Raw genomic sequence first — 72,089 nt, 5'->3', positions numbered from 1 at the left:
ATATTCTGTAGATTGATAGGTGAGTTTTTGTTACCACCATCAAATATTCTACCTCGCTCATACCGAGAATTATCTTCCATTTTGAAAGATATTGGAATGGAGTATCAAACAATAGATGCTTGTCCCAATGACCATATTATATATCATAAACAACATGAATTTACAACAGAATGCCTTGAATGTCATATCAGTAGATATCGAACAGATCAAATAACAAAAAAGGTGCCTCACAAGGTTCTTCGTTATATTCTCATTATTCCACGTTTGCAACGATTATTGAGGTGCACTAGCTTGACACAATTTATGGATTACCATACACACAATAGAAGTCGAGATGACATTATTCGAGTGACTGCGAATGGTTCAACATTTATGAACATAGAGGAAAAGTGGCCACACTTTAAAGAAGAACCTCGTAATCTTAAACTTTCATTGGCAGCGGACGATGTCAATCCATTCAGAGAGCTGAGATCTGTTTACTCGGTGTGGCCAGTTTTTGTTATCAACAATAACATTCCTCCATGAATGTCAATAAAGAGGGAGCACATAAGGTTGGAAAGGATTGTTCCAGGTGTTTTATCATTTAATAGTCGTCTACATTTAATTATAAATATTGTAGTAAAATGGTCATAATAATTATGTAATGTTTTTGTTCAGTCGATTAGGTAAGTACCAAGTTAAATATATGAATGTATATATTGAGCCTCTTATCGACGAGTTGCTGGAGTTATGGAATGGTGTCACTATGTATGACGTCTCTAGACCAATAAGAAAAAGACAATTTTAATTCCACACGATGCTTGTATGGACAATACACGATGCCTTGGGGCTAACACATCAATACATTTGGCCTCAAATTCTGACGGACAAGGCATTTTGTGATCAAATTTGCTTTTAAAAAAGAAAAAAAAATGCTCAATAACGTCGAAATGTTGATGACGTTTTCCAACGAAGCCCGTGTTAGTTGGAATTTTGATGACCACAAGCATTATTAAAAAGAAAAGAAAAGTGCGGGTTCATTTGAAAACCATGCGCGATAGATTGAATTAACTCTCGACTTCCTCTTCCTCTGCCAATTCCTTTGTTTCTTTTGCCTCTTCCTCTGCATCTGCCTCTGCAAATTGGGTTGTCTAGCAAGTGATATCGCAGGATTGAATAACTAGTTTGGAGGGTATCAAACTATTGGAGATGGCAAAATTCCTGTAGATTTTTACATGCATGTAAATTCCTATGGACTTGCAGGAGGTGTGTTTGAATAATGTAAAGTTGGTTGCAGACAAGTTCATTTCAGAGTGTGTCTTATAAATTTGAGCTTGTCATCCTACCGGTATGTTCTCATTTATCTATTTTTCTTTACTTTCCTAATGCTGCAGTTCCTAGTTATTGAAAAGTCTTCCAATTATCGATTATGTTAGATAAAGGCTAAAAGTATTATATAAAAATTAAAAAATAAGTAAACCCTATTTACTATACCAGAATCAGGACATAAGCAAAAGTGATGTCCACATATTTATCTAAGTGGTGTTACAAAATAGACTTCAACTTCCAAGTTTTATCAAATCCACAGAAAAATATTTTAAAATCAAATAAGGTGATAAGCATTTGGATCTTCCATAGTTCAATTTGGCACTAGTTGTAGAGTGTGTTGGGATTCAATCTAACAGTTGGAAATTTTGCTTGAATGCCCCCTTGTGCATATAGCCTTATTTTGCCCATCATATATAACAGATTTGAGAAATATTTTTTTGGATCTCCCTTGGTCAAATTTGTCTCGGTGTCGTTCCTCTTCATTCCACCTAGTATTATCAAATGTTGAAAGTTGCCAAAGCCCAAAACATTTCTCTGTTTAGGAAGGTTTTGGTCATTTTTCTCACTTTTTGTGGAGTTGCAGACTTTTTGTTGACTACTGGACTTATTCTAATTGTCTAATATCCAGTTCCAACTATCAGTCCCACGTGGAAGCTGTTGGTTCCCAAAACCACAAATTGGAAATCAAAGAGTTTTGCCACTTCTCTTGATGAATTCCGAATTAGTCTTGGCCAACAAACGAGAATGATCAATAGATCAAATTACCCTGCACTACAGGCTTCGCTAAACCAAGGCGAGTGAACCTATATCTAAAACCTAAAACTGTAGGTTAAAGAATTTTCTATAGTGAATTTAAGAAATTAGGTGACTTCAAGATGGCAATTGTTCCTGAACCCAATCTTATTATCTGAAAACTGTAACTGCTTGCTTGTAAATGAATGTTTTTAAAGTAGTGATTGTATGAATTAGAAATATGTTTCCTTAATGAAATTTTCTTTGGAAATACTTGATTCAAATATATAAAATCAATAAAAGACCAGTGCCTTGATTCCTTACTTGTTTCATATCATTTCAAATGAAAAATCCTATGTTTAACCTTAGAGACAGTTTTAATAACTTGTTAATGAAACAAGAGCATCATCTCAAAGGCTTCCATATGAATTGCAATTAAAATGTGACATCTAGTTAGTCTTATTGAGTTTAAATTTACTTTGAAAGACCAATAAGACAATTCAAAGTTTTCCAACCAATCCTTCAAACTGAAAATGAATCTTAATTACAACAACATAAGATTGCACAATAAGACAACCTATGTAAATAGATTTATCCAAGGAACTGATCAATCCATTGAAAAAATAGATACCATCATGAATGAGAAACACTTGAATCTTTATATTGAAAATAGAATACTTAAACCAGTTGATTTCAGTGCATATCCTCCATCAAATTGGTACTTCCAAACAACGAGTTCATAAGAAAATGCATAGAGATTGTCTTGATAAAAAAACTATAAACTTGTGATATCTGTCTCTCCTAAAAGATCCTCCACATATAGATGAGGATTCAATTTGAAAAATGAAAGGGCATTACCCTTTCATTAAACTAAAATTAACAAAAAACTAACTAGAAACTAACTACCTAAAAACTTCCCTAACAAACTAAAACTATAAAATACAAAGTCACATCTTTAAACATATTTTGATATCTATGGTTGGTCTCCAAGCATCTGATCATACTTCTGAATGTGCTTCAAATATCCCTCTGATTTGTAGGTATTTTCATCGTAGATAATATATCTGACCACAATCTCCAAAGTGATGAAGTTTTCCATCTGCTCGATTGTCTCTGTCATGTCAAGTACATCAGACCGGGCAATGTTAAGGGAAGAATTGAGAAGACTTTGGCACTCCACAATCCATTTATCCTTATCCTTAATCTGTCCATTCTGATCTTCAATTTCTGGAAAACCATGCTGTACTATTTCCTTACATTCATTAAATTCATTTTGCAATTCTATGTCAAAGTCTTCACGCTTTTTTTCCATTGAAACCCATCATGGATTTGTGGCATAGGTTGTCCTCCTCTTTTTAGCAATTCTTCATATAATCCCTTATACTAATCTCTTTCTTTGATCACTTTGACCAATTGTGCTTTATTAAATTTTAAAATATCAATACCCATATCAACAGTAATAATGGGATCTGCTTCACCAACTTTCAATTTTATCATGTGACCAAAGGTTTTATCCACATCAATGATTTTTGGCCTCTTATTTGGAGGGTAAAGAGCCCATAAAAGAAAAGCCTCTTCATTCTAGTCAAATCTAGAGCTGAGATATACATCATTTACCCCCTGAATATCCAATTTAAAATCCTTATTCTTAGAATGTAACATGCTATCAAAATAAATGTTGCACTCATGTCCCATCCTGGAAAGATGATGATGCTTGCTTCACTAAGAAGTTGTCTTCCCCTTTGAAGGGTTATAGTGGTTAATTATAAATTGATTTCTTCCTTTAGTTTCCCCAACAATTCTGATTCTTTTTCAGGGGTTACATTTGGGATAGATTCTCTCAGTTTTTTTCCTTTGAAATTATATAAAAAGGATTTAAATTCTTTTGACTTAATAAAAACATCATCAGCCACAAAGACAAAATACTCATCTTATCTTGCATCACTATGGATGTTCGGCCTGAAAACAATTTGCTCTTGCAAGTCTGGCTCTTTTGCTATGTCTGGTGCTTGATGCCTAGATACCACCTCAACTTCTTTGGACTCGCCTTCACTCTCTTCTTCTTTAGTTTCCATTTATTGCAATCTCTTTTTCTTTTCTTCCAATTTATCGTTTAATTCATCAATGGCCGTCTGGGCCTCTTCCTCCTCCATGTTTCTAAACATGTCCTCTGCTTCCAAGTAAATGAAGATAATCTCCCAGATTTTAACTTTTCTTGCAATTGTGAATATATATCCCTTAGGGTCATAATTGACCCTAGCAACATATTTGAACAAATTGTATTCTTCAATTAGTTTCCTATCAATGGCTTCATAAGCCTTTGTTGATACAATGGTAAAATCCCCAAAACTAAGAGTCCTAGGTAGGAAAGTTTGCTTATGCATATCTCCAAAATGTTTGGCATTCGAAACACTTAATTGTCTCACAATCTCCAGATAAGCAATTCTGTCTGGTACAAGTTTTGGCAACAGAAATGGGGTTCCTTCAAAACTATAAATCCTGAAGCAAGTAAAATCCTTGTGATCAAACCAATCGCCCCAGTTGTGATTGACAATACCTCTTTCATAAAAAACAATAGGTCTAAGAAATCTTTTAACTTCAATGGAAATAGATCCTTCACACGGGACACCATACATATGGTATAATGGCTTTACTATTAGCTCTTCAAACTTGATGTAGTTTGATTTCACATATCATGAATCCCAAATTGATGTCCACATCTGTACTGGTGGTGTTCCATTTTTAAATTCTGGCCACATACCCCTAAATATTCCATAAAATAAAACCAAATGCATTAACAACGAGTAAAACTTGAACGTGGGCTCCCTATTATCTTTGAGGTTCAAGAAACCTTCATGTAATTTTTCTACAAGATAAGTAGCATAATCAAAGGGTCTTGACTCATACATTTGTACATTTGCTGCTAACACCAACGACCCAATATTAGCTACATTAGGGACCTCTATACCTCCAACCTGTCCACATCACATATAGGTGTACTGTAAGTAGTGTCTGAAAATGTCCATGTTGAATGGGGGACCATCCTCTTCGTTAGAATGCCCTTTTCAACCTTGTGGAGAGCTAAGTTCCACCCTTTATAATTAGTATCCATTTTAACAAATTCCTCCTCTAGTTCTTCAAATGACAAGGGTACATCAGAGTCAGGGTCTAAACTAAAAACTTCATCTATGGTGCCATGGCTAAATCTAATAAACACTTCGCCATTTGGAAACTGAATGCATCTCTTCACAAAATTGTAATTTTTGACCAAGACTTCCATCAATTTGATATTTACGAAAACATTTGGAACAACTAGTTTACCTAAGTTGGTTATCCACGGGTTACAAATTGACACTTCTCTGTCCTTTCTCAGAAAATGAAACAAGAAGAGTTCATAACCTCTCACCTTTGTCCACACATCTCCAACCCCTTTAAATCTGTCCTCAAGCTAGTTTTTTCTGGGCAAATGTTGTTTCGACCTCCTTGATTTTGGGCCTGGGGAATGCAATTGATCAATGATATCTTGATTCAGTTTCCGTGTAGGAGGGACTTCTGCTATTTTGGATTTTTTAGACATGGATTCAAAGCCCTTAGCACTCCTCTTTCTTCCTGATGAACTTGTAGCCTCCATGATGCATGATGAATTGTGAGTAATAATTCTCACCTTTTGTGTTTTTTACTAAGACACAACCTGCATTTGATTCTTAATTTGCCTCGTGTGAGCCATCAATCTACTCAATTGCATGCATTAAATATAGGCTGCTTTGGTTTCAATTTTGATTTGTATTTGTAATGGTTCATCGGTATATGCTTTCTTGATGAATTACTCCCTTGGCACCATCGACAATATTTCATTCCTTAAGTCACTTTGTTTTTTATCAGTGTGTGTCTTCTCGAGCCCTCCATCGGGTATCGACATAACCTTGAACAACCTCTACTGATAGTTACTTTTTCCCCCATGAATCTCCTGCTCTATTGTTTCCATCGGGCGTCGGGTTAGCTTGAAATGTTACACCCCGATCTCTTTAAGTTGTATCGATTACTAAGGCTTCTCTTCCTATCGGTGTAAGTCTTACCAATAGCCTTATCGGCTATCGACAAGACAACAATTCACATGTTCCGATAGCAAAAGTACGCTGATGATACTTTAGTGATGACTTGGTCGGTGTATATCCTCCCGATGTGTCTATCGGGTATCGGGATAACTCCTATCCCCTTTCAGCGATTGTTAATCACTTCCCGATGACCTTTGGATTTGCTAGGGTGCTTTCTTCGGGGTAGGCTACACTAATGGTTTGATTTGCTTATAAATGTGCTCCCCTTAATGAAATACACATGTTTATGATTTTTTTACATATAAACTGAACAAAACCTCACACAAGCTCAACCTCTGAGATATCACATAGATCTTGCCTCTTTGGCTAAATTTGTCAAAGTAAAAACTTTATCTTTACTCACTGCCACCCCCCAATTGCTCGGCTGATGGTTGACTCACTAGAGACAGATCACATATGGATGGGAATTGATGTTGTAGGATTACTCCTGCACATAAATTTCAGCAGTAACTATTCTCATGATAAAAATAATTGTTTAAAACAATAAGCAAATAGTATCTCAATAGCATAAATAATTTGAAAAATTATATGCTAACAAAAGCTTTGCTAAGTATATTGGTTTTTTCTTCTCTTCATTTGCTTTTATTTCCTCCTTTTGTGGGTTTTTAACGAACAACTGGACTTTTGTCTCTTTGTCCCAATATTCCATTCTCTTCTGCATTATTACATTGTCACGTACTCTGAACTTTTCTTGCATTCTCTAACTTTACTTGCTTCTGTTACCATTTCATCCATTTTGCATAGTTCTAGACTTTTGGGGTTCATCCCAACCTTTGGTCTTTCTTTGCTCCCAATTTTTGTAAGCCTTTGCTCCTCTTCCATTTCCCATTTTGTGGAATTTTGGAGGTCATCCAAACTTCTTCCCATCCTTGTCTATCTTGCAACCTCCCATCCTTCTTTGCAGCCTCACAATCTTCAATAACTTCTAAGTTCTAATGGACTTCTTCCATTTCTCTTCCACTTCTAGACATCCATACTTAAAGACATCGATAATCTCTTGTTGCTTAAAAAAAATGGAAAACTAAATGGTACTAATATTAAGAAGCTACATACTCATCATGAGTAATGAGAAATAAACAAGCTTGTCAAGCTTGGAATCAATGTGTAAGGCTAACTGAGCCATTTTGTCAAAAGTTGTCAAATAGTCCTATTCAGGTCTTGATTGTTCAAATAATGTAAATATACCCATGGAAGTGTAATAAAGGTTAAATATGTTGTTTTGAGTCCATTCTAAGGTGTTCAAAGTATCTAAGTAATGTTTAGTGGTCATTCATGTCAAAAGGTAAAAGTTGTCAAGGAGTCACTAAAAAGTTGTAATGCAACAATGCATACAATATTGTCAAATTGTACATTTCGGTCTTAGGGGTAGTTGGAATAGTCATAGAACCATGAGAGGCTATAAAATCCATCATTTATTCGGATTAAGTGTGTGTGACAGAGTTGGAGGAAAGTATTGTAAGGCTAGATCAAATAAAGCCTCTAACTGTCACTTAATTTTGCAGGGTTGTGACAGTTATAGGGTTGTATATCAGTTTGAAAGTAAAAATTCCATGTAATTGTTTGTTGGATAAATAGGAAGGAAGTGTATTGATATAAAGTATGCATTGGAAAATATTTTTGATGAAGATTCAATGAGAAAATTGATATTTTATTCAATACTTTTAACTGTTGTTTTTGACAGTCATGATTATTTGCTGCTTTAGATGTTTTTCCTAATAAGATTTGGATTGAATACGACCCCTAATAACCTATTTGAGGTTGTAGAGTGAAGAGTTATCTTTAATTCAAGATAGGTTTGAAGGTCATCCATGGATTATAAAGAAAGTTCTAATGGTTTTTGTCAAAACTGTCATAAAACCCTTGTTGACAGGGTTGCAACAAAAGAATTGATTATAACTCTTAATGTAATTGCTCAAGTTTCTTCATATTTTGGATTATAATAGTCAATTCAATTCTCTTTCATATGAATTTGGTTTCATGTTGATTGGTTGTATAAATTATAAGAAATCTTATGCCATAGCAGGATAAATATGGAATGAGCCTAAATGCCATTGACTCAAAACCACATTATGAATGATAAAACCTTGAAATTATCAAATTAAAACCTTAATACATTATGAATGAATTGATTGAATTATTCATAAATTAATCATTCCTAAGTTAATTCTATTAGATGACAAAATAAAAAGGTTTCTCTTTTTTTAAAACTCAAATATTTTTCATCAACTTGCCAAAATCAAACTTCTTTTTTAGCCAAGAAAACTATCTAAATAAAATAGTCTTCATAATTGAAGAGAGTCTAAATTTAAGTAACATTTCAACTTCTATATAACTAGTTCTAAGAAGACTTCCGTACTTGTGATATCCTTTTGCGTATTTTGTGAAGGTTATGCACCGAAGTTTCGATAGCTCGATTTTTTTGCGTGTGAAGAAAGACCATGTCAGAAAATATCAGCGAAGAACAAAATAAGGAGACAATTGCTAGATTGTGGTCTAAATTGAAAAGAAAAGGTGATGGAAAATGTTACTATCCTTGAAAAATTTGTAAGGGCTTAAAGACTAGAAGACTTCTAATCAAAATAGCTAAGAAACATTGTAGGCAACATGGTCACATTGAAGGGGGACATGATTACCATCCTTTGGTAAGCTGTTCATTATATCGTTTTAACAATTTATATACATAAGAAATCACTTCATGATGAGATCATGGTCATGATTTATTTATGTTGATCATTTTTAATAGGTCGATCTCCCCAGGGCACATGATATGGACCAACACAACCTAGAGAATATGTTTTTCGAAGTGGAGGAACATGGAGGTGTGAATATCGAAGCTGAAGATAATGATCCCATGGAAGATGACTATCATGCACCAGAAAACACAATTGAAGATGATGGTATAAATACATTGATCCATGACACATTTAGTACTAGTGTAGCTGATCATGATGATCAAGATGACTTTGATGTTGTTCATGATTTACCTGTACTTGAGAAGGCATACGAGCCCCTTTATGAAGGCTCCCAAACAACTCTTGGCTCCCCTGTATTGTTGTTGGTGAACTTCAAGGTTATGAATGGTTTATCCAACATAACAATCTCACATATGTTAAGGTATGTTGTATATGTCATTATAGTTAATAAAGGGTGAATCATGTACCATTAATATTCTTTATATTAACAAATTAATATTTTGTAGATTGATAGGTGAGTTTTTGTTACCACCATCAAATATTCTACCTCGCTCATACCAAGAATTATCTTCCATTCTAAAAGATATTGGAATGGAGTATCAAGCAATAGATGCTTGTCCCAATGACCATATTATATATCATAAAAAACATGAATTTACAACAGAATGCCCTGAATGTCATATCAGTAGATATCAAACAGATCAAATAACAAAAAAGGTGCCTCGCAAGGTTCTTCGTTATATTCTCATTATTCCACGTATGCAACAATTATTCAGGTGCACTAGCTGGACACAATTTATGGATTACCATGCACACAAAATAAGTCAAGATGACATTATTCGATTGCCTACAAATGGTTCAACATTTATGGACATAGAGGAAAAGTGGCCACACTTTAAAGAAGAACCTTGTAATCTCAAACTTTCATTGGCAGCGGATGGTGTCAATCCATTCAGAGAGATGAAATCTATTTACTTGATGTGGCCAATTTTTGTTATCAACAATAACATTCCTCCATGAATGCCAATAAAGAGGGAGCACATAATGTTGGTGATGATTGTTCCAGGTATTTTATCATTTAATAGTAATCTACATTTAATTATAAATACTGCAGTAAAATGGTCATAATAATTATGTAATATTTTTGTTCATTCAACTAGGTAAGTACCAAGTTAAAGATATGAATGTATATATTGAGCCTCTTATTGACGCGTTGCTGGAGTTATGGAATGGTGTCACTATGTATGACGTCTCTAGACCAATAGGACAAAGACAATTTCAATTCCATGCATTGCTTGTATGGACAATACATGATGCCCCAGGGCTAACACATTTTTGTGGTATGTTATAATGTTCAAGTTGCGCATCATAATTATAATTAAAAAATTAACATATTTAATCCAATTATACATTATCTTGTAGGTCTTCAAAGAAAGGGAAAAATTGCATGTCCAGTTTGTGGTCCAAAGATGAAATCCCGTCATTCAAAAAGTTTAGGAAATTAGGTTTTTGATGAGTATAGACACTTCTTCCACAAAAATCATAAGTATTGAAATACTGAAAAAATATCTTTTCAATGGGAAGAAGAGACTACATCAAAGCCACGAAGAATGATACCTTGCCTATGGAAGTTGGAATATAATAGAATTAATCGTCAAGGTAATGTCATTCCATCTAATGGTTTATGTTTGGAATTTGTATTTTTCTATTGTGTTTTGTTTACTGATGATGTAATTGATGATCGTGAAGGTCGTCAAGGCATTAATGACCACCTTCCAAAGGGACAAAAAATTATCCAAGACAATTTAGTAGGTTTTCCTACTACGAGCAGCTACAAATTGTGCATTTGTTTGATACTATGAATATTGAAAAGAATATAACAGAGACATTATGGAAAATATTGGAGGGAAGGCGTGACAAAGAAAAAATTGTCAAAATTTGTAGTGACATTCAGGAATCCAGTCATGCAATGAAAAATGTCATTCAATCAAATAACAATGGAGACTAGATTAATATAAGTACCCTTCCTTGGTTATTAACGAACCAACAAATAAATGGTATAAAAGAAGTCATACAAAAAATTCAATTTCCCACAAATTTACTGTGAACATAAACAATCTTATATCAAAGAAAAGTGAATTTGGGCCAGGGATGAAAACACATGATTGACATACCTTCATTAAGTTAATTCATGTTCTTGTGTATTTACTAAATATTTGTATATTACACATATAATTTTCATTGTATTATGTTAGAAAATAATGAAAAGATCATTTGATAATTGTTGTAGTACGTTCTACCTCTATCTCTCCTAGACAACTTTCACAATAATGTCAAGCAAGTCATATATGATCTTGGAAAATACATGAGGTAAGTAGTGATCTTTGTTCAATTTGTTGTATAGATAATATATTTGCGATTTGTTTTACTTATTATGTAATATATTGTATATTATTTTGTAAAGTCTCATTTATATATTTTGGCGTCTTGAATCTCTTCTAGGTGGTTGTCATGTAAAGAAATCCATAAAGAAGATATAAAATATTGGAAGAGAAAAATTCCTCATTGAATGTGTGAAATGCAAAAGTGTCTACCTTCAACTTTTTTCAATGTGCAAGAATGGTACCTCATACACCAAGTTGAGGAGATTGAATTGTGTAGACCTGTACACACTAGGTCAATGTGGATGGTTGAGAGACACTTGAAATTTTTGAAGGCTTTGGTTTGACAAAGAGAACATCCTGAGGGTTCTATGGTGGAGGGATATATGGTATACTAGACTATGGTGTACATTGCTGAATATCTTCCTAAGTTTGTAGCAGAGATCCACGTAGATCACATTTGGGATCCCAACCCTGTTGGCATATGTGCAGTGTTTGATGACATTATGGGATTGTATGTTGTCATTGATGTCAATATGCTGAAGTATGAACCGGTATATTGAAGTAAGAAAACTTGCAAGTGAACCGGTATGATGGTATGAACCGGTATATGCAAATAGTGAATCGGTATGTTGGAGTGTGAACCAGTATATGCAAAGTTTGTATTGGGGTTTCATTTGATATGACTACCGGTTGGTAGCCTCAGCTTCAGGGTTTTCGGTTGATGCATTCCAAGTGTGTGTGATTCGACTGACGACATCCTATGATGAGTTAGTATTGAAATGAAGATTAGATTGCGTTGCACGTCATCCTTGTGCGTGTGAAGGGTCTCCTTGAGGATCTTGCATGAAGAAGATTGATTCTATCTACCTCGGGAATGTGCAAAATCTTAGTAAACAGTGGAGAGTGTGTGATGGGTTATCAACTTCTAGAAGCGGAGAAGAACGAATGATGGAGAACATCTTGAGATTTGTTCAAGATTGTTTTACCCTATGTAATGTGTTTAAACGGATAGGATTGGACCGACTATATTGTTAATCTAGATGCTTAGGGTTTTAGGTTTTGGCCACCGATCTAATTGTTGTCTATAAGGTCGATGATGATTTTCATTTGAAGTCATTGGCAAATGAATGTATGTGAGGTGATTCTTGCCAGACTAAAGGAGTAAGCAGAGATTTGCAGAGTGTGATTGCAGATGTAAAGAAATTGAAGCGGATCAGTCTTGGCATTAAGTGCTGTTATCAGATCAGTGTATTACCTGTTGATTTCTAACCATTTCAGCAGATGGAAAATCCCTTTACCGGGTAGCTTTAAAAGGATTTTTGTAAATCCTTTAACAGGGTGACTCAAAATCATTGAGTTTTTCAAATCTTCTTACAAGGTAACCTTTAACAAGGTTTTAACCTCTAACCAGGTATTTAGCCATCCCTTAACCGGGTGATCCCTAGCAGGATTGGTTCCTAGTAGAACCAGTTGTAAAGTCTTTAACTGGACTAGGCTCCTAACACAGAGAACTTCAGAAGAGTTCAAGAACAACTTGTGGGTATTCATCCCCACCATGGTTTTTCCCAGTTGGGTTTCCATGTGAAAAAATAGTGTGTTATGTGTGATGCTTTTTCATGTGATGTTTTAGTGTTTTTTGTTAAGTGGTAATGCAAGCTGATCCAATGGTCATTGTATTTATGATGTATTACTTGCTTAAGAATATGGGTGAAGTTGAGATGAGATATTAGGTTTTGAGAAGATCTAAATGTTACCGATTTATGTCTTTTACAGTCATACTGTGTTTTACTGGTAGTGCCTTGATTTAGATTGGTGATATTGTTTACCAGTTAGTGCAGTCTTTGCAGTTTAAGTTGTTTCAGAAGTTTTTGTCTATATTGATTCACCCCCTCCTCTCAGTATCTGTTGGGTATTTACTGTTCATCATTATTCATCAAACCCCATTAACAAATTCAAAGGGGAGTACTTGATGGGGAAAGGTAGATTGAGGAAAGTGAGAGGTAATTATAAGATGCTATTGTAGTTAATTAATTCTTAATCTTCTAAATAAATCGATTATAAGTCATCTATTAATTATTTATACAGTTGATCGGGAGTGGGATGCACTACATTTGTATATTGCAAACAATCTTGATTGGATGATGGTGTGGATTGAATGATGTTAACATTCTGGTCACACATTAACATGGGAAGGTGTGGCTTCATTGGTTAAAGAAGCTCACCGTAATGGAGATTCCATTGTTACGCAAAGAGAAATTGATTTAGCATATGGTTTAAGAGATAAAAAAGTACGTATAATTTTATTAATGAACCGTATGTTTATCAACTCACGATGCAATAATTTTAACATGTTAGACATATTGTAGGTCAAACACCACAAGGCTATGTGCTGCAATGGTCATAAATTTTGCATCAAAATGTTGGATGACATGAAGAAAACTTGTGATTATGGGATAACTGTAGTCTTTGAGCTGACCAATTTTTCATCTAGAAACGACATACATCCTCAAGAGTCTCAAAATCGATACTATGACATTTTGGATGATATACTTTAGTGTGATTTTAATTCCTTCAAATTAGTTATGTTCGTCGTCAAATAGTATAGGCTACGACTGAATAAAAATGATCCTGATAAAATTGTTATTGAACATGATAATGAATTTACAATGGTTAAAACAAGGTCGTTTGAGCCAGTTGGGGATGAGCCCTATGTTGTTCCAAGCCAATGTGAGCAGGTATTTTACTCAGAGGTTCCACATAAACCGGGTTGGTCATTTGTTGTTAGACATGATCCAAGAGGAAGGCCGATAAAGTATAATGAGATGAAAGAAGAAGATACCGAAGAAGTAGAAGATGATGATGATGATGATGATGATGATGATGATGATGCTACTGCTGATGGTGATGGTGATGGTGATGACGATGGTGAGGACGATGACGATGACGACGATGAGGATGACGACAATGACGACGACGACGATGATGATGACGACAATGATAATGATGATGATGATGATGATGATGATGATGATGATGATGATGATGATGATGATGGTGATGATGATGATGATGATGATGATGATGATGATGGTCATGATGATGATTTGGATGAAGAAGAAGATTAATGACATGAATGAAATGTATGACATTTTTTGAACTTTATGTTTATTTATGGAATTTGGACTATTTATTAGCTATGTGATGGACGGTGATTTAAAATACATATGTGATGGATTACATGTTTATGATGATACATTTGACATTTTTTGAACCTTGTGTTTATTTATGGAATGTGGACTGTCTATTAGCTACGTGATGGATGGTGATTTATGATACGTATGTGATAGATTACATGTTTATGATGATACATATGTGATGCCTATGATGCTCAATTACATATATGATGATACATATGTGATGCTTATGATACTCATGATACATATGTATTTATTGTTTAACAAATTACAAATGTAATGTTTATGATGCTTAATTGTTGGTGCTGATTTTATGTATATATTTTGTGTGATGCTTCCACCCTTGGTGTAAATAGGTAATTGACTATAGACATCGTCAACCCTTTAGTTGAGGATCCTGCACAGTCTAGATAAAGTAAAGGTAAGGAATAAAAAAATATACAATGATTATGATGATTGCATATTGTTCATGTTGTGTACTATGTAATTTTTAGTATACGTATCATGTAATTTTTAGCTAGCATAAGATAATTGAATTACATATGCAGGAACCTGAACCCCTTTGATGAGGATCCTGCACAGTCTCATGGCAATACACCCTATAGAAATAGTTTATTTTAAAAAAATTACTAGGAAAACAAACTTCCTCAGTTCTTCAAACCTCGGCATTAGCAGCAAATCTAATACAGTTATCAACACTTGAGGCCTCAGTTGGACTTATTCAATTTTTAATCTCAATGTCAACTTTAGGGCCGACTTCTTCATCAACATTACCCTCATTTGCAAAATATCTCTCATTACCAACTAACTCTCTCATTTGATGGAGTGCAGGTACCACCAAATAGGTATTTGTCAGATGTGTCTTCCTCGAGTGAGGGAAATGTAGGAATAGTCGACTAAAGTGGGACATGTAGTAGGTCTAAAACAGGGAGATCAACTAGAGGTCAAAAGATTAGAAAAAAATTCAACAAATGCATGGAATTTTTCCTTTCTCAAGGGGGTCATGTTTTTATGATGATGAGACCAAAGGCGACATCGAGGTGCCCTTGAGGTACAAACATATAGAGAAACAATGGGTAGCCAAGGAACTTCCTCCAATAAACATTGATTTTTGTGTTAACGAGAGGATATATCACATAACAGCTTTGTCGTTACATGATTTGGGCCTATTTTCCATGGATGACATAAAAGTTTGTTACAACAAAGTTGTTGAATTGATGGAGTATGTCGGACCTTGTTACAATTACCAAAATTAGATATAGAGTGTTCGATATAAAAAAAATATGCGTAGGTATGCACTGCCAACAAATTATATAAAATAGAAAGATAATGATCAAAGTAAATGAGTGGCTGTATACATTAATGGAAGGCCAAACGCAACAGAGAATATTGCAGGTTTTATAAATAGTATGCAACCTGGGTCAACTAATAAGCAACCCAATTGCATATTTGAGGTGCGTGAGGGAAATCATGTATTCGTATGTGCGATAAAATCAATAAGTGAGGGGGAAGAGCTGCTAATCGATTACAATTTCAATCGTATAGATACAAACAAAGTTACTAACATAGGGGTGGTACATACTATATGCCATTTAAACCAACCTCCAATTAATGACTCCAATATACCATCTTATTATTAAGTTTTTTTGCTAAGTCTATTGGTTTCATTTTGCTAACGTGTTTATATATTTTTTTGTCATAGGGCGACTTGGATCCGTCACATAGCATAGACAAGGATGTAGGTATAGACACTTCTATTGAGCAAGTAAACCTCATTGTAATTGTACACATTAGATAGAAGTAAACTGCTACATTATTATCTTATTTTATTGAGTGTTTTGGAGTAATTTTGATAGTGTTAATAATATTCTTGTCATAGATGGATGTTTGGGGAAAGGAAAGGAACCTCCCTTACATCAACACCTTAGCACAATATTAAGCGATGAGGACTACATAATTTCCACAAACACTGTAGAAGTGATAAAAATGTCTATCACAAAAATTAATAAAGAGATTGTTGCTTTGATATGCACAACCCCTCAGGCTGACGAGATAAAAGATAGGTTGAATCAATTGATGCAAGCAACAAAAAACATGCGAGTAAGCAGTAATGAAAGCTTTAATTATAACAAAATTTCAGTAATGGTTTACATTTTATACTCTTTTATGTCACTAACTAAAATATGTACATGTTATTTTTACAGAATTTCACGTGTCATCATCAACCTAGTGGACATGATCAGGGTAGTGCAGGTGATGACCATGTTCTATACATTAAAACTACTCCTTCTTTGGACTTGTGAACTTGCTTTTTTAATGCTAGTGTTATTTACACAGGCCTTTCCCTGTCTATACTATTGCTCTCTCTTTAGAATGAATAATAATAAGTTTTGTGTGTATATATGATTGTAATAATAGTTTATTAAACTATTAATAAAGTATTTAATTGCACAATTAGAAGTTCTAATTTGATCTGATCTGATCACTTGCGTTTTAATTTATTATTATTAAATTATATTTCAAAGTAGGGACATTACAAATACCAATAAGATAGCGTGAAGTTTGACAACATGAGAGCACATTGAAGCAATCTAAATAAATAGATTCCATAGACTATCTTTTGTAAGGACTATACTAGTTAATCACTTACACTGCCCTCTTGTCAAAAATTTCCATACCTTTGTCCTGCATCAAAACTTACCTTCCTTATTCTCCTTCATACTATTGTATCATTAAGATTAGCATCAAACACTTAATAAAGGTTCATATTTCTTTACAACTCTTAATAAAGGTTCATCCTTGTTTACAATTCTTGTAGTTTCCATATATTTATTGTATTATTCTTTAGGTGCTACCAATATTCCTGTGGAAAGGCCACCTCATTCAAGGTTATCCCCATATGTATTGCTGACTGCAATGTCGGCAACAGGCAACACGCAGACATCCTCTACTGCTCGTCATGTTGACCCGCTCACTGTTGGTAGATCCCTCTTTTGCTCTCTCTTTTGTTATGTGTTTATTTCCCTTGAAATGTTCTTTCTTGGGGGTTTTTCATAGTGGATTCATTTTCTACAGCAGGAGATGCACATGAGGATGTGCCAGAGGAGAATACTAGTGATAACATACCATCATTTTCTGGATCTTCCTGTATTGCTAGTATGAGAACATTGCAGACTAGATTGGAGGTGAGCGACAAAGAATTGATTCCCTTGAGGATACAGAAGGTTCCATGTACTTTAAAATTATTATTATATAGTGTAATTGTAATTTACTTACTAATCACTCGTTTTGGACTAATTATCCCATGATTTTTTTGGAGGAAATGATATTTTTTATAAATATATTAATGACATTGCATTGCAGATGTTTGGACCCACCATACGTAAAAGGTGGAACATCATATGTGAACTAATCCTAATCCACTATTTTTATTTCACATCATTTCTAGAATAGTTTTCCTTTGATCCATTTCTTGAACTATATTAAAGGTAGCTTCAGTTCATTTCTGAATCTAATAATTTTGTTTTTGCTTAAAAGGTGGAATGACCAAGAAAATAGGTTAAAAGATGAACTCACAAACTGTATGGTTGAGTTGTTTGGAAATGACACATTCGACAAAACCAAGATCCTTGAAAAAGCTGACACATATCTAAAGTATGTGAGGGACCAGTATAGGACACATTTAGAGAAGAACGTAAAGTACGAGCGTCCCCCCATGATTCCAGAGAGGGAGTGGAAGGACTTGATTTTGGATGCGAAGGAGAGAATTGAAAGGAAAAAAGGAAATACACCACTAGATGCCAAAAGAAGGTATGTGATACTATTAAGAATATAATTATGTACTAATTACTCTTTATATTTATATAATCTAACATATTTCAAACTTTTCATAGACTGAGTGACACGTCAAAGGAAACCAAGGCAAGACAAGAAAAGCACAGGCAACACAAACTCGGCTCTGGTGGTTAAATGAAACTTGCTGCATGATTTGTAAGAATCAGTAAATGAAATATCACATCAAAATATTTATAAATTACAAACAATTTTTTTTGGATCAAACAATACAAGCAAAATTCACGATACTAAGAAAAAATGTAGGCCTCTGAATTCAATAGAGCGCCCACAGAAGATGACAAGAGAATTGCCTACTAGCAAGGCTATACAACCGTGGCTAAACAACTATGAGAATTGAGTGGGAAAACATGAGATTCTGGTGCATCTGTCACACAAGTAAATAAGCTATATAAAAATAATTTCAAATTGAATACCTTACCAATAATCTATTTGATGGTAAGTTCCAACATAAAGTGAATTTATTTGTTTTAATTAAGCAAGCAATTATAACAATGCCCATGGTATTGGAATGTAGCTTGATAATCATGGAACACAACCTCCACATGAAGGTTTGGATGTGCATCCCAGTAGTGGAGGTATTCATTTGCTATTCAAATTTATTTATATAATTATTAATAAAAATAAACATCTTAAATTGTAATTGGTGTAGAAATTAATGTAACCTTTTTTGTTAATATTTTAGAGCATGTAGTCGGTGGTGACCGAGTGGAGCATGATTCGGGTAGGACAACATTAGGAACGTGATGTTCCCCAGTCAGGTAAAGAGGACCATGTTACTATTTACTAAGTTGTCATTAGTTTTATGTCCAAAGTCATTCTATATACTCTAGTCGGTTATTACTACCGAAATATTTAGTCGGTAAGCACAGAGCAGTCCGTTACAGAAGTTACAAGTCACAGAGTTTAGTATACACCGATCTGTCTACCGAGTAACGTTCTATGACTACCAAGTAACAAAGAAGGTATACCGAGTTAATACACACCGAGTGAAACGTGTTACTAGATTCATTGAACCTGGACACATATGGGAAACGTGTTACAAAAATCAAGGAATAAGAAACCGTTAACACATTGGAAATTGCACTTAAGATTTTGTATGATTTTGAGGACATCTATCCAATGAAATAATTTTGTATGGTTATTCATTTGATGAATCATGTTTGTAAGATCGAAGCATGAACAAGATCACCGTCATAAGAGATCTATTTATACAACATGAATTGAGGATCAAATATGTGTGTGAAGCAAGACATATGTGAAAAGAAAAATCATGGGAAAGCACTGAGTGTTATGATTGTAACAATCGTTAGAGATACACAGAGGTCACCGAGAAGGATTTCAGAGAACAGTCAAGGAACAGAGTAAACAGAAAGGTTTACCGAGTTATTTTATGGGTTACCGAGGTATGCTATAAGCAAGGTAATTTCATTTTGAGCACATAGAATCTGCTATAACATTTTAGATGTCAAGTTGTAGATATTTTGTAAGATTTTGAGTTGTAAGAGAAACCTTTAACAGGGTAAAAGACTCTAACAAAGTCTATAAATTGTAAAGCCTTTAACTAGGTGCAAGATTTAGAATAAGTGTTGTAAAATCCTTTAGCAAGGTAGATCTAAAGATCTTGATACTCCTAACAGGGTAAGCTATCAGAAATAGCTAAACATGTAGCTCTAACTGAGCAACCTTTATTATTGCAGTAGTGAAGTTGTGGGTACCATCCCCATCGCAGTTTTTCTCTCTAACAAGGAGTTTCTGCGTAACCAAAATATATGTGTTATGGAGTGAATCGTGTATGATTCTTATTTATTTGTTTTAGCTTTATATTATGTTTCAACAATATTCAGTTTATGCTTAACAGTAAAGTTATTGTTGAAGAAAAGATTTGAAGTACTGATTCACCCCTCCCCTCTCAGTACATTAGCTTTCCATATTGGGCCTAATAGACCACAGTTATTCTTTTAAACATATTTAATTGCAATTGGTGTATTGATTAATGTAACCTTTCGTATTTCAACTCCAGAGGATCTAGAGGGTGTTCAACGTGTTGAGGTTGAGGCTAGACAAAATGATTTCGAAGATGATGTGGCCCCATCAGGTAAAGAGCGCCACGGTTATGTTCTTTAAATTAATGAAATACTTGTAACAAAAATAAAAAAATGATTTGAATTTAACCCATTTATTTGTTATTGCAGAGGACCCCCCTTTGCATTGGTGTCCTTGTCCTTAGAAGAGGAATAGGCATACATCGAGATCACGAGCAGAGGGTAGAACAATTGAAAAAGGGGGGAAATGATGAAGAAAACGATGCTCCACTTAGACTTTTCATAGCTTCAAAAAAAGAAAAAAAGAAGAAATGATTGTAATCTACATTATTTGATAATGACTGATTTTTGTGTGTTAATGAATGTAATTATGTGCTAATGAATGTTCATGAATGATATGTATTAATTAATATTGATGAGTGTTGTATGTTAATGAGTGTTAATGAATGCTATGTGATAATGAATGAATGTTATATTTTATTAAGGATGAATCAATGAATGAATGTTAGATGTTAATGAAGAATTTAGAGTGATGTTGGGGGGGGGAGGCGAAATGAGCTTCCACCTTCATGTGGTTGGCCCTGTTAAGTAGAGAATATTAAACTATTCTCGAAATGAAGCGAAGCTCAATAAGATAACACACTTTTCAATATTTCACTATGTTGCACAAATAATCTTAATGAATAATGTATATTGAATCTTAATTGCAGGGTCCAACAGAGCCAATATGAATAACAACACCACAAGTAAGTGGTTTGTTTTTTAAGTTTTTTTTTCATGATAATATGGGAAGGTTCATCTGCAGTGTTATGTGTAACTGTGAAGGTGAGAAATTTATATTTTTTGTGTTCTGACATTTATTTTTTGTTCTAGGTGGATGACTTGGAAGAGGTTAGTGATTACTATCAAAATAGGGGTCGCTTTGATGAACTCATATCCGTGTTTGTGATGAGGAGCAGTACTGGAAGGAACTTTCATATTTATATATTCAAGATGATGAATATGATAATTCTGCCACTACTATCATGGACCATTCTCCAGAGGCACATGATCATATGCAATTCAAAGATGTTGTAGTTAAAGTGGCCAATGTTGAATTGTACTACAAAGTTGTACACTTTTATTTGCAAGAACACCCAGATCTTATTAATGACCTCTTGAATGTCCTTTCCCTTAGGGTAGACCACACACAAGTGGTTGAAATCATGTGTAAGGTATGGCTCTAAACTCTTTTATTCTATTACTATTTTTAGGATTACTGAGATGTCTTTCACTTAGGTATTAAGTTTTTCTAGATGTTCTCTTTAGCAACTATTTGGTTTGGAAAAATTTCATCTTTTGTTCTATTGTATTTGTTATCCATGTTGGACATCTTTGTCTTGTGAAGCCGTACATGGTTGCAGTACAGAGAAACAATGTAGCTGCTATTAATGAGGCTTTGAATGCAATTTATGTAGAAGATGAAGATTTTGATAGGCTTCAAGAATCTATAGATATGCATGATAACTTTGATCAGATAGGGCTTGCTCAGAGGGTGAGAGGAACTTCTCTATTGGTTCTTTCATTTAAGTTAAAGTGGGATGTAATTTAGCATTTTAAAAGTTTTCTAATGATCTTCAATTTCAATTAAGTTGAGAAACATGAACTTCTTGAATTCCGGTTAAAGGCTTTTCTATAGCGATTTTTCAAAAAACCAGTGACCCTTTAAGGAGGCAAATGATTCTTGAATTCTGTCTGGTTATATTTATTGCTTGCTGAAAATTATGAAATGCTTACTTATAAATGTTTATGAAGCTGTGCCTGTATAAATTAAAAGTATGACTCATTGATGAAGATTGCTTCTGAAAATACCTGCTTTAATTATATCAGATCAAAAATAGACCAGTGCCTCCATCCCTTACTGATTTCATACTATTTGAAATTGAAAGATCCTACATATAACCATGGAGACAGTTTTAATAACTTGTTTTCAAAACAAGACCATCACATCAAAATCATCTATATGGATTGTAACTGAAATATAAAATGCAGTTAGTCTTATTGAATTTTAACTATGCTCTAAAAGACCAATAAGACAATTTGAAACTTGCCAACCAACCTTTCAAACTGATGCTCAAACTGGAAATTAGTCTCAATTACAATAGCATAAGATAGTAGATTGGCGCAATCTAATAAAATAGATTTATCACATGGAACTAATCAATCAATTGAAAATCATATACCATTCAGAATGAAGAACACTTGAAATTTATATTGAAAATAGATAATCAAACCAGTTGATTTCAATATGTATCATCCATCAACTTTGATATTTCCAGAAAATAAACTGCATAAGTGTTGTATAAAATTGTCTTGATAAGATCATAAAACTTGAGGTATCTCCCCCACTTGTTCTAAAAGATCCTCCATTTATAGATGAGGATTTAGTTTGAAAGTGAAAGGGCATACCCTTTCATTAAAACTAAAACTAACAAAAACTAACTAAAACCAACTTCCTAAAAACTGTCTTTACAATATGAACATATTATAAAACATAGAAAGACATGACTCTGGGCTCCAACTTAGACATCAGGTCTAGTCCCCCAGCATCTTGCCGCACTTCTGGATATGCTCCAAGTACTTCTTTAACTTATATGTGTTTGCATCATGGATGATATCCCTGACAATGACTTCCAGCGTGACAAAGTTTTCCATTTGTTTCACATTCTCTTTCAATTCAATTCCATCAATTTGGGCAATATCAAGGGCGACATTGAGAAGACTACGATATTATAAGATCCATACATATTTATCCTTTATCTCACCCTTCTGATCAATTAACTTTGAGAAACCATGTTGAACAGTGTCTTTGCATTCATCATATTCAAATTGTAATTCTTCATCAAATTTATTGTGTTTAGCCAGCAACCTCTTTATTTTTTCAATTTCTTTTGTTTCCACTTTGGCCATTGTTTTATCATGCAACCTTGTTCCCAATATGTTTGAAATTCTGTTGTGTGAAACTGCATTGTCCATGTTCTTTTGAAATAGTGTCCAATTTTTTTCAGAAAGCCTTGTAAAACCTCAAATCTATTAGTTAGTAATACACCAACAATATCTGCCCTCACACTTTGCATATGTTTTAATATCCTTTTATTTTCTTGCTGCAACTCACATTTTTTATTCCATTGAGAGCTATCCAGAGTAAGAACCATTGGCACCAGTTGCCCACTTCTCCTTAGCGTTTCTTCATACAACGCCTTGTACTGGTTCCTCTCCCTCACTACTCTCACCATCTATGCTTTATTGAATTTTGAAATATCCACTTTGATATCAGCAAAAACAATTGGATCAATTTCACCAACTTTTAGTTTCATCATATGGCCAAAGGCCTTGTCAACATCAATGATCTTTGGTCTCTTGTGGGGAGGGTACAGAGCCCATAACCTCAAGATTCTTCATCCTAATCAAATATTGAACCAATAAATACATCATTTACACCTTGTATATCCAATTTGAATTCATTATTTTCTAAATGCAATAAATTATCAAAGATAAAAGAAGCACTGAGGTCCCATCCGGGAAACAAAATCACCCCAGCCTCTGTAAGCAGTTGCCTCCCCTTTTGAGGGGTCATTGTGGTTATCTCTGCATCAATTTCCTCTTTTAATTTCTTTAACAACTCAACCTCATTATCAGGTGTTATGTTGGGAATAGAGTCCCTCAATTTCTTCCCTTTAAAATTGTACAAGAATGATTTCAATTCTTTGGAATGAATAAAAATATAATCAGCAATAAAAACATAAAAATCCTCTAATTGAGAGTCAGCATGAACTTCTAATGTTTTATCTATTTGGCCATGCATGTCTGGCTCTTCTTCCTTCTCTGGCACTTGCCATCTAGAGACAATTGCATTCTCATCAGATTCACTTTCTGCCTCCTCCTCCTCAATTTCAATTTCCTGGATTCTCTGTCTCTTTTTTCCCAATTCATTATTCAGTTGATCAACTACCTCTTTGGCCTCTACATCCTCCATGTTCCTGAAGATATCTTTAGCCTCAATACTGACATGCAGATAACCTCCCAAGTTCTGGCTCTTCTTGCAAGACTGAATGTATCCTTCAGGGTCATAGTTTTTCCTGGCATAATGCTCAAACAAATTGTATTCTTCTATCATCTTCTTATCAATTATTTCATAAGATTTGGTTGACACTATGGTGAAATCACCAAAACCTAGTGTCCCAGGCAGGAAGGCTTGCTTACGCATATCTGCAAAAGTTTTAGCATTGGACACACTCAATTGCCTTACAATCTCTAGATAAGCTATTATGTCTGGTACTTGTTTTGGTAGCATGTAGGGGCTCCCCTCAAATCCATATACTCTAAAACATGTAAAATCCTTATTTACAAACCAATGCCCCCAGTTATGATCAAGAATGTGTCTTTCATCATAATCCCTGGGTCTTAGGAACCTCTTGATCTCGTCAAAGATAGATCCTTCACATGAAATCCCATACATTTGGTACAATGACATCACAATAATTTCTTCAAACTTAATATAGTTGGACCTCATATATCGAGAATCCCAAAGAGATGTCCACAATTGGATGGGCTGCTCCTCACCTTTCCTATTCTTGGTATATAATTTTAGGCCCTCAGGCCCAAAACCCTTTACATATCCATAAAATAACACTAGATGAATCAATAGTGAATAAAATTTGAAATTGGGATGAGTATCATCCCTAAGGTTTAAAAAACCTTCGTGCAACCTCTCCACTAGATATGCTACATAGTTAAAAGGCCTAGGTTCGTACATTTGTATATTAGAGGCTAAAACCATCATCCCAGTTCTTGCCAGATCAGGAACCTCCACCCCTCCTACTTGCCCACATGACATATATGTGTATTGCAAGTAGTGTTTGAACAAATAAATGCTGAATGGTGGTCCATTTTCCTCTGTTAATTTTCCTGCCTGCCTCTTGTGAATGGAAAATTTCCAGCCGTTATATGTAGTGTCCATTATGAGGTATTCTTCCTCCAACTCCCCAAAGGACAAGGGATCATTAAGACTGGGGTCTAAATTGAAAACCTTATTTATGGTACCCGCATAAAATCTAATAAATGCTTCCCCATTTGGGAGCTGAATGCACCTCTTAACTAAATTATAATTCCTCACCAAAACCTCTAGCAATCTTATGTTTACAAAAACATTGGGGACTGTTATCTTACCTGAATTTGTCATCCAAGGATTGCAGATTGACATCTCCTTGCTCCTCCTAAAATAGTGGAACATAAACAGTTCATGTCCCCTTACTGTTAGGACCCGAAGGCAACTGAGAAGGGGGCGGGGGGTTGAATCAGTTGTCTATTAATTTCAACCCAAATATGACTTAATCAAACTTGATGCATAATACCTGTAAACCAAACTTAATGTTGGTTGATAGTTTAACAGTTAATAACATTATCGATAAAGTTTAATGCATGAAACAGAAAGACAAATAACATCCACAACAAATAACACTTATATTTGTACGTGGAAACCCTGTAAGGGGAAAAACCGCGATGGGAAACCTTACCCACAATCAGATGATACTACTACAGATAGTATGTGTGTACAAATGGGGTCTGCACATGCAGAAAGGCCAATTGCTTAGAGCTCACTGCTCAATCACAAAATGGGAGTTTCACTGACTACAATTGGATGGTTAAATCCAATGATAATGTATTGCTCAAAATAGCATCTTCATATGCTGGATTTAGTACCGGTTAAGCTCTAATAGTCTTCTTCAAACCTTCCTTGAATCTTCAAATGATGTTTGCGTGTATAGCTCTACTTATATTCGTATATACCGAATATCACAACCTTGTAATACATTATTACATTCCCTATATCAATCTCACAAATGAGATCTTACATATATACCAAAACCTAAGACCAAATGTGTAGGTCGACTCACTAAGAATATTACAATAAAATCAATTACAAATGAATCAATATGCAATGCATCATGTTGACTCAATGCATTTACAATAATAACCAATCAATAAACCATCTCCATAACATGTTGTGTTGATCTGGAATAGATAACGCTTTTCGATCCATAACCTAGACCAATTTGCTGGTAACAGAAAATATGCAAACTCGATTAGAAGAATAACCAAATCACCAAAAAAAGTGTCCAAACAATGAATTTGACATAACCAAGTAATCTCCAAGTCATCCTCAGTGCCGATGAACAATATAACCTTCCGGTGAACCAGATACCGGTGACTGTGCATAAGTCACTGAACATGCCGGTGAACATAACCAAAGATCTTTAGTGCTGATAAGTGTTGACATCAATGACAAAACTAGTGCAACACATCCATAATACCAACACTTACCTTGGTCCAGACATCTCTGAACTCTTTGTACTTGTCTTCTAATTGGTCTCTCCTCGGTAGGTGTTGCTTCGACCTTCTGGATTTTGGGCCGAGTGCTTGCATTTGGTCTATCAGGTCTTGGTTTTAACCTCATGTTTGGAGGCACCTCTTTAGTTTTTCCTTTCTTCACCTTAGATTCAGGGCTCTTGGTCGCCCTCTTCTTTCCTATTGAACTCGAGGCTTCCATTCCTGCAATTACAATCCTTTGCTCTGTTTTTCAAAGGCACAATGTGTTCCATTTGTGTATTCTTCTTTCACTAACGTAGTATTTAGACAAGGCAATTTCTAGTTCCACTGTATTATTTTGCAATAATGAACTTCTCATATAATTTTCCTTGTGTGAACCATAGTGCATCTACCGCAAGTATTAAATAGAAGATTTTTTAAAAATTTTGGTTTGGAATTCTGATATGACAATGACTCGTCGACATGTCTCCCCGATGAATATTTCCCTTTTGGCGCTCTCTGAACAACCCTTTATCTGCTTTGACATCTTACTTTCTCTTATTAGGATACCCTAAGTTGATGAATCCTTTTCCTCCTCATCGGTATATCTCAAACCGATATTCTCATTGGGCGTTGGGTGAGCTCATTTAGCGTTATCACGATAGGCATTATTTCCCTGATGGGCTTCACCATTGACATATCTCTTCCCGATGCAACCGACTTCATCGCCATGAGTCTTCCCAATAGTGTCTTCGCTCCACTCAATCAGTCCGCTTCTTCATTAGGTATTAGGGTAATCCGAAATGAAACATACCGATAAGCAAAGTCTTCCCGATAGAGTATGTTCCATCGGTATATGTTTGACCGATGATTTCTTCAGGTGTTGGGGTGGCTCAAATTAACACATACCGATCGCTTTGGTTATACTGATGCAACCAGATTCATCACCATGAGTCTTCCTGATAGTGTCTTTGCTCAGCTCAATCAGTCCACTCCTTCATCGGGTATCGGGGTAATCCGAAATGAAACATACCGATAAGCAAAGTCTTCCCAATAGAGTATGTTCCATTGGTATATGTTTCACCGATGATTTCTTCGGGTGTCAGGGTGGCTCAAAGTAACACATACCAACCGCTTTGGTTATACCGATGGACTCTTCTTTTCGCCACTCTTATCGGTATAAGTCTTATCGATACCCTCATTGGCTATCAACAAGACAATTCTCCACTACTGATGCTAGTGTTTACTATGTCGATGGGTCATATCGGTATAGTTTTTGTCGATGCATCAATTCTCCTCAACTTTTCTCCTTGATCGGTATAACTTCTACCAATGAGTACAACTTCGTCTTGCTATGCTCTCTCATCGGTATATGGTATCCTGATGCAAAATTGGTCTTTGTTAGTTTAAGTTCCCTCATCAGTATAACTTATACCAATAATGTGAAATTTCAATCATTTTCAACTCCTTCTTTAAGATACAAAAATTGATAATGGATTTAATACAATCTGAACAAAAACTCTGTTCTGCATGGGAGATTTACCCTATCTGATAATTACTTGTGCACTTTGATCAATCCCAAGAACCTGTTTGCCAGGCCTCCTCACCTCAAAAGGAAACCCAGAGTGCTTCATCTTGTCTCAATGCCATCCTCAATATGCCCACCTGATGGTTGAATCTCTGGAGAGAAGTCACAAATGGATGAAGATTGTCACTACAAGATTGCACCTACACATAAAACCCACCAGTAACTATTGTTATGGAAAAATTTCTTAATATATAAAAAGAAATTATAAAAAAATAGAATTTTAAGAGCATAATTAATTTGAAAAATTATGTGCTAACATGTTGCACTGTCTAAAAAGGATAATCTTTACAAGGATGCAATGGAAACTAGTTCTCAATCGGGTGATCATGAACTTGCAGAGGAATTGCTGGTGTATTTTGTGGAACAGGTATACAATTGGTAAAACATATAGTTGGTTGTTCTCTCTCACAAGCTAAAGTATATTTTGAATTTTTATTTTGGATCGGGGCATTGAAATGGGGCTTACTTTTGCATTTGGAACTATAGGGCAAGAAAGAATGCTTTGCTTCATGCTTCTTCATATGCTATGACTTGATCAAACCAAATGTGACTTTGGAAATTTCCTAGATGAATAATATGATTGAATTTGTGTTTCCATACCTACTTCAGGTTCTTGATATACTCTGATGATTCTGTGAATATTTTAAGTTTCTCTTTAATAAACATTTTAAATCTTCTACAGAATTAAATAGCTAATATTCAAAAAATTTCTTTTTCAAAGTTCATTCGAGAATACACATAAAAAGTTGATGAGCTTGTTAAGGACAAGTTAGAGGCTATCCAATAAGAGAAATCCAAGGAGAAAGAAGAGAAATATCTTGTTGCTCAATAGGTATGCATTTTGCTTAATTGAGCCTCAAGGAGCACTTGTTCTACTCTATTGATGGTTTTTAAAAATTCAAATAAATATGTGCCTATTTTGTTTACAGAATATGTATACTCAGCTTCTTCCCCTTGCTTTGCCAGCACCTCCAATAGCATTTTTAAGAGCATAATTAAGGAAATTATAGAAAAATAGCATTTTTAAGAGCATAATTAAGGAAATTATAGAAAAACAACATTTTTAAGAGCATAATTAAGGAAATTATAGAAAAATAGCTTTTTTAAGAGCATAATTAAGGAAATTATAGAAAAATAACATTTTTAAGGAAATTATAGAAAAATTTATGTGCTAACATGTTGCATTGTCTAAAAAGGATAATCTTTACAAGGATGCAATGGAATTTACTTCTCAATTAGGTGATCATGAACTTGTAGAGGAATTGCTGGTGTAATTTGTGGAACCTATACAATTGGTAAAACATATAGTTGGTTGTTCTCTCTCACAGACTAAAGTATATTTTGAATTTTCATTTTGGATTAGGGCATTGAAATGGGGCTTACATTTGCATTTGGAACTGCAGGGCAAGAAATAATTCTTTGCTTCATGCTTGTTCATATGCTATGACTTGATCAGATCAGATGTGGCTATGGAACTTGTTTGGATGAATAATATGATTGAATTTGTGTTTTCATACCTACTTCAGGTTCTTGATATACTTAGATGATTCTGTGAATATTTTAAGTTTCTCTTTAATAAACAATTTAAATCTTTTGCAGAAATAAATATGTGCCTATTTTGTTTACAGAATATGTATGCTCAACTTCTTCCCCTTGCTTTGCTAGCACCTCCAATGCCTGACATGGGAGTGGGCATGGGAGGTTGCTTTTAGCCAGGTATGAGTGGAATGGGAATGCCTCCCATGCCAACTTATGGTATGCCACCTATGGGTGGCTATTGATGGGATTGAAGAACTTAACGTGGGACACAATTCTTCAATCATACATGGTTTTTTGAGGTTGGTCTTCGAGTGGAAAGATTACATTGTCAAATTGTTTTTATTATCATTTGGTTGGTTGATACAAAATAACGAATCTTTAGTATTATCGTATTGGTCAATCAATTCAAATATTTCCATCCACCAAGCATCCAACACCTGAACCGTCGCATGCTTAAATTGTCAAATTGTTTTTATTGTCGTTTGGTTGGTTGATACAGAATAATGAATCTTTAGTATTATCGTATTGGTCAATAAGTGCAAACCTTTTCATCCACCAAGCATCTGATGAGGATGTTGTATGTCCGATAGCATCCTCATCGGATAAGCAGTGAGGGGGCCATCAGAATTTTGACGCCTACCCAATTTATTCTAACGCCCAAACCGTCGCACATACAACATCCTCATCGGTGCATATGACTTGGTTGTCATTGGACATCGTCAGACGTCCGACGGACCCCCATAAAACATCCGACAAGGATGTTGTATATCCGATGACATTTTTGCCAGATGGGTGGTCATGTTCACTGTTGGAACATTACCTGGAAGCCGTTGGAGTTTTGATGACTTATCGAGTTTTACCGATGGTTAAGCAATGAGGGGGCCATCAGAATTCCAACACCCACCCAATTTATTCTGATGCCCGAACCGTTGCACATACAAAATCCTCATTAGTGCAGATGCCCTAGTTGCCATTGGACGTCGTCGAAAGTCTGATGGACCCCCACAAAACATCTGATAATGATGTTGTATATCCGATGGCTTTCTCGCCAGATGGGCAGTCATGTTCACCGTTGGAACTTTACTTGGAAGCCGTTGGAATTCTTATGACTTATCAAGTTTTACTGATGGCTAAGCGCAGTCATGGTCATCGTCGAAAGAGTATTTGATGACGTTAGAATTTTGATGGTCTTGAGCACCTTCGAAATGCCTGACTACAAGTTTTCGATGATATTGTTGGTCAGTAGTCTGACAAATTGTAGTTGGAATTCCGACGAACTGCCATCAGAATTGAGCCCCAAATGTACGAGTGACACATTTTTGTGGTATGTTATAGTGTTCAAGTTGCACATGATAATTATAATTAAAAAAATTAACATATTTAATCCAATTATACATTATCTTGTAGGCATTCAAACAAAGGAAAAATTTGCATGTCCAGTTTGTGGTCCAAAGATGAAATCTCGTCATTCAAAAAATTTAGGAAAGCAGGTGTTTGATGAGTATAGGCACTTTCTCCACAAAAATCATAAGTATTGAAATACTAAAAAACATCTTTTCAATGGGAAAGAAGAGAATACATCAAAGCCATGAAGAATGACACCTAACCTGTGGAAGTTGGAATATAATAGAATTAATCGCCAAGGTAATGCCATTCCATCTAATGATTTATATCATAAAACATCTTTTCTATCATGTTTTATTTACTGCTGATGTTATTGATGATTGTGAAGGTCGTCAAGGCATTAATGACCACCTTCCTAAGGGATTAAATAGTTATCCTCAACAATTTAGTAGGTTGCCCTACTAGGAGCAATTACAAATTGTGCATTTGTTTGATACTATGTATATTGGAAAGAATATAACAGAGACATTATGGAAAATATTGGATGCAAGGCGTGACAAAAAAATTTGTCAAAATTTGTAGTGACATTCAGGAATCCAATCATGCAATGAAAAATGTCATTCAATCAAATAGCCATGGAGACCAGATTAATATAAGTGATCTTCCTTGGTTATTAACAGACCAACAAAGCAATGCTATAAAATAAGTCATACGAAAAAATTCGATTTCCCACAGGATTTGCTATGAACATAAACAATCTCATATAAAAAAAAAATGAATTTGGGCCAGGGATGAAAACACATGATTGACATACCTTCATTAAGGTAATTCATGTTCTTGTATATTTACTATATATTTGTATATTGTGCATGTACTTTTCATTGAATTATGTTAGAAAAAAATGAAAAGATAATTTTATAATTGTTGCAGTACATTCTACCTCTATCTCTCCCAGCTCTCCCAGACCACTTCAACAATAATGTCAAGCAAGTCATATATGATCTTGGAAAATACATGAGGTAAGTAGTGATATTTGTTCAATTCGTTGTATAGATATTATATTTGTGATTTGTTTTACTTGTTATGTAATATATATTTTTGCGTCATGAATATCTTGTAGGTGGTTGTCATGTAAATAAATCCATAAAGAAGATATAAAATATTGGAAGAAAAAATTCCTCATCCAATGTGTGAAATGCAAAAGTGTCTACCTTCAACTTTTTTCAATGCACAAGAACACTACCTCATACACCGAGTTGATGACATTGAATTGTGTGGACCTATACACACTAGGTCAATGTGGAGGGTTGAGAGGCACTTGAAATTTTTGAAGGCTTTGGTTTGACAAAGAGAACATCCTAAGGGTTTTATGGTGGAGGGATATATGGTATATCAGACTATGGTGTACATGTCTGAATATCTTCCTAAGTTTGCAGCAAAGATCCACGTGGATTGCATTTGGGATCCCAACCCCATTAACAAATTCAAAGGGAAGTACTTGATGGTGAAAGGTAGATTAAGAAAAGTGAGAGGTAATTATAAGATGTTATTGTAGTTAATTAATTCTTAATCTTAAAAATAGATCGGTTGTAAGTCGTCTATTTATTTTTTGTATTGTTGGTCGAGAGTGGGATGCACTACATTTGTATATTGCAAACAATCTTGATTGGATGACGATATGGATTGAACGTTGTCAACATTCTGGTTGCACATTAACATGGGATGGTGTGGCTTCATTGGTTAAAGAATCTCATCGTAATGGAGATTCCAATGTTACGCAAAGGGAAATTGATTTAGCATATGTTTTAAGAGATAAATAGGTACGCATAAATTTATTAATCATCCACATGTTTATCAAATCACGATGCAATAATTTTTACATGTTTGACATATTGCAGGTCAAACACCACAACACTATGTGTTGCAATGGTCATAATTTTCGCATCAAAAAGTTGGATGACACGAAGAAAACTTGGGATTATGGGATAACTGCAGTCTTTGAGGTGACAAATATTTCATTGAGAAATGACATACATCCTCAAGAGTCTCAAAATCGATACTATGACATTTTGGATGATATACTTGAGTGTGACTTTAATTCCTTCAAATTAGTTTTGTTTGCCGTCAAATGGTACAAGCTACGACTGAATAAAAATGATCTTGATAGAACTATTATTGAACATGATAATAGATTTACAATGGTTAATACAAGGTCGTTTGAACTAGTTGGGGATGAGCCCTATGTTCTTCCAAGCCAATGTGAGCAGGTATTTTACTCAAAGGTTCCACATAAACTGGGTTGGTCATTTGTTGTTAGACATGATCCAAGAGGAACATTGATAAAGTATAATGTGATGGAAGAAGAAGATAACAAAGAAGTAGAAGATGATGTAGATGATGATCACGATCGACAATTACTCGATGATGATGAAGAAGAAGATGATGATGATGGTGATGATGATGATGATGATGGTGATGGTGATGGTGATGATGGTGATGACGGTGATGAAAATGATGATGGTGGTGGTGGTGGTGGTGATGTGATGATGATGATGGTGACGATGATCATGATAGTTATGATGATGAGTTAGATGAAGAAGAAGATCAATGACATGAATGAAATGTATGAGGTATGCGATTAGTATATTATCTATTTAATATTGATTTCTTGATAGAAATTTATTTGACTTATATGGTTACATAATTAATTCATTATGTTTTGAATTCTAATACCATTACATAATTAATTCATGATGTACCTTTTAATGTTTTAATTCATGTTCCACCTCTAGAAGGTCCTAATAGTAGAACCATGCCACCCCAAGGAGACGGAGATAGGGAGAGTGACTATTTATGTGACATTTTTTAAACTTTGTGTTTATTTATGGAATTTGGACTATTTATTAGCTATGTGATGGATGTTGATTTAAAATACATATGTGATGGATTACATGTTTTGTTGGCAATTGAAACCTATCGGATTCATATGTTGTCATTGATGGCAACAAGATTCTATAGAAGGCTTATACTGACAGATATCGACATTTGGAGGCATACACCGACAAATACCGACATTGGAGTAATCGGGGTCATCATTGGCACTGACACCAACATCCATCACTTCAGTGAAGCTGACATCAGTTTGGGATCCGAAAGGTTTTATTTATAAAATCATTTTGTAATTATTGTATAGGGCCGACATTGAATATCTTTTGTATTGTAAGCTGACATAAGGCATATTGTTTGTAAAGGGTATATAAGTCAGTCTGTTAGGTCATTTTGATACAGGACAAGATAGAAGAATAAGGTGATGCGAAGGATATGTATGTAGGTCACTTTGTATGCAAAAGTAATATCATGCTATGATCAATAGATGGTTTGTAAAGCATTCTTGGAGGAAAGGAGATACTAGAAAAAGGGTTCATGGTTTATGAACCGGTACAAAACAAAGCAATAACCATAACTCTTTTTGGCATTGCAGATGCATTTTGTGAGTTCACCATTACTATTTTATCTTAGCAGAAGCTTGTAGTCAGTGAGACTCTTTTGTGTTGATCAATATGCTCTAGGCATTGTGCCTTCCTGCATGTGCAGGCCCGCATGCTATGTAATATCTTTCATATGGCCAATGAATTGATATTGTGGGTCACAAATCCCACCGTGGTTTTCCATGTATAAATTTAGTGTGTTATGGTGTTCATTCATGTGGCTAGTTTATTTACTTCATGTTATATGTTTCTTCATTTACTGGTTTATATGTGTATGTTATAAAAGGTTAAAATTTGGTGTTACTAGCAAAACACTGATTCACCCCCTCCTCTCAGTGTTCTTGGATTCATTGTATTCCAATAATTGGTATCAGAGCCTGGTACCTCGGAGGAAGTTTAACAACTTGAGGAAGTTCCCAAAATCAGAATCATTGAACATAGCTATGGAAAAGCAACTTGAGATGGCACTTGCGGATTATGATGCCGAAAGGACGAAGAACCTAAAATTGCAAGATGAATTGAATTCTGCTAATGAATTCATTCTTGTTTTGCAAGAAAGGTTATCATCTACTCAAGCTAAGAGAAAGGAACTTTTACAAAATCAGGATGATGAAGAGAAAAATGCACTTAAGGAACAATGTCAGAAACTAAGTCAAGCAAACATGCTCATGAAAAATGAAATGCAAGATCTGACTATGAGAATGTCAAAAGATATCGAGGACAGAAAGAAGAAGGAAGAAAATCTTGCTATATCTTTGAAGATTAAATTTGAAGAATGTGGCAGATTGATTCATGAGAATAATCTATTGAGAACTGATTTGGTACAATCCCAGAATAATGAACAAGAGCTAGAGAGACAAATAATGACTCTGAGAGATGATCTAACTACTGCAAGTAAGTATAAAGAAAAATTCAAGATTAGTGCTACACATTTGGATGATTTATTGAAAAAAAAGGTAGAGTGAAGATTCTAGAGGACTTGGATTTGTACAAGGTGAAAGCTCCAGTACTGCAAATGAAGATTAGACAATCGGTATGCAAAACTCATCAAACTAGAGGAAACCGGTAAGGCAATCTAATGCTTACAAATTCAATGGTAGATGTATTTTTTGTAATAAATTTGGGTATATGGCTAGACAATGTAGAAATATAGAAAATCAAAACTATAATTCAGTTCCCAGTCAATGCACAAATTGCAAGAAATATGGTCATAAGTCAAAAGATTGCAGAATGAATGTTAAATGTCATGCATGTGGAAAGTTTGGACATTTGGCTAATCAATGTAGGTCAAGGAATGACACCATATATGTCAAAGAAATTCAAAAGAACAATGTTACATGTTATGCATGCAACAAAATAGGTCATATTGCTAAGTACTGCACAAACAAGACTACACCAGTTGGCAATGATAAAGCAAATGAGAAAGGAAAGAAAAAGGTAGATGAAATACAACAAGATCACACCAAGAGATGGGTTAGAAAATTTGAAGAGCCAACTAGAGATGCAAATACACTGGTAATTGCACCTATAACTCCACTGGTAGACTAGAGCATTCCTGCACCGACAGGAAATTCAATTGGTAACTGAGACATATGCCTTAGGGGTTGAAAAACTCACTGCAAATCTTGCATATTCCCTGGAAGAAATCTGGAAAGAGATCTGGAGAGTGGTATTGATCATTGATGGAGGTTTATATGACATAAAACTGTGAAACTGACATTCGGTAGGGCATATTGCTAAGCATTTATTGATAGTTCTAATACTTAAAGATAAGTACAGATGCCTAGATAATAAGATGAGAGGGGGTGGGTGAATCATACAAACTTAATCTTCCATAATGACATTAGATTCAACCTCGGTAACATATACTTCAGTAATATAACAAAAACTGCTAAACATGCAAACTCAAAAGCATATAAACATCATAACACTCATAACACCAGATTTAACATGGAAACCCAAATAGGGAAAAACCACTATGGGATTTCGGACCCACTAAGAAATATACTCTTCTAGAGTATGCTCGGTTAAAACAAAATCCTGTTAAAGATTACAAACACATTGCTAGATGTGACCCAGTTAAGGGATTTCCCTTAGATCTGTTAGGATCTTCACCTTGTTAAAGGATTTCAAACACTCAATCAGAATGTCACCTTGCTAGAGGGTTTTACAAATAAGACTGTTAAGTCCACTCGGTTAAGAGATTTTCTGTTACTTCACTAAATAATAGTAATAAAAATCTATCTACAACTTCACATCTAAAATGCTAAAGCAGATTCCTATTTTCTCAATACAATATAGACATAGAACTAATCTTGTCCATCTGCTGGACTCTATACTCTGTTATTCAAAACAGATCTTCAAGCTTCTGTGCTCGGTAATCACTATGTAGCATTCCTGTGCATACACTTTCCCACATACATTGTTCATCAATAGTTCCCTATTTATAAACAATTCGCCAACTGCTTAATCTCCTTGATCACATTTCCTATGATCAATCATAGCCATCAGATCTTCAAACTTTGTCCAGGTTCAATGTATCTTTCGATCTGAAAACATTTTACCCTGCCTTGAAACTTGCATACATTTCTTGGAACTTGTGCTAGGGTATTTCGGTTCAATCTAAGCTATAGATCTTCCTGCTGATTTTCCTTTGCCATAGATTCTTTAACAAACTTCATTCACAGTATACCAATCATTTAATCATGGCCAGCTCATCAGCTTCCTTCATTAAATAATGCATGTAATCATTTAATGTATTCTGTTACAGCTCGATTACAACTCGGTTACAACTCGGTGAATACTAAACTTTACTCGGTAGACATTTTGTCTTCATTAATCGATAGTGATAACCTTAGGGTTTACCGACTAGGTTCCTTAGGGTTTACCGACTAGGTTCTTTGCTCGATAACATAGTATAGTATTAACCTTTCAATCAATAACATATGTAGGATATCAAAACAATCTAATCATCATGATCTCATCATTGTCTAACTCGGTAATAGTTGCCCATTGAATAACTTATTTCTCCCCTTATCCATCATATTCTTTCTGTGTCTTTTACCGACATCTTTATACTCATCAAATCATACTTCTCAAGATATGGCAACATCATACTGAATTAGAAAATCAATTTCTTGACATCAATGACAAAATAATAATATTAAGACAGTAAACATCCTTAATCAGTTATATCCATAATCATCAACCTTCTCAATATCCTTATTGAAATGCCAACAATCTCTCCTTGTCTGTTATAATGCCAAATGCCAAATGCCAACATTTATGACAGTGATGAATTAGGGTTTACTTGCTCATAAAAAAGGGAAAATGGACTCATTTTCAATCTCCCAACACTCGAGCAAACCAAAGAGAAGCAAAGGCGAATTATAGGCGATCAAGAGAGAGCAAAGGCATTCCAAAGAATTTCCAGAAGTAATCAAAATCTTTTCAACCGATGATCATTATCTAGGTATTTCTTGGAAATGGCGTCCAGATCATGATCTACTCCTACTTTCATTGCGAATCCCACTGTTGTTGAGGTTAAGGATAGGCTTAGACCTATTTTCAAGGAAGTTCCCCAAATTTTTATGAAGGAAGACTCTACTGGTGTATTTTTGAGGGTTCCTGATGGCGTAGTTTATGTGGAAGATTTCAGGGCCTATATTCACTCACTAGTACATTTGGGGCTGATTTCCGACGGCCTATCGTCGGAATTTGGACTACTTTTCGTCGGACTGCCGACAATTGAAGCTATCAAAAACTTGTCATCGGGCATTTCGATGGTGCCATCTAATGTCATAATTTCGACGACATCCTGAACTCTTTTGACGATGACCATGATCTCTCATCTGGCCAAAGAATGTCGTTGGATGTACGTCAGAATTTTGATGCTTACCAGGAATTTGCATCGACAACGACTACGATGAGTGTCCGACAATAAAGTATCGTCAAACATACAACATCCTCATTAAATGTTTCTTCAATTGGTGTCAAAATTCCAATGCCTTCCAGGAACTATGCACCGATGAGGATGTTGTTGGTCTGATGGTTTGGTCGTCAGTGCAAGTTGGATTGATGTCAGAATTCCGATGGTGATTTAAAAAAAAAAAAGAACACGCATGCCAATTACAATGGTGCTTGTTGGTTCACTTTTAGCATGTAGGGTATGATTCAGGCCTTGACCTTAGTTTTGACACCTTGGGTATTGAAGGCTATTAAGCCTATTGTATGGGGTCTTCAACTTGTCTTCAACCTACCCATTCCCAAACAACCCACCTTTTGTTGTTCTTGGTACAAGTTAATAAGCATTGGGTCTATCTGGGGTGTATGCATCTCTAAATAATCTCCAAAAGGTCTATGCTATAAATGTGAAGTGGATGTTGGTGCCCTGTGAGACCGCATACCCATAGAATCTTTTGCTATATCTATTGGAGTCGAACGAGCATCATCACAAACCTGCAACATGTGCCATTATATCTAATATACCAAAAAATGAATAAATAAGTACTGTCAATAGGATGATTTATCATTCTTGAATGGGGCTTAGAAGAAAATGAAATACACATTAAACTATATAATAGATAACACAAGCAAAATGTGTCGACTTACATTTCTGGTAACAGAGGGAGACAATGCATCCGAAAATAAGCCATTTCCACAAGAAAGGTTATCTTTCTCTTCCCTTTCCTTCTTCCTCTCATATTTCCATCTCTGAGTCTCTGCAACTTGCACTCTGTTTGGTTCATTTCTACCATTAAGGTCTTCTCTCATTTTTACATCATATTTTTCCATGCCGGGAGAATTATCTACAACTCGTGACTGTAATAAACCTATCAAGCAGTTGAACTTCTCCCTGAATATTACAAATCAAGTCCTTGTCAATAACATTTTTCAAAAACATTCATGGAACATAACAAAAATATGAGTTGTTAATATATGCGGTATGCCTCCTCCAATGATGAGCCAACATTTGTTACGCTACGCTCGATAAGCCTAAAGTAGTTCAACAACCTCCCTCCAAAGTCATTTTTTTTTTTGATAAATTAGCTAAGACTCCTTGGCTTGCTGGAAGAGGAGAGGAGTTTAAGGACTCAAATGGGCAAACAATCTTAAATCTCTGTAGACCTAGAAACTTAACCAATAATCTAATTGATGGCTGGTTTTGATCAAAGTTCTCCAAATTGTGATTGAGGATTGGAAAAACATTGCTTGAGAAAGTGACTCCCAAACCATTACCAATACCATGAAAGAAGGTTGAATTGAAGCTTGGAAGAAGGTGAAGGTGGATGTTGAAGAGACGAAGTTGATTTCATCCAAATTTTAATCAGTTTTAGTCTCACATGAAAATTGTAAAGGTATTAACAACAAACAAAAAGGTTTATATCCAGTCATTCAGACACCATTCATAAGACTTGCAAAAAATACAACATTTGCTGAATGATTAGAAATTTAGAACTAATCCCATGTAACATGAATGACAATAAACTCTTATTTCTTACCTAATGATGAGTGTATTAGTGAAACTCAAAACATTGGGAAAAAGTTATCATGCAGTTGGATCCAAAAATCCATCCTATAGTGTAATGTTACTTTCCATGGAAATGCAACACTGTGAATCACTATGATGTTAACATAGACAAGAGAAGTGTATCATAGATAGAATGTTTATTTTTCATTTTAGATTTAAACTTATTTAGACATACAATTGACATTGAGATTGTATTAAAGTGATTCGCCTCCTTTCCATTATAACTACATTGATAAAAGTTGCAAGAAGAAAAAACAATGAGTGAAAAGAAACAATATGCCAAATAAGCATGATAATGGAAGATAGAAAAGAATGAACCATATGGAGATCTATTGGAATAAAAAAAACTTAAAATAGTAAACATTGTATTAAAAATAATTTCCCACCTCAAGAGTGTTTTAATTTTCAAGAGTTGCGCAAGTCCAACAATTTTGGACTCATTTCTTTGACTTTCCATTGGGCTGACTTCTCCCTCTTTATCAATCAAATTTGTTAGCACAACATTCGGCATACATATAACAAGTAATCAAACCAATTAAGAATGAAATACAATGAAAAAAAACTCAGAAAATATAATTTCACTGCAAGCCATTCCAGTACTCCAACCAGTAGTATTGTAATTGACAGCTCATCTAATGAAGAAGTGTTGCAGCTGTATGGGATGTTACTCTAAAAGTTTAACATCAGAGTTGATTGGATTACATAATTGAATAAGACCTTCCAGTTGAATAAGGCATTACTTTACACAAGCTCCAATATTATAATTTATTGCATTACAAAGTTGAATAAGACCCTCTAGCTTCCAAAAGTGCAGACAATCAACTATACATACTGCTATCCAATTAAAGGATTCAATATTTTAAGTGAGTTGGGGAGCTATGCCAACACAAGTTGCAAAGCAACCTCAACAAATGAAATTTTGGCACCATGCAAATTTAGTTACATTATCAACCACTCTCCCATTCAAGTTGATCTTGAAAAAATCAAGGTGACATGATACCTAGCATACCCATGCAAACTCAAATAATTGCACAAAAACATGAGTATGCATTAGGGAGGACCATACATCCATGAAGTAATCATGCTAAAAGCACAACAACATGAGTCAACTCTGTAAAGGATGAAGTATGTACATAAAGTATGAAATATACCTTTGACACATATAGTGCGCAAGACACATGAATACACACAAGATATCGATCAAACGTAAATTTTGGATCATACCAATAAATAAGTACATATAAATACATGAATGTATTTAAGGCACGATTTGAATAAGGATCATACATGTGAATATATGTATCTTATAAAGCATGGGATGTTCATTGTAACACGTAGAGTGTCCATGAATTCACTTAAGCACACATGTTGTGCATGGAGCATAAGATATACACTCAAAACATGAGGAATACAAATGAATACACATGATTCAAAAGGCATACAAATGAATACCTTGAAGTATGAAGCATATGATGAGCACTTAAAGAATGAAGCATACAAACGAATACACTTGAATTATGAAGCATACAATGAATACTTAAATCATGAAGCATACTCGTGAATATACTTAACACATAAAGCAGGACGCATACATAAAACATGAGACATCCAGATGAATCCAGTGAAGTCATAAAGAATACACTTAAATATATGTAGAGCATGAATCCTCTTAAGTCATGAAACATACATATTGTTACATGCAAGGCAAGAGCATGAAGCATCAACGCAAGACATGAAGTAATACACACAAATACCCCCTAAGGTACAATGCACACATGAAAAAGTACACATATAAATTATACAATGAAGAAATCATGTTGAAGACACAACATACATATTAATATCCATAATTTATCAGGTATATATACATAAAACATGCATTTAAGAGAAATATACATGAGGCACATGGATGCACTTAAAGCATGAAGTATGCACATAAAACATAAATAATACATATAGAGCATACACATGAATATACTTGGGGAAAGTAGAATTCATGAAAAACATAGAGTGTACACATAAGGCTCAAATACATGTAAAGCATGAAGTGTACGCATGAATTCACTTAAGGAATGCAACATACATGTAGCATAAAGTACACATAAATGCCATAAGATGTGCATACACGTAGCATAAAGTATACATAAATACCATAAGATGTGAAGTGTGCACATAAGACTTAAGATAATGGATACATGTAAGCAAAGAATCTGCATACATGAATATATGCAAGGCATGAAGTAATGCACATAATGCATGAAGGAGCTATGTAAAGCACAAACCATACATATGAATACATGCAAGGCATGAATCATACATGTAAACCATGAAGTAATAGATAAATACACATAAGGTACAAGCATATATGAGAAAGGTTCTCATGGAGTGGACATGATGAAGACACATCGATCATGAAGCATACAAGAGAGAGGTATTCATGGAATAGACATTAGAAAACATCTCTTTCATGAAGTAACAAAAATACACATATGATATAAAACAAATATGCCAGACACATGACAGACATGGTGCAAGCACAAGGTATACATGAGGGAAGTGTACATATAAAACACCCATGGAGTAGGCATGCTCAAAACATATTAGACACTTAGCAGTTAAAGGTATACTCATAAGAATGCAATGCTGGCCAGATCAATTCAATTTTTGATTTATTTAAGAATGAATCATTAGTTCTAACTGAGTATTTGTTAAAGAAGGTTCGTCCAACAGGCTAGCAGAATCATGCTCTAAATATTGTCAATTACGTTTGACAATATAATTTTCATGCTCTGCATCACAATGCTCCAATGTTGTTCTTACCTAATTCTTTGTTGCTCATTGAAGCTTACACAAATGCTACTAAGAATGTCATGGGAGCCATCTTGTTATAAGATGGTAAAATAGGATGCTACGATTCAAAGGTTTTCTTTTCAACAATGAGAGACTATCTAGCTTATGATAGAACTTTATGCATTAGTGTAGGCGATGAGAAAGCATATAAAAAATAGTATGAGAAAGACTCAAATTATGGGGAATACAAATAGAAAGAAAATACAGATCATACAATAGCAATAAGGAGAATACCTAAATAATAGTCCATATGAATCACCAAGTAATAGCAGCATATAGTCATAATAATCCTCACATAGAGAAATCATGGAGTCAAGTAATAAAAAATAGAACAATAAATTCCATATAAAAGTGGTTAGACTTAAAATGATAAGGAAAATTTAAAAATCCTAAAGAAAATGTCAAGTAATGAAAAAACTTACAAGGATGAGGCATATTCATAACTTTTGTAGTCCCGCCATGGATATCAACACTAGGAGCAACTCATACTATTAGTTTACATACAAGACAATATGGGAGTTCATTATACCCAGCAACTTGTGGTGTTGTTTTTCGTGTTTGCTCTGTTGGACCTTGCAATTAAGATTCAATATATATTATTCAATAAGATTAACTGTGCAACATAATGAAATATTGAAAAGTGTGCTATCTTATTGAGCTTTGCTTGGTTTCAAGAATAGTTTAATATTATCTACTTAATAGGGACAACCATGTGAAGGTGGAAGCTCATTTGGCCCCTCCCCCCCCTAACATCACTCTAAATTCCCCGTTAACATCTAACATTCATTCATTCATTCTACCATTAATAAAATATAACATTCATTCATTAATATCACATAACGTTCATTAACACATAACATTGATTAACATTAATTAACACACAACATTCATCAATATTAATTAACACATATCATTCATAACCATTCATTAGCACATAACTACATTCATTAACACATAAAAATCAATCATTATCAAATAAGGTAGATTACAATCATTTCTTTTTTTGTTTTTTCTTTGAAGCTATGAAAAGGATAAGTGGAACATCATTTTATTCATCATTTCCCCCCTCTTCAGTTGTTCTGCCCTTTGCTCCTGATCTTGATGTATGCCTAGTCCTATACTGAGGACAAGGACACTGAAGCGAAAGGGGGTCCTCTGCAATAAAAAAGAAATGGGTTAAATTCAAAACATTTTTTATTATTGTTACAAGTATTTCATTAATTTAGAGAACATAACTGTCGTGCTCTTTACTTCATGGGGCCACATAATTTTGTCTAGCCTCAACCTCAACATGTTGAACACCCTCTAGATCCTCTGGAGTTGAAATACTAAAGGTTACATTAATACTGAACACCAATTGCAATTAAATTTGTTTAAAAGAATAACAATGGTCCTATTTACCTGATTGGGGAACATCACGTTCCTAATGTCGTGTACCCGGATCATGCTCCACTTGGTCACCATTGACTACATGCTCTAAAATATTAACAAAAAAGGTTACATTAATTACTACTATAATTACAAATTTAGATGTTTAATTATATTAATAATTACATAAATAAATTTGAATAGCAAATGAATACCTCCACTACTGGGATGCACATCTGGACCTTCATGTGCGGGTGGTGTTTCATGATTAGCAGGCTGCATTCCAATGTCATGCACATTTTTATCATTGCTTGCTTATTTAAAATAAATATAGTCACTTTATGTTGGAACTCAACATCAATTAGATTATTGCAGGTAAAGTATTCAATTTGAAACATTTTTCATTTAGCTTATTTACCTATGTGACGGATGCACCAAAATCTTGTGTTTGCCCACTCAATTCTCGTAGCCGATTAGCCACACTTGTATAGCCTTGCTAGTAGGAAATTCTCTTGTCATCTTCTATGGGCACTCTATTGAATTCAGAGCCCTGCATTTTTGCTTGGTATGGTGAATTTCGCTTGCATTGTTTGATAAAAAAAAATTGTTTGCAATTTATAAATATTTTGATGCGATATTTCATTTACAGATACTTACAATTCGTATGACAAGTTTCATATAACCACCAGAGCCGAGTTTGTGTTGCCCATGATTTTCTTTTCTTGCCTTGGTTGCCTTTGACGTGTCACTCAGTCTATAAAAAGTTTGAAATATGTTAGATTATATAAATATAAAGAGTAATTAATTAGTACATAATTACATTCTTAATAGTACCCCATACCTTATTTTGGCGTCTAGTGGTGTATTTCCTTCTTTTCCTTTCAATTCTCTCCTTGGCATCCAAAATCGGGTCCTTCCACTCCCTCTTTGGAATTGTGGGGGGGACGCTCATACTTTATATTCTTCTCTAAATGGGTCCTGTATTGATCCCTCACATACTTTAGATATGTGCCAAATTTTTCAAAGAGCTTGGTTTGGTCGACTGTGTCATTTCTAAACCACTCAACCATACGGTTTGTCAATTCATCTTTTAAACTTTTTTCTTGGTCATTCCACCTTTTAAAGCAAAAACAAACCTGTTAGATTCAGAAATGAACTGAAGTTGCCTTTATTATAGTTCAAGAAATGGATCAAAGGAAAAATATTCTAGCAATGATATGAAATCAAAATAGTGGATTAGGGTTAGTTCACATATGATGTTCCACCTTTTATGTATGGTGGGCCCAAATATTTGCAATGCAATTTCATTAATATTATTATAAAAAATATTGTTTCCTGCAAAAAAATCATGGGACCATTAGTCCAAAACAAGTGATTAGAAAGTAAATTACAATTAGACTATATATAATAATAATTTTAAAGTACCTGGAACCTTCTATATCTTTAAGGGAATCATTTCTTCATTGCTCACCACCAATATGGCCTGCAACGTTCCCATACTAGCAATACGAGAAGATCCATAAAATGATGGTATGTTATCAAAAGTAGTCACCTCTGGCACATCCTCATGTGCATCTCTTGTTGCAGAAAATGAATCCACTATGAAATGCCCCCAAGAAAGAACACTTGAAGGGAAATAAACACATAACAAAAGATAGAGAAAAAGAGGGATCTATCAATATTGGATGGGCCAATATGACGTGCAATAGACGATGTCTGCATGTTGTGTGTTGCCAACATTGCAGTCAGCAATACAAGTGGGGCTAACCTCTGATGAGGCGCTGGCGACATTTGCACAGGAACATTGATAGCACCTAAAGAATAATACATTAAATATATAAAACATTAAATATATGAAAAGTGCAAGAATTGTAAACAAGGATGAACCTTTATTATGAACATTGACAGTATCAAGTATGATGTATTTTGGGTACTCAAAGTGATAAGACAAGAAAATCGTCATTACCTGAACTACCTACAATACCTTGATCATGGCCACCAAGTTGACGAGGACACATAAATTGCTGTAAAAACAACACGTACATATTTTAGTTAATGATATAAAAGAGTATTAAATATAAACCATTATTGAACTTTTGTTATAATTAAAGATTTCATTACTACTTACTTGCAAGTTTTCTATTGTTCAAATCAATTTTTTCACCCTCTCTTGTATCTCATCAGTCTGAGGCTCCATGGATGCCAAAGCAACAATCTCTCTACTAATTTTTCTAATAGACTTTTTTATCAATTTCATAGGGTTTGTGGAATTTGCAGGGTGATTATCACTTAATCCTATTGAGTTCACATCCCTAGAGAGGTTCTTAGGTACTGTATCTCCCTTTCCCTTTCCCCAAACATCTGTCTGTGACAAGAATATCATTAACAGTTACAAAATTACTCTAAAACACTCAAAAACAGAACATAATAATGTAACAATTTTCTTCTATCTAATTTATACAATTACAGTGAGGTTTACTTGCTTGGTAGAAGTGTTGCAACCTACATCCCTGTCTGTGCTATGTGATGGATCCATGTCACCCTGTGACAAAGAAAAAATATAAAAACTTTAGCAAAATGAAACCAATAGACTTAGCAAAAAAACTTCATCATAAAATGGTATATTGGAGTCATTAATTGGAGGTTGGTAAATTTAAATGGTATATAGTACGTACCATCCCCATGATAGTAAATTTATTTGTATCTATACGATACAAGTTATAATCGATTAGCAGCTCTTCCCTTGCACTTATTGATTTTATCACACATACGAATACATGATTTCCTTCGCACGCCTCAAATATGTAATTGGGTTGTTTATTAGTTGACTCAGGTCGCGTACTATTTAGAAAACCTACAATATTCCTTGTTGCTTTTGGCCTTCCATCAATGTATACAACAACTCATTTACTTTGATCATTATCTTTTTGTTGTATATAATTTGCTGATAGTGCATACCATGCATACTTTTTTTATATCAAACAATCTACATCCAATCATTGTAATTGTAACAAGGTTCGACAAACTCCATCAATTCAGTAACTTTGTTGTAACAGACCTTTATGCTGTCCATGGAAAATAGGCCCAAACCATGTAACGACAAAGGTGCTATGTGATATATCCTATCGTTAACACAAAAATCAGTGTTTATTGGAGGAAGTTCCTTGGGTACCCATTGTTTCTTTAGATGTTTGTACCTCAAGGGCACCTCAATGTCGCCTTTGGTCTCATCATCATAAGAACATGACCCCCCTTGAGCAAGGAAAAATTTCATGCGTTTATTGAATTTTCTTCTAATCTTTTGACCTCTACTTGATCTCCCTATTGTAGACCTACTACATGTCTCACTTTCATGTTCTATTCCTGCATTTCACTCACTTGAGGAAGACACATCTGACAAATGCCTATTTAGTGGTACCTTCACTCCATGAAATGAGAGAGTTAGTTGGGAATGAGAGAGATATTTTGCAAATGACGGTAATGTTGATGAAGAAGTCGGCCCTAAAGTTGATGTTGAGATTAAAATTTGAATAAGTCCAACTGGGGCCTCAAGTGTTCATAACTATATTAGATTTGCTGCTAATATCAAGGTTTGAAAAACTGAGGAAGTTTGTTTTCCAAGTAATTTTTTAAAAAAAACTATTTCTATAGGGTGTATTGACTTATACCTGTCAATCCATGATACTGTGCAAGATCCTCATCAAAGGGGTTTAGGTTCCTGCACATGTAATTTAATTATCTTATGTTAGCTAAAAATTACATAGTACACAACATGAACTTTGTAGACAAAAAGAGTATTAAATTAAAAAAAAGATGTTGTCATCATAATTCATTGTAAATTTTTAAATTCTTTACCTTTACTTTATGTAGACTATGCAGGATCCTCAACTGAAGGGTTGATGATGTTTGTAGTCAATGACTTGTTCCCACCAAGGGTGACAACATCACACAAAATATATACATGAAATCAGCACCATCAATTGAGCATCATAAGCATTACATTTGTAAGTTGATAAACAATAAATACATATGTATCATAAGCATCATAAGCATCACATATGTATCGTCATATATGTAATTGAGAATCATAAGCATCACATATGTGTCATGATAAACATGCAATCCATCACATATGTATCATAAATCACCATCCACCACATAGGTAATAAACAATCCACATTCTATAAATAAACACAAAGTTCAAAAAATGTCACATGTATCATCATAAACATGTAATCCATCACATGTATTTTAAATCAACATCCATCACATAGATAATAAATAATCTAAATTCCATAAATAAACACAAAGTTTAAAAAATATCACATAAATAGTCACTCTCCCTATCTCCATCTCCTTGGGGTGGTATAGTTCTACTATTAGGACCTGCTAGAGGTGGAACATGAATTAAAAACATTAAAAGGTGCATCATGAATTAATTATGTAATGGCATTAGAATTCAAAACATAATGAATTAATTATGTAATCATATAAGTCAAATAGATTTCTATCAAGAAATCAATATTAAATAGATAATATATTAATTGCATACCTCATACATTTCATTCATCACCATCATCATCATCATCATCATCATCATCACCACCACCTGCACCACCACCATCTTCTTCGTCATCATCATCACCATCACCATCACAATCAGCATCAACATTAGCATCAACATCAGTATCAACATCAACATCAACATCAACATCAACATCATCATCATCATCGTCATCATCATCATCATCATCATCATCATCATCATCATCATCATCATCATCATCATCATCATCATCAACAACAACTTCTTCTTCTTCATCATCATCGAGTAACTGTCAATTTTGATCATCATCTACATCATCTTCTACTTCTTCGGTATCTTCTTCTTCCATCACATTATACTTTATCAGCCTTCCTCTTGGATCATGTCTAGCAATAATTGACTAACCTGGTTTGTGTGGAACCTCTGAGTAAAATACCTGCTCACATTGGCTTGGAAGAACATAGGGCTCATCCCCAAATGGTTCAAATGACCTTGTATTAACCATTGTAAAACCATTATCATGTTCAATAACAGTTCTATCAAGATCATTTTTATTCAATCGTATCCTGTACCATTTGACGACGAACAAAACTAATTTGAAGGAATTAAAGTCACACTCAAGTATATCATCCAAAATGCCATAGTATCAATTTTGAGACTCTTGAGGATGTATGCCATTTCTCGATAAAATATTTGTCACCTCAAAGACTGCAGTTATTTGAAAATCACAAGTTTTCTTCGTGTCATCCAACTTTTTTATGCGAAATTTATGACCATTGCAGCACATAACATTGTGGTGTTTGACCTGTGATAAGTCAAACATATAAAAATTATTGCATTGTGAGTTGATAAACATATGGGTGATTAATAAATTTATACGTACCTGTTTATCTCTTAAACCATATGCTAAATCAATTTCCCTTTGCATAACATAGGAATCTCCATTATGATGAGCTTCTTTAACTAATGAAGCCACACCTTCCCATGTTAATGTGCAACCAAAATGTTGACAAAGTTCAATCCATACCATCATCCAATCAAGATTGTTTGCAATATACAAATGTAGTGCATCCCACTCTCGACCAATTGTACAAAAAATAAATAGACGTCTTACAATCGATTTATTTTGAAGATTAAGAATTAATTAACTATGATAACATCTTATAATTACCTCTCACTTTCCTCAATCTACCTTTCCCCATCAAGTACTCCCCTTTGAATTTGTTAATGGGGTTAGGATCCCAAATGCGATCCATGTGGATCTTTGCTGCAAACTTAGGAAGATATTCAGAAATGTACACAATAGTCTGGTATACCATATATCCCTCCACCATAGAACCCTTAGGATGTGCTCTTTGTCAAACCAAAGACTTCAAAAATTTCAAGTGCCTCTCAACCATCCACATTGACCTAGTGTGTACAGGTCCACACAATTCAATCTCCTCAACTTGGTGTATGAGGTATTGTTCTTGTGCATTGAAAAAAGTTGAAGGTAGACACTTTTGCATTTCACACATTAGATGAGGAATTTTTCTCTTCCAATATTTTATATCTTCTTTATGGAATTCTTTACATGACAACCACCTACAAGATATTCAAGACGCAAAAAAATATATTACATTACAAGTAAAACAAATCACAAATATAATATCTATACAACGAATTGAACAAATATCACTACTTACCTCATGTATTTTCCAAGATCATATATGACTTGCTTGACATTATTGTCGAAGTCGTCTGGGAGAGATAGAGGTAGAACGTACTGCAACAATTATAAAATTATCTTTTCATTTTTTTCTAACATAATACAATGAAAAGTACATGCGCAGTATACAAATATATAGTAAAAACACAAGAACATGAATTACCTTAATGAATGTATGGCCCAAATTCACTTTTCTTTGATACGAGATTGTTTATTTTCATAGCAAATCCTGTGAGAAATTGATTTTTTCGTATAACTTCTTTTAGAGCATTGCTTTGCTGGTCGGTTAATAACCAAGGAAGGTCACTTATATTAATCTGGTCTCCATGGCTATTTGATTGAATGCCATTTTTCATTGCATGATTGGATTCCTAAATGTCACTACAAATTTTGACAATTTTTTCTTTGTCACGCCTTCCATCCAATATTTTCCATAATGTCTCTGTTATATTCTTTCCAATATGCATAGTATCAAACAAATGCACAATTTGTAACTGCTTGTAGTAGGGCAACCTACTAAATTGTCGGGGATAACTTTTTGGTCCCTTAGGAAGGTGGTCATTAATGCCTTGACGACCTTCACGATCATCAATTGCATCATCAGTAAACAAAACACAATAGAAAAGAGGTTTTATGACATAAACCATTAGATGGAATGGAATTACCTTGATGATTAATTCTATTATATTCCAACTTCCACAGGTGAGGTGTCATTCTTCGTGGCTTTGATATATTCTCTTCTTTCCCATTGAAAAGATGTTTTTTAGTATTTCGATAATTATGATTTTTGTGGAGAAAGTGCCTATACTCATCAAACACCTACTTTCCTAAACTTTTTAAATGACGAGATTTCATCTTTGGACCACAAACTGGACATGCAAATTTTCCCTTTGTTTGAAGACCTACAAAATAATGTATAATTGGATTAAATATGTTAATTTTTTAATTATAATTATCATGCGCAACTTGAACACTATAACATACCACAAAAATGTGTTAGCTCTGGGGCATCGTGTATTGTCCATACAAGCATTGCATGAAATTGAAATTGTCTTTGTCCTATTGGTCTAGAGACGTCATACACAGTGACACCATTCCATAACTCTAGCAACTCATCGATACGAGGCTCAATATATGCATTCATATCTTTAACTTGGTACTTACCTAATCAAATGAACAAAAACATTACATAATTATTATGACCATTTTATTGCAATATTTATAATTAAATGTAGACAACTATTAAATGATAAAATACCTGGAACAATCATTTCCAACATTGTGTGTCCCTCTTTATTGACATCTATGGAGGAATTTTATTGTTGATAAAAATAGGCCACACTGAGTAAACAGATCTCATCTCTCCAAATGGATTGACACCCTCTGCTGCCAATGAAAGCCTGAGATTACAAGGTTTTCTTTAAAGTGTGGCCACTTTTCCTCTATGTCCATAAATACTAAACCATCTGCAGTCATTCGAATAATGTCATCTCGACTTCTATTGCGTGCATGGTAATCTGTAAATTCTGCCAAGCTAGTGCACTTGAATAATCGTTGCATATGTGGAATAATGAAAATATAACGAAGAACCTTGTGAGGCACCCTTTTTTTTATTTGATTTGTTCGATATCTACTGATATGACATTCAAGGCATTCAATTCAAAATTCATGTTGTTTGTGATATGTAATATGATCATTGGGACAAGCAGCTATTGCTTGACACTCCATTCCCATATCTTTCATAATGACAGATAATTCTTGGTATGAGCGAGGTAGAATATTTGATGGTGGTAACAAAAACTCACCTATTAATCTACAACAAAAAAATATAATTTGTTAATATAAAGAATATTAATGGTACATGATTCACCATTTATTAACTATAATGACATATATGACATACCTTAACATACGTGAGATTGTTATGTTGGATAAACCATTCATAACCTTCAAGTTCACCAACAATAATAAAATAGAGAGAAGAGTTGTCTGGGAGCCTTCATAAAGGGCTTCATATGCCTTCTCAAGTAGAGGGACAACATGAACAACATCAAGGTCATCTTCATCATCATAATTAGCTGCACCAGTACTAAATGTGTCATGGATCAATGTATTTGTACCATCATCTTCAATTGTGTTTTGTGGCTCATGATCGTCATCTTCCATGGGATCATTATCTTCAGCTTCGATATTCACACCTCCATGTTCCTCCATTTCAAAAACCATATTCTCCGGGTTGTGTTGATCCATATCATGTGCTCCGGGGTGCTCGGCCTATATAAAATTGATAAACATAAATAAACCATGATCATGATCTCATCATCAAGTGATTTCTTATGTATATAAATTGTTAAAATGGTATAATGAAAAACTTACCAATGGATGATAATCATGTCCCCCTTCAATGTGACCATGTAGCCTACAATGTTTCTTAGTTGTTTTAATTAGAAGTCTTCTAGTCTTTAACCCCTTACAAATTTTGCAAGGACAATAACATTTTTCATCACCTTTTCTTTTCAAGTTAGACCACAATCTAGCAATGGTCTCCTTATTTTGTTGTTCATTGATATTGTCTGACATGGTCTTTCTTCACAGGCAAAAAAATCGGGCTATAGAACTAGTTATATATAAGTTGAAATGTTAGTTATGAAATCACGTTTTAGTATAATATACCAAATTAAATTACTTGAACATAGAAATTATACAAATTGAACCAAAACCATTTAACTCTTCTTTTTCATCTCAAAACATATCTAATGGCTTTGTGGTGATTTAGAGCAGGCGATATGCTAATGGCTTTGTGGAATGCAATCCTTGTATCATATCTTAAGTTGACTAATGTCTTTAGATGTATAAAAATGACCATATTCCTAAATGAATATTTAATGTTCATTTTATTCTCATTCCTCTATTTAGTTAAATCTAATTTAATTAAAGCATCCACATTCCTCTATTTAATTAAATAAATTATTCAATTTATTTATTTAAATTCACTTAAGCCTTTTATGTCATTTAATTAAATAAATCATTTTACTTAATTAAAACCCTTCTCTCTACTTTTAATTAAATTTACATTTAATTAAACAGTTCACCCCAGATAAATAAATTTAATTTATTTAAATTCCCCACTTACAACCAAATTAAAATAAAGCAATTTATTTTAATTAAATCCTATTATCCCTCACCCACTTGCATTTTCCTACATCTCCCACTTGCCTCATAACCCTCTTCCTAAATTCTTCTGGAATCCTCCTAATCCTAATCAATTGACCTAAACTCTTCAATTATCCCCTTTCCCTAAATTTGAGGAGGTCACTTCTCAAATTTGGAGTAAAGTCTTCCAAAGGCATTAAAGCCTTTATGCCTTCAACAAGCTAACTTGTTGAATACCCCCAAATTTGGAAGGACTCTTACAAATTTGTCCCCAAAGTCTTTCAAACCATTAATGGTTAACTAACCCTTTGTGGCATGGTTAGAGACTTTTTGCCTAACTCAACCCTCATCTAATCCAGGGGTCTCATCAAGCATTCATTGCTTTGACCATGGTTATCCCTTTAACCCTTGCACAAGAATTTATCCTTTGGGTAAAACCTTTATCCATTGGATAACCCTAACCTAACCTTAACCTTTACCTCCTAAGGTAACCATGAGGTCTTCTCAAGCATTTAATGCTTCTTACTTCTCCTCTCAAGCAGTCTTGTGTTGGCAATTGTCACCATTTCATTGGTGAGAATTGCAAACATGGATTGATAAATTTCAATCTTGACCATCCATTACCCCATTTCTTCTATATATAGAGCTCTCATCCCTCCATTTTATCATCCAAGTCTTTAGCATCATACTTATACTCAATTTTAGCAAGCATTTAGCCTCTCTTTGTAATAGAAATAAATCTAATAATCATTTTAGAGTATTTCTATCATCTTAGATTAAATCATATAACTAGTATATCATGTTAGGATAGTGTTTTTACTAACCTTGTCATCTTATCATCTAGTTTATTTCATTCATTTTAGAATCATGCATAAATAGGATGCATTCATACTAAATCTGATCTAAAGCATTCCTCGTTCTTGCATTTGTCATCCCTAAGTCACTTTGCTCAGTGATCTGAGAGCAAAGGCATTGGCTTGAGGGACCTTGTGAGATAGAGAACCATGGAACACTCCTTGGGAAGTTGAGCTATTCCTCATGGCTCCATAACTTGCACCAAGAGTCCGATGGGTGTGTGGGCAAGTCTTTGAATATTTTCACAAATTAAGTTTCATTGAACCGTTTTTCCCGCATACAATGTCTAATTGGGGTAATCAATGAGTGTCTAATGTAAATTCATTATCAATGTTGTGAAGTCATCGAGAGTATGGTGATAGTCATCCTTATAGGATCCTCTCAATACTATCCAAATCAGTTTAAAAAGAAAGTAACTATCCATTCCCATGCTCATGCATACTTACATGACTAATGCTGCCCTTATGTATCCTAAACATTGGAGAGACCTTATTTGACTTGCCTAATCAATGTGGTTGATGTCCTAATATGAAATACTGAGTTCTACCCTTGCCTCAACATATAAAACTTCTCACAACTCAACAACCCTTACAAAGACAACATGACACTCCCTTCAGCATAGTGTAATCCATGAGTGTCTAATATGAATTCATTATCAATGTTGTGAAGTCATATCCATGAGTAGCAAGAATTAGAGTGGTGCACATATCCACCTTCAATCTGTCAAATGTTGCATTCATTAACTCATTCCATTGAAAAATATCCTTCTTTAATACTTGTGAGTGGTGTTTCTATATGACCATGTTCCTTCACAAATATTTTGTAGCATCCAATTATCCCCGAGAAACCCCTCAATTTATTAATAGTTTTGGGAACATGCCATTTCACAATAGCTTAAATTTTCTTAGGATCCGCCTTTACTCCTTCATGTGAAACTATGTGTCTGGGGTACTCACCACTTTGAGACCAAAAGCACACTTGAAAGGCTTGGCATATAGCTTGTGATCTTGGAGAATTTGTAGTTCTATATCAAAATAATACAAATGTTTGTCCTATGTCTTGATATAAATTTATATATCATTAAAGAAGACTAATAAAAACTTTCTCAATTTTTTTTAAGATGGAGTTCATCAAACTTTTAAATGTAGATGGTGCATTGGTCAAAATAAAATAAATCACCCAAAACTCACAGGTATCCTCATGGGCCCTAAAAAGTGTCTTGGGAATATCTTCTTCTTTAATTTGAATTTAGTGATAACCTAATCTAAGATTTAACTTTGTAACAAATATAGCTTCATTCAATTTATCTAATAAATTATGAATGATTGGAATAATAAACTTACCTTTGATGATGCACATGTTGAGAATTATATAGTTTGGGCACATGCACCATGTTTCATCTTTCTTATGCACCATTACCATTTGTGAGGAGTAAGCACTCTATTTATGCTCAATAATCCCTTCTTCTAACATATTTTGAATAATTTTTTCTATCTTACATTTCTATATATGTGGGTACCTATAAGACCTGATATTGGGTGGTTGGATTCCTAACACTAGTTGTATGGCATAGTCATGATCTCCCTTAGGAGGAAGTCCTCTAGGAATATCTCCAAAAACAACTATGTGATGATCTAAAATTGCTTGTAAATCTAGACAAGTAGGAGCATTTGATTGATAGGATTCTCATGAAAATAATTGGACCACAAATTCATCAACTCCTATCTTAAATAACTTTTGCGTTTGATTCAATAGATTACCATTCATAGAGACTTTGCATGCAACCCTCTTAGCTCCACCATCCTTCTTCTGATTCAAATCTCATGAATATTTCCCAAAAGTTCATCTTAATTGTTCCCAAACTAGTAAGCCATTACATTCCCAAACTAATATCTATTACACCCATGGAGATAGCATACATTAGGAAATCAAGATGATATCCCATGGATAGTTTAATGTTATGACATTTTACCAAATAAATAATAGTACCACCATCTACGATCAAGATTTTAAACTTTCAAACAATTTAGGTGAATAGCCAACTTTTGTTGATGAAATTATGAGTACCGCTTGACTTAATCGATACTATTACTCTTTTCTTCTTTAAGAAATCAGCTCTATCTTGAGAGTTTGTGGGCCACTAAAACTGAGAGTAAATGACCATAAATGATGGATTGTGAACCTTGTGATTCCTCATCCAACTCCATATCACCATTTAATAGTGGTTCCTCCTATTTTTTGTCACTTGAACCTTCAGTATAAAATAATTTATTTTCACTATAATTGTGTCCTCAATTATATCTTCCATTGCAACTGAAACATAACCCCTTTTCTCTCTTCTCCTCAATTTGTTGCGGAGTCAACCTAGTGGATTGATTTAGTGATTGTGTAGGAGAGATTTTATCTTTTATGTTTACAATCCCTTGTTCCCTATTGGTCAAAAAATTATCCTCAATTTGTTTTGTCATAACCCTAATGGGTAGTAAGTTCATTTTGGGAAATTGAACATGTGACCAAAAAACCCTATTATCTCTTCTCATTAATGAGCAATGATACCAAATAAATTAGTATGGTTCCAAGTATAAGGATTCCACAGCCACTTTTGTTGACTTGGAAAATAATGAATATCAAAGAACTACTCCATTTGTCAAAGCCATTTGGTTGGATTTGTGCCATCAAACTTTCACATACCCAACTCGAGAATGAATTTACTAAGCATATTATGATTAACGAGTTTAACCTTCTTGAAATTTGTATTAGAGTCAAGATCAACTAGTCAAGTGATGGCACATGGTTGAGCTACAAGAGTTAAACAAAATTTATATGCTCTAGAAGAGTTTTATAAAAGAGAGTATGAAAATAGATAAATTGATTGGATGGTAGCATGTAAGTGAAATGTACAAAGTATGCTTGTACATATATGTAAGCTAGGTGAGGTAGACAAGTTGGATACAACAACTAATTAACCCTCCAAATATGGGACACTTGTGAAGACACTTGACAAGTGTGAGCATGTTGCTAATGTACATTGAAATAGGTGATCCACTAAGTGAGTGCACATGTCTCAACCACATGGGATGAGACAAAATATTAAAAGTTCCTAAATGGATACTTAAGAAATGTGAATAGAACTAACTCTAGGTATGTTAATAGTTACCTAGTTTAATAAACACTATTTATACCAACACCACTCCTTAATTACAACATAGGGAGTAATATATAAAATGGTGATGGATAAGAATGATGGGTTTTGGCTACTATCCATGTTAGGTACCCACGTACAAATTTATCATAAAGAAAAGTAAAGGAGAAAACCTAGTGGGAATAAAATTCCTGTCTAAAAGAGAAATGATACAAAATGAATATACAAGTGATGAAGAAAGGTCATATGAGAAAGGACTTGTGATGACCCTCCAAGGACTACTTCTATGTACAATGTCCCATGAATGTTCCCCCATAGGAGAGATAATAAGAGACTATGAAACACCCCCATAATGTGATACTCAAATGCTCTCATGATGTCCCATTGGAAATAACTTATGTGGAGCGCCTCTAAATTCTCGTGCAATAAGAATATAGAGCATGAACAAAGGATGTGATGTCTTGCTGAAATTTTAGACTCTCTTTTGTTAATTGTCTCTAATTTGAATGCAAGAAATATAAAATAGAAGAATAATATCCTCAATGATGTCTTCCAAATCTACAGTACTCAAAAACATGTATGAATAACTCGTAAGGAAGCATTGATGATTTTTGTGAAGTATTTTTGGATTCATATGTAACAACAAGTGATGAGATCATAATGAATGTCATAGGACTACATTTTTCATCTCAATAAAGTGCTCAAAAAGGTGTGGAAGTGACCAAAGACATGAGTTCACCAAGTTGCTTCAAAGGAACGATTTGAGGCAACGTTGCAAAAGAAATGATATAGTAAAGACAAATGTAAAATTTTTCATGACACAAATCATGAATGTGCTCAAAGGAAAGACTCAAGACACCCTCCTTCAATAAAAGTTAGGTGATACCCTCCACTTTTTTGGCACTTTATAACTTAGTTCTTTTACAACATAACAAGGTCTGTTGTGTAGGAAATGTCGAAACATTTTTGCAAAAACTATGGTTCTAAATTTTGAGACACTGATCAAAAGTTATTAAACAAATAGTTTCTTGTAAAATGGCGTATTTTAAATATATTTTCACAATAATTAAGAAAAAACATCTAAGGTGACATGTAACCTTAGAACCTTCCAACTACTTGTTAGAATCAACATAAAATGTAGAATACAATGATTTTGATTGTGAGGGGGAATTTTCCCTCCTGCTACCTCGAGCCTCACCCTTCATTTTCATTAAGCAAATACAAGATTTATTAAAAACCATGATCAATTTAATAAAAATTACTATGAATGATGTTGCATGTTTCCCTTAATTGCAATAAAGCAACTATTACTTGCCAAAAATAAAATATACCTGCCTTTTACTAGCTTTGATGGTAACCAAGTGATCAACATTGAACTATAAAAAATGTAACTTAGTGGTTAAGTAAAATGTGAATTATCATAAACCAATAATATTTAGCATAAAATATGATACTATAAAACTTTGTGGTGTTTACAAATTCCATTCATTAATAGATAAGGATGAAAGCTATTCCCAAGGAAAAGAGCAAAAATTGTTGGAAGAAGTGATGGAGGCTTTGACCAAGTCAAACCTTAAAGGCTGAATGGTGATGATAAGGCATGCAGGATTGGAGGAGTGAGAAATGTGTAGCAAGTGGAGGATTTTGGTTCCAGACTAAAAGTTGACCTATCTTTAGTGCCAAATAGCTAAAACCTATGCTAGGTGCTCTAAGTGCAAATAGATTTGTAATTTTTTTCAAACAAAAATTAAATGGCAAGTGCATAAAATGAAGGTGATATTATTGCCTCCTTTTCTCAGATGCCTTCCAAGTGATCTTCTTTGATGCAAAAGAAAAAAGTCTGGTTTGGTCATGTATGTGTAGATTTGCTTTACCTTTTTCTACATCAAATTGTCTTAATAAACTCCTTTTGCCAATATAGATTTGCCTTAACTTTGATTGTGGGTCTGCCAAAAAGGCTCAACCTTTTCTTTGCATGTATGCTATAATGAATGGAAATCAATATTATGAAGTCATATTAGAACATCAGAGTAGGAATAGGTAAAAAAATTTGAAATTTTCCTTAGTTTGTACTAAGGATCTCGGTAAACCAATCTGGATAGGAGAGAAGGATGAGTATGAGCAATACAACAAACAAAGGTACATAACTGGCACTGCAAAAAGATTATGCACATATTGCAGGAAGATATCAAAGACAATATTCAATCGAGAGGAATCATATTGGTCTAATCGATTCCAGAATTGTGGCCCAGTAGTTTCACGATTGATCTTTATAAAAAGGCCATTGTGTTTGTAGAGACGAGGCATGCGATATTCAACTAAGTGTCACACAAATGGTTCATCATTTCAGTCTAAGTTGCATGTGTAGAGAGGAAAGTTTTCAAATGGAATGCAAGAGGTTGTTTCATACCAATGATAGGGCAGGAGATGCGGTATGGAGACTGGTGACCTCCATCTTGGGTGGTGGTAGACATTGGTGTGATGGTTTCATCTATGAAGCCATGCTTTTCCCAATGGTTGATGTTCTGGATTTAAAGGAGGCATGTATCCAAAAGATAGATGGGTTTATTCGCTCTGTGGATGGGCAGGTCATTGCTAATGAAATCTTGAACTTGGATTTAAGCAGCTGGGTAAGCCTATTGGGTTTGTATTTCAACTTGAGAAATTATGTCTCATTAGATTCGGAAGAGGACCTAGATGATGAGGAAGAGGAGCACGTCCAAGCAAAGGTGGAGAAGGAAAGAAAGAAAACCCTGATAGAAGATGCATGGGAGGTGTACTGAATTGGGATCATCAACACAAACTTATCCCCCTTCCAAAGGATGCTGGATGCGAAAGATGGGTGGCTCTCGATGACTTCTGCAGTGAAAGTAGTAGAAATTAGAAATTATCTAGCTCCCTGATGCAGAGGTCTTGTGCCTATCTCTCCAATTCACCCTTACTCACCCCAACTCCTCAACTCACCCTTGCTAGGGTACACTCCTTAGACCTCCAAGGCCTAAAAATATATTGGCTTTCCTCCTAGGTATATCCTCTTGAGGTTTCTTGTTAGTTATGACCCAAATCCGTGATTTTGAGATGGTCTCCTACTAGATTCCCAAAGCTCCAACTAGGCTCCAAAGACCTCCACCAAGGATCTTCACTCTAATAGAATGTTTAAATATTGTGGTTATGTTGTGCAGGTATTTTCAAGGTCATTTTATGCATTGACAAGGTCTGCACCTTCCTCCCAATCCCTAGGCTTTCAACTTGCTTCTACCAACTGCTATTAGGCCTAATTGACTAGTCCTTCTTGGACTATTTTTTGGTCTTTTCCCCAAAACTTTCCTAACAACCCCAAGATATTTTTACATATTCAGATACCCATTTGGAAGTTAAACAAGATCACAAAGTTTCCCATCTGGTTTTTTTGTACAAATAGGGTAACTGAAAAAGAACTATTTAAGGGGTTTAGGGCTTCCAGGCAGTTTTGGAAGATGTGCTCCAAACTCTTCACTAGTCAAAATCACCAACCCAAAAAATATTGGATTATTTTATTAAACCCATATGCCTTTACAAAACACTATGGGTTGCTAGGCTATCACTTCTCTATGGCTCTAAAAATGAGAAATCTTTGCTGCCCTCACACATTAGCTACAAGCTTGTGTGTTATTCATCTCACCCATTCTCCTCCTTGTGGCCTGCAAAAACACAAAAAAACTACTCTAAAACTATTTAAAGAGCCTAAAAAAGCCATCCACTAGATTTAAACTTGTTGCATTCATGGATGCTCAAGTAAAATGCATTTTTTCAACCAAAACCCCAAGTTTCAAGGGTTTGTGAGCAATTTTTACAAAAACAGTGATAACTTTTAATCCAAAGCACTTCAGACCTTCATATTATACTTTTTGGAAAGATAAAAAAATTCCTAACTTCCTCTGCTACTATGAGCACCGTACAAGACCATATAGGTCATATAAAAGCATAAATTCAAAGCAAAAACAGTCCAAACGTGAGAAAAAGCATAGGAAACCCTTGGCAAATGAATTGAATGCAAACCAAAAGTTGATTAACCTATTATTGGAGATTCTTAGAAGGTTTTAAACACCATTTTAAGTTGGTTCCACCAACTTCCAATGCTATTTCCTTCATGGACAACTTTTGCCTAAAAATGCAAAAGTTATCATGACCAATTTTTGACAACTTCTACCTATGAGTGCAAAAACACACTCCAAGGATTTAAAGGTATGAAACATCACTCAAATGGTATCCCACAATGGATTTCAACCATTTCCAAACATTCTAGCAAGTTTCCAAGCATCCACCTGGTACAAACCCAAAATTGACATTTTGACAACATTTCAGGAGAATGACAATTTTGGATCTTGAGCACAACAAAAGTGTGGACAACCAAACGATGGCTTAAAAAAGAATCATAGGATTTATTACACCTTATTACATCATAAAATAACTTTAAATCACACAAAAAATCTAAAATGCAAGAAAAAACAACTTTGAGCTAGGTGCTCTGCACTACTATCATTCTTCAATCCCTTGCTAATTAATGCTATGTTTCAGAGGAATTATACTAGTATGTCTATAAGGTCTAGTATACTGATGATGAAACTATAAGGAAAGAGGTCCTTTTTAGGATTATTACTGATATGGTGTATGGGAGCTTCAACAAGACTTAAGGGTTTTCTTCAACATTTTATTGTTAAGGTTCAACTTCCATATTTTGTTATCATGATCAAGGTTAATCTAGCTATCGATAATCATGATCTTCATAGATAATTTAGCTATCAATAGTGTGGCATAAAGTTTCCTTGCAATAGGTCCAAAATTCATATGCAAGATTTATATGAAAAATGAAATCGATAATGTGCAGCCCCAAAATGAAAATTCATATTCAAAATCCATATGAAGTAGAGCGCCCTAACCTTTTAGTTGTTAAATTGTGCGAAATGTTGTCAAAGTTGGAATGTGCCACTGTAGTGAAGCTCGAATGCTGGGTTGGGTGGGAGTGATAGAGCTCTGCTTTTCATAGGCAGGTAGTTTGATTTAGGATTGGGTGGAGGAGATCGCACGTAGGGAGTGATAGAGCTCTGCTTGCGTGAGATTGCAGCTTTGGGTTAAAATGAATTGATAGAGCTCTTGTTTGCGCGAGATTTTTTTTTTTAAGTAATGCTCGTGTTTGTCGGAATTTTGACAAATGCAGACACTTTAAAAAAAATAAGTCAAATTTCATTAGTAATGCCTTCTTTGTCGAAGTTATCATCGGAATTTTGACGAATTCGTGCATTTTTTAAAAACAAATCAAATTCGGTCACAATAAACTTCTCCGTCGAAAACCTCCGTCAGAATTTTAGACCAAATTTATTAGTGACTGCACCTTGGAGGATTTAGGCACTGAGGAAATCAAGGGAATGTATCAATCTGAGATACTAGGTAGCTTCAGAACGATCAAGCTGGAATATCAAATCATTGAAGACTTAGGGTTAACCAAAATCCTGTATATACCAGAATTCAAGGACGAAGTGATTAGATATGTTCTGAGAAGGGTCCATAATGAATTCATCTAGCTGGACTAGCCTCACATGATCACCAAAGAAGAAATTTAGGTGGTCAACGACTTACCCAAAGTTGAACAGTAACTAGGAAAGAAGATCTCCAACATTGCAGTTGAGAAGCTCACCGGTGCAACCCATGATGGAAGATCAATGAGGGTCAACACCATCAAAGATATAGATGTGAAATTTTCCAGCATGATCATCGGCTACAAGGTAACTCAATCAAGTCGATTGAACTTTGTTTCCAATTCCTGTATCCATGTTGCATATCAAATGATAAAGAATAATGAAAAGTATGACTTATGTGAATGGTTAAGGAGTGAATTTATGTTAAATCTTGGCAAGATCAAAGGTGTTAAGAAAAGAACTTTCCAGTTTGGTAATCTTATTGTCTTCTAATGTTATACTTCATGTATGAGCTACTGGGTTTGGGAAAGAAACGTTGGGCTCATGACATACTGGTAGGTATGCAGATCAAAGATGCAATCACCGGTCTTGGTAGTAACATGGATGAGAAGCTTTAGGGCTACTTTAAAACTTTTCAAGAAAATATGAGACTGAGGGAAAGAATCTCCAAACACATTGTGGAGAAATACTCCATTGATATTTGCTTCATGGTAAAAATAGATGAGACACTGATGGAAGCAGTGGAACCTAGAACAATATGGGTCACTAAATTGGGGTATGAAGTAGATGACAACATCTTGGAGCTATATGCTAAAATGTTGATTGATGCTCCTTTGGATGATAAGGCTGAACACTTTGGCACTATAGAGGAGAAGGCTCTTGAGGTTAAAATTGGTTTCCACAAGAAAAGAAGGGAAAAGAAGATAGACAAAATGCCTACATTTGTTCAAAATGTAATTCATAGGATAGATACAGAACTAGGTTCTGTATCTAAACCGGAATATCAACCAGTAGCGGTTAGTGCTCCTGAGGTAAAGAGGCCCAAGAATTTCATTTCTTCTATCACTTCTGATTCTGATCTAGAGGATAATCAACCTCTTGCATTCAGAAGGGTACAAATGAAGAAAGTTGACAAGCCTCCTGTAGAAGAGAAGAAGGTGGAACCAAGGAGGAAGCTAGTAAGAAAGGTAACAACTGCATCCACACCTCCAGTAAGGAAACCTACCCAGAAGAGGCAGCCTGCTCCATCCGCTCCTGCAACCCCCAACAAGAAGAAAAAGAGTGTGATAGATGAAGCAATTGAATCTGGTAATGTTACCATCATCCCCTCAATAACTTGTGCAAAATTGATAGATGAGGTAACTAAAGATGGAATCTTGAAGAATGTGTCAAATTTCTATGAAGATTTAGAGGATAATGAGCAAAATGAAATGGAAGAAGCAATTTTGTTAAATTTAGATATATATAAGAAGGCTTTGGTAGAGATTTTGAAGGAAATTCCTTTATCATTGTATAATAAGTTAGATGCAATTAGGAGGGATAAAGAGATTAAAGAAGTTGAAATTTTGAGTATGTGTGGTTCAATAAATAATGAGGAAATGAAAAGATGTATAGAAGTTGCAAATAGAACAATATTTAGCAGCAAACCTTGACAAATAAGATTAATGATGGGTAGAGTAAATGAGATAATAAATGAGACCAGATATGGTTGGGCTAAATTCTTCCAAAAGAATCCTGATTTTCTCACTTCTCAAGAATAATTTGCTAAGGCAACAACTCCCACCATTCCAGACAAATCTAAAGGGAAAGGAATTTTGGGAAGTTCAGATCAAATTTTGAATGAACCGGTAGTTAAGCCTAAAAATGATGAGAGTGTACAGACTAAATTGGTAGAGACAACATTTGTATAGGTTATAGATAATATTATGGACAATACTCCACCAACAACAACAAATACTGCACCATGTGGCAAAGCCACCGGTGCAAAAGAGGATGAGAAAAGGGATACTCTGAGAGAAGATAAGGTAAAGGAGATTGATAAGACACCCATTACCATACTGACAATTGATTCCCCAACAAAAGTTTTGGAAATTGACACTTCTCAAGTTGAGAAGAAATCAATCACAGAGATGAGTCCCACAGAGCTAGTGATGATGGCTACTCAAAAGCTAATGAAGGAGGGAGAAGGAGGGATCTATAGACAAAGGAAGAATAGATCAGTAAATAATGGTTTTGCATAGATTAATTCCTAATTGTATGATTGAAAATGAAGCAAGCCCTTCCGACAAGCTTAAGGCATTGACAAAGCACATATCTAAAAACTTTCAATCATTACAACAGATTTCTGACAAGAAAGCACTTGAAAGACTTATTCCGGCCAAGAAAGCTTCTTTTGATAAGATTATTGAGACAGAGAAGAGGAAGATTCAAGAGAAACTTATACTTATTGAAAATTCTTTGAAATAGTGTACTAACATCTAGAGGGTCTGTTGTAATATAGAGATTCTTACAACAAATGTAGATAAGAGGTCAAAGGATTTACATGAACAGATTGCTAATATTGCTAATTCTTTTGATGGATTAACTTCAATTAAAAATTCCATTGATGGACAAATTTTGACTTTGGAGAACCAAGTTTTTTCTTTTGAAAAGGAAAGACAAGATTATTCAGAGAGCAAGAAGTCTCAGAGGTTTGGTTAGTCCAAGATTGGATTCACTTGGTGTACATAAGAGGGAATGTATGGATATGCTTGCGAAGACCACACCGACAGAAGTCACTGAGAAAGAAACACTTGTACATTTTCTGAGTGGACTTGTAGCCATATCTAAAACATTCAAAACCAGTTGGGATACCTATTTACAGTTGCTAGAGAAAGCTTATCCGAAAATCTTGAGATTGGTCAAGCTCTGGTAAAGTAATCTGTAATTATTATTTCAATTCTTTCACCGATCTTTGGCATTGATGCCAAAGGGGGAGAGTATACGTATGTGGAAAATATATAATCCTAGGGAGAGGATATCAGACATAGTATATTGCAGACAAAGTCAATCAACTCATGGGGAGCATGTTTCAGTTGAACCGACAGGGAATCCATTTTTCACATGAGTGTTGCCATCAATGCCAAAGGGGGAGATTGTTGAAAATTGACACTCACTGGATTCATATGTTGTCATTGATGGCAAAAATATTCTATAGAAGGCTTATACCAACAAATACCAGCATTTGGAGGCATACACTGACAAATACCGACATTGGAGTAATCAGGGTCATCATCGACATCGGCACTAACATCCAGCACTTCAGTGAAGCCGATATCAGTCTGGGATCCGAAAGGTTTTATTTGTAAAATCATTTTGTAATTATTGTATAGGACTGACATTGAATATATTTTGTATTGTAAGCCAACATAATGCATATTGTTTGTAAAGGGTATATAAGTCAGTCTGTTAGGTCATTTTAATACACGACAAGATAGCAGAATAAGGTGATGCGAATGATATGTATGTAGGTCATTTTGTATATGAAAGTAATATCATGCTATGATCAATAGATGGTTTGTAAAGAATTATTGGAGGAAAGGAGATACCAGTAGAAGGGTTCAGGGTTTATGAAATGGTACAGAACAAAGCTATAACCAGAACTATTTTTGGCATTGTAGATGCATTTTGTAAGTTCACCATTACTATTTTATCTTAGCAGAAGCTTGTAGTCAGTGAGACTCTTTTGTGTTGAGAAGTGTGCTCTAGGCAGTGTGCCTTCCTACATGTCTAGGCCCCCATGCTATGTAATATCTTTCATATGGCTAGTGAATTGATATTGTGGGTCACAAATCCCACCGTGTTTTTTCCTCTTTGAGGTTTTCCACGTATAAATTCAGTGTGTTATGGTGTTCATTCATGTGACTGGTTTATTTACTTCATGTTATATGTTTCTTCATTTACCGGTTTATATGTGTATGTTATAAAAGGTTAAAATCTTGTGTTACTGATAGAATGTTGATTCACCCCCCCTCTCAGTGTTCTTGGATTCATTGTATTCCAACATGTTTATGATGATACATGTGACATTTTTTGAACTTTGTGTTTATTTATAGAATGTGGATTGTTTATTACCTATGTGATGGATGGTGATGTATGATACATATGTGATGGATTGCATGTTTATGATGACACATATGTTATTCTTATGATGCTCAATTACATATATGATGATACATATGTGATTCTTATGATGCTTATGATACATATGTATTTATTGTTTATCACTTACAAATGTAATGCTTATGATGCTAAATTGATGGTGTTGATTTCATGTATATATTTTGTGTGATGATGTCACCCTTGGTGGAAACAGGTAATTGACTACAGACATCGTCAACCCTTTAGTTGAAGATCATGCATAGTCTACATAAAGTAAAGGTAAGGAATTAAAAAAATTACAATGTTTATCATGACAACATTTTTTTTTTTAACACTCTTCTTGTCTACAAAGTTCATTTTGTTCATGTTGTGTACTATGTAATTTTTAGTATACATATCATGTAATTTTTAGCTAACATAAGATAATTGAATTACATGTTGAGGAACCTGAACCTGTTTGACGAGGATCCTGCATAGTCTCATGGATCGACAGGTATAAGTCAATACACCCTATAGAAATAGTTTATTTTAAAAAAATTACTTGGAAAACAAACTTCCTCAGTTTTTCAAACCTTGACATTAGCAACAAATATAATACAGTTATCAATACTCGAGGCCCCAGTTGGACTTATTCAAATTTTAATCTCAACATCAACTTTAGGGCCAACTTCTTCATCAACATTACCCTCATTTGCAAAATATCTCTCTCATTACCAACTAACTCTCTCATTTGATGGAGTGTAGGTACCACAAAATAGGTATTTGTCAGATGTGTCTTCCTCGAGTGAGGGAAATGCAGGAACAAAAAATGAATGTCATAACCCTCCTTTACCATTTTCAATTGCTACTACTATTGTTATTTCTATTATATCATTTTGAGGTTATGTTAGAAATGAATTTATTGAATATGATTATAATAATGAACACACACATAGAAAAATAATTTAAATAGAAATCATTAAATTCCTCAATTTCAAATAAGCACATGTCGTAGGAGAAATTGGAAGCTTCTAGAGAGAATCTTCATCCTCCATTTTCTTGCATGTAACTCCTCCATTTAGCGAACAATCAATTTTGCATGAGGATAATTTAGGAAAAAGAATCTCATTTTCAATTAATTCTCTTGATAGTGGAATTGAGGGATCTTTTCTATATAATATATGCAAGTTTTCAAAAGGAGGGGGTTGATTCATTTCTTGGAAGAAATTTCTCATGTTTCATGTTGATAGAAATAGGATTTCTTTTGTAATCATGTTTTATTAGTAGAATTGTTAAAGTTTGTTTGAAGAAATTTCACCAAGTTGCAAGGAAGGATCTAGGAAGGATAGCGAGAAGATTAGGGGGGATTCAACATCAAGCTTCGACAACCAGGTTCTCTTCTCTCGCTTTTCATTAATTACATATGGAAGAAATTTGTATAAAAAAAAAAATAGTTTCTATCATTTCTTTTAGATCTTCAAGTATATAATTTTTTTAGATTGTTTAAAAACAAAGTAAATTCTTTCTTCTTAATTTAGATAATTATTGATAAAAGTACATTTCACATAATGCATGTAAAAGATATTTTTTATTTATTTGATTTTCTCAGAAAAAAAAAAAGGAAAAGAAAGAAAGAAATCGGATTTTTTTTATGTTTTTGCTTTCTAAATTCTTTTTTTTATGAGTGCAAAAAGAAAAGAAGAAGAAAAAAAAAATCATATTTAATTTATTTTTCTTTTGAGAATAAATTCATCTCTCTGTGATTTATTGAAAAATTTCCTGAATATGAATCTGGTTCCTTCTTCTGAGAAATTAGGAATGTAAATTTTATTCTCTGTGATTTTATGATGATCACATATGTATCTTGTTGTTTAATATTTTTATTTCTTTAGCTAAATCTTAGAATCAAACCTCTTTGAATATAAGTTGATCTTCTGTACATGAAGTTTATTTAATGTTTTCTTGTGAGCAACAAAATAAATTAAAAAAAAAAATTCATGCCTCTCTCTCTCTCTCTAAATGTAGATTCGATCATTGTGTATATTTGTCTTACTTCCCTGTGAATGTATATTGCCCTTATGAGAGAAAATTTATCAAGAAAATTACAATTATGTCGAATGTGTGACAACTAATTCCCTGCAAACCCCCTTCTGTAAAATCTTATTCATGAAATACATATAATTTCATCTCAATAAATATAAATACAACTCTGTGATTCTCTCTGTAATCTCTACCCTCTATTTTTCAAGCATTATGTGCAAATTTATTTTATGTGAAATTCTATTCCTCTGAAATTTATTTTTCTTTCCCTGTGAATCTCTCTTGTGAAATCTCCTCCTGAGAAATTATAAAAAATATATATTTTATCTCTGGAGAAAACAGTTGGTTTTCTCTGTACCTGTTCATCTCTCTGTAGGAAGCAAAACTCTAAATCCTTGTTCAATTTATATTTCTATGTCTTGTAATATAAGTATAGCACAAATCATTTATAATTTTTTATTTTTATTTTGTGGTTGTAAATTATTTATATATATATATATATTATTAATCATTATTAAAAAAGGGTATGTTAATGCCATGTTGTTACATGCAAAAAAAAGAAAAGAAAAGAAAAAAACCTTGTTGTTTCCGTTATTGAAGTTCTTTATTTAGGAAGATGAAATATTCTTTATTGAAAACATTCTTTATTTAAGATTTGTTTGGCATGCATGAATTCAATTGGCATTTACTTATATTTTGAAATATTTTAATCATTATGAAATTCGATTTCTATAAATAGAGTTTGTTTATAAATTTCATTGATTAAGTTATAATTTGGCTTTAGTAACCTTAAGAAAATTATAATATGAAATTTATTTGACTATTTATATAGTTGATATTGTTAACAAATTAACATACTTGTTAATACTTTCAATTAAAGTTTTATAATTTGGAGTTATCGATAAACAATATTTTCAATTTATTTTTGAACTACCTATTAATTAATAATTTGAAAAATTTGCTTGTTGACCAAATTATTGTCGGTAAACTTTTACTTGGTTACAACCCACTCGTAATTTGGAATCATTCGGTTAGATTAGTTTTATTGGGGTTGTTAGCTGACATTTCAAATTCAATATGAATTATTAGTATATATATCGCTATGATCGTCAATCTAAATTTGATATGTTCATGCTTAGATGCATAGTCTGCGACCAATTGACTACTTCAAGCATCATGCAAGTTACATAATTGATGTATCATACAAATTACAAGAAGCTAGATATAAAGGTCATTCTCAAATTTGGATAGTAGTCTCTTAGTAGTAGTAGATTGAAATTTTTAAATAACCAAGTCATTTAAATTAGTCAAATATATAGTAGTCAAATTTATCTCCTAACTATAAGGAAACATAAGATTAGTAAAAGGAAGAGCTACGTTTAAGGAAGAGGCAAATTTCTTAGTTGAACTTCATAGCAAAAATCTATTTTGTTAGAATATTAATAATGATTGGGTAGTGAAGAAACTCTATTTCAAAACCAAAAGTTTTATCAATCTAGAGTCATTTAACTATGATTTTGACTTATCTCTTGAACCTCAAATTGAATACTCAACTTCTATTGTAAGTTTAAAACTTAGCTTCAAAGATTAAATGAGTTATGATTGTTATTAGGGAATCCTTACCCTAATATGTGCTTGAGAAACCTATTCCATGATTGCTTAGTAGATTATACAACTATTTTAATTGAGATAACCTATGAGCAAATCTTAACTCTCTTCTAAGAGTTTGTGATTAATAAGTTATTATTTGTAGAAAATGTCCAAGGGATAAATGGATTCAAGTGGATAGTTATCTCCTTAAATATTGCATTAATTCAAGAACCACTAGAAGAAGATTTCATTTATTAATTGGGATTATTTAGAAACCATAATCATATTGGTTAATTAAAAAGTAGATTGTTGGGATCATCTAAAAGTCATGTTCATATTGGTTAAATGAAAATGAATTGGTTGGAATTAGAAAGGAGTCTTATTCATAACGATTGATTGAAGGTATATTTATTTGAAATATTTAGGAGTCTTATTCACATTGGTCAATAAATAGTTGGTTGATTTGGGATTTATTCATATTGGATTCTCTTATTTTCAACATTGGTAATAAAAATAGTGTGGATATCAAGGTTATTATTAAAAGCTTTCCATCAAACATGTTAGTAATAATTTCATTTCCAAAGTATTATTATTTGATGATTTCAAATTTCCTCAAACAATTATTAGGACTCATATTTTAAGCAAGGATTATCATTTGTAGAAAATGCTTAAAGAATTAATTTTTATGTTTCTCTAATTGGAATAATTAGTTTATTTAACGATGATGCGGTTATTATTAAGCTTACCATTAAATAGTTATTTCTCTTCTTTCAACAAATAAGTGATAAATTCATTTCCAAAGTTTCGTTGTTTAATCATTTTTCTTAAGCAATCTAATACCTTTAAAATATTAAGAGTTGTACTCAAGAGTAATGGATGTTCCAAAACAATTTTATATTACAAGTGAATTCGGGTTCTTTTCATAAGTTATCTTTTACAAAGTATTAAGCAATTTGTACTTCATACATATTTAATCTAGCCTTAAAGTTTTAATCATGGTTTCTTTTCAAGAAAATGCTATTCCAAATAGTTGATTTGTTTATGCTCCTTTCAATTACTAAGTTCAAGCATGAAATAGTTCATTTCCATTATTATTGCTTCT

The sequence above is a fragment of the Cryptomeria japonica genome, chromosome 10, assembly GCF_030272615.1.
Source record: "Cryptomeria japonica chromosome 10, Sugi_1.0, whole genome shotgun sequence".
NCBI classification, from domain to species: domain Eukaryota; kingdom Viridiplantae; phylum Streptophyta; class Pinopsida; order Cupressales; family Cupressaceae; genus Cryptomeria; species Cryptomeria japonica.
The sequence above is the reverse complement of the archived record's forward strand: the minus strand, read 5'-3'. Positions refer to the sequence as shown.